This window comes from Diadema antillarum, unplaced genomic scaffold, assembly GCF_040938485.1.
Source record: "Diadema antillarum isolate AM-2024a unplaced genomic scaffold, OU_Dant_1.0 seq00000070_RagTag, whole genome shotgun sequence".
Taxonomy (NCBI): Eukaryota; Metazoa; Echinodermata; class Echinoidea; order Diadematoida; family Diadematidae; genus Diadema; species Diadema antillarum.
Window position 1 is genome coordinate 191,540 of NW_027271169.1, and position 71,197 is coordinate 262,736.

General features: G+C 38.7%; 1 protein-coding gene across 1 annotated transcript; it reads left to right on the plus strand.

The window, feature by feature from the left end:
• The first annotated feature begins 2,997 nt into the window (after positions 1-2,997).
• Positions 2,998-40,543, plus strand: LOC139725993 (5-phosphohydroxy-L-lysine phospho-lyase-like). Its single transcript, XM_071637075.1, has 12 exons — positions 2,998-3,440; positions 4,010-4,128; positions 12,319-12,478; positions 20,943-21,017; positions 22,272-22,365; positions 23,276-23,389; positions 28,172-28,254; positions 32,000-32,100; positions 34,001-34,125; positions 36,803-36,957; positions 38,804-38,893; positions 39,927-40,543. Exons 1-12 carry the CDS (start codon positions 3,388-3,390, stop codon positions 40,447-40,449), a joined length of 1,692 nt encoding a protein of 563 aa, XP_071493176.1. The 5' UTR covers positions 2,998-3,387; the 3' UTR covers positions 40,450-40,543.
• The last annotated feature ends 30,654 nt before the right edge of the window (positions 40,544-71,197 follow it).

Sequence of the window (71,197 nt, forward strand, 5' to 3'; positions counted from 1 at the left end):
GTAATATAGCCAAACAGTTAAAGGTCCAAGAAACAATAAAAAACATGAGGAAGAAAGTGAATATAGGTCTACGACTGGTGTAAAGGTCTAATAGACAGAGATGACATTTAATTGTATGTGTGTGTGTGTGTGTGTGTGTGTGTGTGTGTGTGTGTGTGTGTATTTGTGTGATCAGGAGTGACATAACTGAGGTTGCTGTGAAATTATGAAAATCAAGAAAGGATTTTTTTTTAAAGTATCAGTTAATGAAAACAGCCAAAACATATTTTACCATCGAAGCTGTTTATGTTACTCCAGTAGTATTCTAGTAATGCATTTCCCTGACTTTGTAGAGTTTGTGTCATTTTTGCCCTTTGATGTCAAAAATTTTGAAGCTAGCATATGTTCAGCCTGTCCACATCGATTTTGCTCATGGATTTGAAATTAAGATTTGTAATATGTAATCATAACTTTTTAAACAGCATTTCTCTAGAGATTCCCCCAAACTTCACTGTTGTGTATTGGTTCTTATTTTTCTGTGGCCACTGAAAAGGCACTTGTATGGTTATGTGTATTATAGCATACAGCAAATAAAACCACATGACCAACAGCTGTAGTGTCCTGAAAAACTAGACAATGAGATGATTGCCTTTGGGCACAAGTTGCTGCTGTCAGTGGCTTTGAACCAGGGACCCCACATTTGAGAGTCATTGGTCCTGTCCACTCGGCCACAATGTTTCCTCATATACATTGTACTGTACTGCAATGTTGTACAAGACTTGTCTGCATAGAACGATATACCAGTTTAGATGCTAAATCACCCTTTAAATTCTGTAAGGCACGCATGTGATATACCAACCACATTATGTCCTTGTCAGCATGAGACTTTGGTTTATTGAAAAAAACAACAGCATAAGACTGAGTTATAAAATGCAGATTGAGATGTTTGCCTGATAAGTGCATTCATGTATATCACATGTTGGTGCCTATATCTGCACCAGTCCGAATAATCCCTTGACGGCTTGAGTGCAAAGGTCAGATAATGTACACAGACACAGGAAACAGCAAACCCTATTAAGATGCGAAACGTAGTGCAAAGGAACTTGGTATGTCTGTCCATTAGTCTATGGCCACAGACACAATGTCATCATTGTGTCCCTTTCTTCCACAAATCATTGAGAAGATGACAATGTAGTGATGATAGTGATAATTATTTATTTTAGCAAATTTGTTGATGAAGTCTCTAAAGCAGAAAATACACAAACAAAATGAAATCTAAAGAGTACAGTAAATGAGAAGATCAGAGCACATGTTAAAAAGATCCATAAAATGATAGAAATGCAAAATAAGTAATATTCATTCTCATTGTTAGGTATGTCTGAGGTCAAAGGTTACACTTGAATTGATCAAAGAGAGGGGCATTGTTTCCAGCCAGGGGAGTTAATTTTAAATATCGAAAATATCGAGGAGTTATTGTCCCCGCCGAACGAGTTCGAGCAGGGGACTATGAAACGGGCTCCGTACGTGTGTGTGTCCGTCCGTGCGTCCGTGTGTCCGTCCGTGTGTGCGTCCGTGTGTGATCAAAATGTTCAAAATGCTACTCCTTCGCCATTTCTAACCCGATTTTGATTCTGTTTGCTTTATATGATAGCACTACATGGGAGCTTTGAAACTTCTATACAGAATTTCAATTGTGACCTTTGACCTTGACCTTTGACCTATATTGTACATTTTGCTTCAAAATGCTACTCCTTCGCCATTTCTAACCCGATTTTGATTCCGTTTGCTTTATATGGTGGCACTAGGTGAGGGCTTCAAAACTTCTACACAGAATTTTGACCTTTGACTTCTTTGACCTTTGACCTTGATTTTTGACCTATATTGTACATTTTGCTACAAAATGCTACTCCTTCGCCATTTGTAACCCGATTTCAATTCCGTTTGCTTTAAGTGATGGCACTAGGTGAGGGCTTCAAAACTTCTACACAGAATTTTGACCTTTGACTTCTTTGACCTTTGACCTTGATTTTTGACCTATATTGTACATTGCCTACAAAATGCTACTCCTTCGCCATTTCTAACCCGATTTTGATTCCGTTTGCTTTATGTGATGGCACTAGGTGAGGGCTTCAAAACTTCTACACAGAATTTTGACCTTTGACTTCTTTGACCTTTGACCTTGATTTTTGACCTATATTGTACATTTTGCTACAAAATGCTACTCCTTTGCCATTTGTAACCCGATTTCAATTCCGTTTGCTTTAAGTGATGGCACTAGGTGAGGGCTTCAAAACTTCTACACAGAATTTTGACCTTGATTTTTTTACCTATATTGTACATTGGCTACAAAATGCTACTCCTTCGCCATTTCTAACCCTATTTCGATTCCGTTTGCTTTATGTGATGGCACTAGGTGAGGGCTTCAAAACTTCTACATAGAATTTTGACCTTTGACTTCTTTGACCTTTGACCTTCATCTTTTTACCTATATTGTACATTTTGCTACTAAATGCTACTTCCGGCGGGGACATATATTACGCACCGCGTAATTTCTACTTTTCCTTGTTATTATTATTGTGGAGCTGTCTTATTGGATGATACATGTTGTAAATAATAAGCTGCTTCAAATCTATAGCAGTAATACTAAGGGAACCTAATTGGTGTTGACATTTTGTGTGTGATTGCCCAAAGTCACACAAGCCTGTATCTGACAGGTAAGCAGTGTAGATAACATGACATTTGAGAAATGCAGTACGTACCAGGGTAGTGCATATAAGTACAGTGTAGGCCTAATCATGTTCCAGCTGGAGCTTAACACCGCAGAATGCATTAGAAATTATGAAGAACTTTGTGATAATTATACTTCATCCATGTTGGTATTAAAGGTTAGCATAGCCGTGTGTGATAATTTTGTGGTATGCATCCTATTTCCCATTCCTTGAGTGCGTGACTAGATCAAGGAAAGGAAAGAAAAAAAAAAGATTAAAAGTACTTATCCATGTCAGGGACATAGTACAAGGTCACATTTTCACTGATTGATTATAGTTTCACTTTGGATATTTACTGAAAGTATTTTTTTCAGTCAGAAAGGTCTACATTGGTACAATGGTACAATTTTTTTGTAAGTGGTGGAATTTCATATACCCTAGTTTGGGCTAGTACAAACGTATCCCTTAGTTGGAGATGACTGAGTCAGGGCTGTCACAGATGGCTGAGTGTGATAATTTACTTTGTGTTCTCTCACAGCTAAAAATACCTGCATGCTATGCTATTCTCCTTCACCTTGTAGATACGGTACATTGTACCAGCAGCTCTATCCACTTCGACGGTGCACTATCCTAGTCTTGCATCAAGACTCTGTTTATGCCGGTTACATCATCCAGGCCCACTCTGTAGAAATCTGCAACCATGGAGACCTGTGACAAGAAAAGGACAATTGAGATGCGGAAGGAGTATATTGGGTAAGCATGCAAGACTACTGTATATGACTTGACACACTCATAATCAAAACTGAAATTCATTTTGGCAACAACGATTTGTTGTATAGTTGAACACAGACATTCATATTTATGATTTGAAATACAAAGAGCAAACACACAGGAATTATATCGAAAATGTGGTTGAAATGGAGAATCAGTTCAGTGAAGTGTTGGGTTAAACATTTACAGGGTACATCAGAATGTTTTCTTGTTTATTCATGGGGAAAAACTCCATTATTGCTCCTGTGTGATGAGAGTAAAATGTATTGAAAGTCCGACCTTCTGCAAACTATAGATATGGAATATGAATGATGGATCATCATTTACCTTTTGTACATGTATTATTTTAATTATTGCAACAAATCAGAACGTATGGACAGACAGATTGTATTAGCTTGCAATCATGCAATTTATGATGTGGAATATCATATCTGCTGTCATGGAATTGTGGGAATTTGACTACTGGTAGTAGCAGAAGTTCTGTCCCAGAGTCAAACTTGTATTCTTCCTCATTGTCTCTGTGTGTTGTTTTTTTTTTTCCATTGCTGCAGATCGCCATGCAAGCTGTGGTTCAAGGAGAACCCACTGAAGATTGTGAGGGCAAAGGGGCAGTACATGTATGACGAAACAGGGCAGAGGTACCTTGATTGCATCAACAATGTTGCACATGGTAAGATTCGTTGATATTATTTTGTAATCTTTACTTCTGTATTGACCACATTCTGAGATGCCAGACACTCCTATCTATGGGGTGTACGGAATGAAAAATACTTATGGCTCAGAAGATTACACGTTCGCAGGTGGAATCACAAATGGCAGGGCATGGCATGGCCATTGTGATTTTGTTTTTTAACAAACAAGATCCATCAAGTAGAAAGTAAATTAAACCCTCAAACGTTACAAGAAAACTCACCAGCAAAGTGTTGTTCAAGATTAGATGTGTATTAGAAAATAGTCCTTCAAGATGATGTTTTATCTCATCAGAATTTGATGTTCCCAACCAAGTGAAAGAAGAAGTAATGGAGAGATCGAACATTGGTGTACTTATGTTGCTTTTGTGAACTAGTGTGGCTGTGCAGGTATTAGTCCGTTGAAGTACCCACATCATATTGTAGCAAGTGATGTGAAGGGATCATATTATCCTACATACATTCTCTTAACGAGCCTTTCAAAATATCAGTGCTACTGTAAAAGTGGACATTTTTGCTCGCTGTGCACAACCAGAAACCAGCGCGAAAATAAAGACATGTAAATAGTTTTGCATGTCATATGTTCCATTAATAAAATTCTTCATTCCACAGAATTAAAAACTTGTGAGACTTATCTTACTTGCGCAATAATAATTGCTTTTACATTACTACTGACTGTTTAGTGATTTCTCAAAGTTGCTTGTTGAGTTGAAATAGGACAAAAATAATGTCAGTTGGATAAAAAACATAGCCCTCCAAAGAAAAAAAGAAAAAGAGGGAACAACTTTTGTATTAAGGTTTTAACTATAGTGTAATGTAGATTAGTCTTGTTATCGGTACTCAAATTATTGAAATTAAATTCATAATTTTCATGCCCTCCTAAAAATAAAAAAGTGTTTGTACCATGACGACCCTGTAAAGTAGCGTCTATAATTCCTGTAAATAGGTTTTATCATCATCGTTTTTATTTTACGAGTTGTTTACAAGTTTGTTTTTTGTAAATTCTTTTGCTTTTGTGCTCTGTTCCATTGGCCTGGACTATGTAGGAGTCTGCCATATTGTTCCGAACAGAGTTTTTTCTTTACTTTCAACTCAAAATATTATAGCATCACAACCAGCGGAGCTCAAATATTAGTGTTGTGTGTGCACAAAAAAATGGGTGTTTCAGTGTAAAGAGGCCGGCCTAAGGTTGGTCAGTCCATTGACACTTTTTAGTCATGACTTTTTATAGTACAGTTTGATGATGAATTACTGTGGGTGGTGTCTTTTCCTACAATTAGCCTATTTTGAATACTGTGTTTGGCATTGCGTTTCGGATGTTTTTGTTTGTTTTGTTTTGTTTTGTTGTTGTTGGTTTGTTGTTGTTTTTTGTGCATATTCTTTGACTAGCAGAAGTGACCTTGGTACACTGTCCGGTGTTCCTGTGCTGACTTAAGCCATTGGTTGGTCAGCAGTGGAGCCTGATAGCGTAAACTGTAAAAAACCAAGGGTAGACAAAGTACTGTATTACTGGTGGTGTCAGTTAGTACCAGTCTCTCATATAATCCATACCAATCAGCTACCAGAAGTTATCAGCAGTAATGCCCAAAATGGCTGAGAAAAGAGTAAATATGATCATCTTCCATTTGAGGTTTGGGAAATTTCACACCAATTTGGGTTGGTTGTCAATGGTCACTTCTGTTTATGTATTAAACCAATTAGCCGGTGATCTACCCTTTCCTGGTGTTTTAGCACCATTCTTACAACCAATTAGAAAAAGAACCATTTACATCTGAGGAATTTCTCTTCCTTAATCACAATCACCTCCTGAATTATTATTGAGTTATCTTTAGTACAGGTTGCGTACGTTGGGAATGTCTAATTTTTGTGTTAATTTACCAATGCCTTAGAATGTCTTTAGATCTACGCTAGGTCAGATAAGTTGGATTATCAACTTGGTGTTTGTTTCCATGAAGCCATGCTATAAACTCTGCAGTGCAGTGTATGTCAGCAGCCACCACAGCCATTGTAGTTAGCATACTGAGCAGTGGATGTTTTCGCTGGTTGCAATGCTGGTGTGGGCTTTGCAATCACATATTAAAGCAAATCTAGTAAGGAGCATCCACAGTCATTGTACTACATGTTGTACAATGTAACCTCACACTCTATCCCTCTACATTGATTAAAAATTCATCATGTTTTGTGAACCTGTCTACATAATGCAGAATGATGTACACTGTGTGCTGGAGAACCTTTGTTCATGGTTACTTTTGGTTAATGTTTGTGCTTGTTTCTTACATAAATGTACACTAAAAATTCTTGGTGGTGGGCAAGTGTTACAACACTTCAAATATATTGACACTCAAACAGTGGCGGATGGGGGGGGGGGGGGGGGAATGCACCAGGTGCACCCCCCTTTAATTTTGTTAAAACAAAAGAAAATAAATTAGGGGCCACGCACAACCCCCCCCCTTTTTTTTTACAGAATTCCTGGATCTGCCCCTGCTTGAATGTGTTGTTTATGAGAATATTTCGTACTAAAAGTTGTTGGTTTGCTTTATCATTTTATTATGCCTCCATCCGTAATCAATTTTGTGGACAGCATATCTAAAAGCCGTTAGAGGTACCCTAATGAAACTGGGCATGTATATGTATGAGTGGGCGAAGTTGTGTCTATCAACTTTTGGGTGCACATGCTCAAGGTCAAAGGTCAAAAGGTGAAGGTCAAATACTCAAAATTTCACTATTTCCCCTATATCTATGCAATGCATGGAGGTATTTTCTTGAACCTTGGTGTATACATGAACTACCAAATGAAGATTCCCCAGAGAGAGTTTTGGGTCATGAGGTCAAAGGTCAAGGGTCAAAGGTCAAGTGAAAATGTTAAAATTTCACTTTTTTGTCCATATCTCAAATATTTGAAGGTATCTTCATGGGACTTAGTATAGGCATTTACTGACTGGCAGTGATCATGTAGGGAATTGAGGGGTCATGGGTCAAAGGTCATGGTCAATTCATCAAAGTGTCATTATTTCCCTCTTTATGCCTCCGCCACGAAGTGTCGCCGGAGGCATTATGTTTTCGGGTTGTCCGTCCGTCCTTCCGTCCGTAATCAATTTTGTGGACATCGTATCTAAAAAACTGTTAGAGGTATCCTAATGAAACTTGGCATGTATATGTATGAGGGGGCGAAGTTGTGCCTATCAACTTTTGGGCGCACATGCTCGAGGTCAAAGGTCAAAAGGTCAAGGTCAAACGCTCAAATTTCACTATTTCCCTTATATCTATGCAATGCCTGGAGGTATTTTCTTGAAACTTGGTGTATACATAAACTACCAAATAAAGATTCTCCAGAGAGAGCTTTGAGTCATGAGGTCAAAGGTCAAGGGTCAAAGGTCAAGTGGAAATGTTAAGATTTCACTTTTTTCTCCATATCTCACAAATATTTCAAGGTATCTTCATGGAACTTAGTATATATGCATGTACTGACTGGCAGTGATCATGTAGGGAATTTAGGGGTCATGGGCCAAAGGTCAGGGGTGAAAGGTCAAGGTCAACTCATCAAAATGTCATTATTTCTCTCTTATCTATGCAATGCCTGCAGGATTTTTTCTTGAAACTTAATGTACATGCATATTACCCAATATAGATTCTCTTGGAAGTTTCATGCCTAAAGGTCAAAGGTCAAAAGGTCAAGTGAAAGTGCTAAATTTCACTTCTTCTTAAAACTTATAAAAGGGTCAAAATTGGGTACAAACCCTCAAATCCCTAAATACCTGCACTCTTAGACAGTATAGCCATTCATCCAAATAAACCTAGTTCAAGGATAGTGAGCACTCAATGCATTTGTGACAAACTTGTCATTTTAATATTTTGCCAGTTATGTGAAGCTGTCATCACACATTGTCAAGACATTGTGCTATAGACGTATTCAGAGAACCATGGATTATGGCGGAGGCATACCAGTCGCCATAGCGACATTTCTAGTATCTTATGCAATGCCAGCAGGATTTTTTTCTTGAAACTTAGTGTATTACCCAATACAGATTCTCTTGGAAGTTTCTTGCCCAAAGGTCAAAAGGTCATGTGAAAGTGCTAAATATCATTTCTTCTTTAAACTTATAAAAGGGTCAAAAGTTGCGTACAGATGCTCAAATCCCCAAGTACCTGCACTCTTAGATAGTATAGCCATTTATCCAAATAAACCTAGTTCAAGAAAAGTGAACATTCAATGCATTTGTGACAAACCTGTCATTTTGATATTTTGCCAGTTATGTGAAACTGTCATCACACATTGTCAAGACATTGTGCTATAGAAGTATGTGGAGAACCATGCATTATGGCGGAGGCATACCAGCCGCCATAGCGACATTTCTAGTTAGGTCTTGTGCTGGGTGATTCAAGTTTTTCATTTTTTCCCAACTAATTGCTGGCCTCTAATACTATGTGTGATTGTAATCAGGGGGCGTCCAACAATGACGCAGCCTCCCTTATTAACCTGTGTTGACCGCAAGGAAACATGGCATTGCCCTTTTGTTAGGAAATGTCAAGAGTACAAATGTACCTTGAGGCTTCCCATTATAGATTCACAGTCAATGGTTGTGCTGAGCATGGCACAACATCATGTTCTCTGCAGCTCATTTGTCCACGTCTGACCGTATGCTACAGCAAACAATGTGGTAGCATACTAAAGTCCTTTCAGTTCTTAAAAAAGACACTATTTACTATTGGGGACTGGACAGTGATTAAAAACACATTCAAGTTATCACATTTGATGCATGTGCAAATGTAGTTCAGAACTTTGTATAAATATCCTCCCGTATTGACATTTCTCAATAAAGCCACAAATTTAAGGAGATATCACTAATTTCCTCAATAAACTATAACTGTAGATGGTTTATTGTAGTTCTAAATGATTGTAATAAAACTATTTTTCATATTTTGTGTTCAACACTTAGCATTGATTATACTGATTAACATTTTTACATTGATTGTTTCTATCCCTAACTCATGTTTTAGGACTACATGTATTTTGAAGCACAAAAACTGGAGTTTTGTTTTGTTGTTGTTGTTTTAAGAAAGAAAGAAGAGAGAGAAAGATGGGGGAAAATGGGGTTTTGTTTTATCTGCAAATGGTAGATAGTGGCTTTAAAGGAAAGCAGTTACATTGTACATTGTACCTACCTCTTTATCTTGAATCATATCATTATCATGTTGTTATCAGGCTGGCTAATGTGTAGGAAAAACAACCCAATATGGGGAAGAGCTGTATGGTGTTCTTTATGTTATCATAGACAATTTCAAAAACATTTTCCACTTCAAATTTCATAGTTGATTTTTTGTTTATATAAGAGTATATAAATTGCAAGAATTTAGTTCTTTCATTAAAAAAAACACACAAACAATTGCAAAAGTATACACCAATTGCATTGAATAGATTTAAGAAGTACCCTGTCAATTTGCTCAGTGAGTATGATTTTCTTTGTAGCATTTTAATATAATATGTCCTCTGTCCCAACTTATGTGATGGTTATAATATGATTTCTTTTTTTGGGGGGGGGGGGGCATAACTTAAAGTAAAAAAAATATTAAAAAAAAAAAAATATATATATATATATACACCAATTTCTCTGCCCAACCTGCTTTGGACAAGTTTCTTCAAACTACTGTGACTGTACTGTGTTCTATTGATAATTTTCTTTGAATTTATTGGATTTTTTTTTCTTTTAAATGTTCGCAGAGGATAAGTTTTGCATTGCAACTAAAATCCAAATAACATCTGACGCATTGACAATAAGAAGTAAAGAATGCACGACAAAATCAAATTTTCCGTAGTCGCAAACCTCTAGACCCCTTATCTGAATGGGTTTGTAATATTGACAGTATTACACAAGAAGAGATAAGCATGGTGTTAGACTTGGCTAATTTGCATTGAATAGCTAGTGGTTCGGAAGGAAGACAGTACTTTATAGTAGGATTCAAATTAGTGTAGAGATTAATTACATAATGGCAGAAACCCCAAGAATATCTTTGGATTGGTATGGAGACCAAATCAGTATGAAGACCAAAGGTGGTCTGCCACAACAGGATGCAGGCCATTGTAACAGGAATTCAAAAGATGATGCAAGTGCCTTGATGCTTGTGGATGCTGTGCGTGCCCTTAAGATGCGTAGGTTGAGACGAGACGAAACAAGACAACCGTCTTGATATGATCAAAGGAAAAAAAATAATCTCTGGTTGAACACAAAGACCTACATTTCTTTTTATACATTGCACTTCCATGTCGCATGAGAATATCTGCCCAGCGAAATTTGTGTGAGGCCTCCAGCAGTGAAACAAAGCAGCAAAATCATGGAAGTTTGCACATGATGATACTGCAATAAAGAAAGTTTCAGCCATATGAATGTAGTGTGAAGTATAGTTGGGGGCTTACCTGGATATATAGCCTTTCTAGTCACTTTTATACATGAAAAGAAATTTTCTTCATCTCCTAACTTAAAAATGTACCAGATGGTAATGAATTTGACACTACTGCCTTTCTTCTGAAACAGATGCCATTGTTTTCAAGCAATATATCTATGTAGTAAAAGTTAATGAAAAAGATGCAGCAAAATTGGACTGTGCCATTACCATAAACAAATAAAAAAAGCAACAACCAAGGATTTATGAGGATATTTCTGCAAACAGTGCCACAGTTGTACATCTACAAATTCTATTTTTAGGTCCATAGGGATTGTCTAGTCTAACTACGTGCTGACATTCATGGCTTTCTAGATGTGTTCAATGTCCCTTGTCATTACTGAGCCCTTGGTAAAACTTCAACAGATTTTCCTTCATTAGGCTCTTCTTGTAGCTCTCTCCTTGATTTAAAAAATCCTCGCTTTCACCCACAAATAGCTCTGTCTATTACTCTTTGGTGTTTGCAAGATTCAAAACTGTAATATTGTACTCTCTATTAAAGCTGAGAAATTTCATAACTATTCATCAAGGCAGCTGCACACACAGTGAGACAGTGAAATTACAAATGACTGTACTGTACAGTATGTCAAAGAAAAAAATTACAATCCACTTTTCGCACTGATGACACCCAATATGATTAAACTGTCTAAATACGACTTCAGGGTCTTAAGATATAACATCTGAACTATATTTTGCAGAAAACCCCATTCAATTGGGTTTAGCGGTCACAGAGAAATGTGGATTGTTGTAAAGCATGTCATGCGTCTGATTCTTCCAAGTTTAGCACTTGGATGCTCTTGGAAAGGCAAATTAATGTGTGAACACAATGGACAGAACTTGGAGGGAAGAGATTTCTGACATCCTCTACAAAATTCCTCATTTCCCTTTGACCCCTGAAGCAAATCGAATGGGGTTTTCTGTAAGATGTGGGCAATGAGTTATAGTTTTATACCTTGAAATTGTATTTGGATTGATTGACTACTTTTGAAATTATCATTGCAGAAGATACCGTTGTTGTTTTTTTTTTTTTTTGACATACAATGTACGGTACAATGTAAATCAGTGATTCAGGGGATGAATATTATTTTTGAGCATTGATATCTAAAGGAGTAGCTCATTAGATCTGTGAATGGGGCCGTTTTTAGCATGGAGGGGCGGGGGTTGTTTGTAGATGATAATGAAAATGCTCAAATTCCCAAACAGTTGCTCTCTGAAACAATGTAGCTAGACAGATGAAATCTTGCTCAAGGAATTAAATATTAATCACGTTTGGGGTTGTGCCATCAAGCTTTCAAACGTGTCATTTCTTTTTTGTTTTGTTTTTTTAACCAATATTGTGAAACCGCTGTCTCCTACTGTCAAGATTCCCATACAACAGACCTATGGGATGATAATGCAATACGGCAGTGGCATACCAGTTACCATAGCAACATTTCTAGTTTCTTCTGAGTGTTTTGTAGAGACCATGAGTGAAATGAGTGATTTAATCAGAAATAAGAGAATAACCTGCTATGGCATTGTTCCCTTTGTTCAAAGTAAATCATACACATTGTAATGTATACTGGTAAACTCTGTTTGATGTCCTAAAGCTGTTGGGAATGAAGACACATGAGATCAGTTTTGATCAGTGCGTATTGATCAAATATATCACAAATATTCCAAGAGACCAGCAGTTCCTTGATGAATTCATTCACGGGCTCTGCTCGACTCTTGTCTCCTTTTCCCATATCCAGTTGGCCATAGCCATCCCCGTGTCGTCCAAGCCGCAGCTGAACAGATGGCCGTCCTCAACACCAACTCAAGGTTCCTCCATGACAACATGGTGATGTATGCCAAGCGGATCACCGAAACACTTCCAGAGAAGCTCAGCGTCTGCTTTTTTGTCAATTCAGGGTAGGGTTCGCTTCCGTTGATGCTGCACGAAATGCCACATTTCATTTTTTTATGAGTCAGTATTGCATGCACCCTTTCACCCTTTAGTTGAATCTGTTTCTCTAAAGCTTTAAACGGGATGGCCAGTAACTGATCAGTGGGAATCAGTGGGAATGCTGGGGGATGATTGTTCCAATACTTGTGGGATTCATTTAAGAGTACATTATATATCTATTGTTGTGTGAAAATTACTTGCTTCAGAATGGTCTCATATTCAAGTATGTGCAGTTTAGTGTTTCCAGGTTAGCATGCCTGTACAGTGACGGGACATTAAGTTCTCTTAAAGACACCCAGTCGCGAGGATACATGGACATATTTCAGCCGCGGGCGGCAGCACGTAAACTCGCTTCCGAAGTTGCTACGAAGCGAAATGTGTGTGTGCGCAAGACATCCCTAAAGCAATGTATCGCGCTATAGTATCTCGATTGCTCGCGATCGCTTGCTGAGCGCGGGACAGTACGTTTTGTGTAATGTGAGTGATGTTCGCATGAGCTAGTAGCTAGCTGCGTATACTTCGTACGACTACGCATTCTCTTCATCGCATCGTCGATCGTCGTCACTCGTCAACTATACTGTAATCATCAGATCAGATCAGATTAGTGAGTGCAGACCACATTATAATAGATAGGGTGGCCATCATGGACGATGATACATCGTCATGGGTAGCGGATATTACCGCCGAGTTGTCTATTCTGAACGCGGACGATTGGGTCGGAGACCCTGCCTGTATCATGTACTTGCCCTGGCGTGTGTACATAAATTCAGGACGGGGAAGCGACTGTGCCCGTGCAGGGCCAACGGCCAACGGCCACAGTTGCACTGCACATTTATGCAGTATTTTTGCACTCTTCATTGTTTTACTAACTAATATGAAGAAGGTGAGCGTTGTATCACCTGCCTGGAATATACTATATGTAAGAAGCAATGCCGAAACCCTTTCATTTGACTAGGTAAACTCACAGTTATAGTTCTGTCAGCTTAGCCTGGTGTGAATAATCTTTAAAAAAAAGACACACACACACACAAAGTGAACATTAAAACTCATAGATAAGTACATGACAAATAAGATGTAATGCCTTCTTCAGACAGGAGCATAAAGAAATTATTGTCTATCTCCCTCTTACACAAACAAACAGAACACTATTGTCTCAACAATACAGTGTGAAGGATAACCATTATAAATAAACCTATCACAGGTATCAGTATTTGAGGTTATGTGTGAAAAATGCCCTACAAATTAATGAAAATCGCAGACAGTAGACCTTTGTCCATAGTCAACTCAGTGTAACATCGCAAAGCCATTGTAATGGGTTAGCTTTCTACCAAACACTGATTAAAATACCAATCAGAGGCGTACCTTTGATCAACAAATACTGTATACGCTATATATTTCGCAGGGGTTTTATTTTCGCGAATTTCGCGAGTCGGGAGCTATTCGCGAAATCAACAACACGCGAAAATATTACCTTCCAAAATGAGTCTCTTGCCTTGATGATACGAACATTTCAGTACTAGTATACCATGTCACGGCTTACCGAACAGACCATACTGGCTAAGCTTGTTCACGCATGTCCACGTCTACTTACGAATACTGTAGAGAGCCAATCCATTATCGCAAGGGGACCACTCGACAGAAATCTAGCGCGATGGACTTAACCACTTCAAAAATGTCGAATTCTAACTTACTAGTTCACAGAGTTTGGCAAGTCTTTTTCATGCATTGTATAACTAATGTCATTCTTATTTGCTAGTAAGTTGAAAATTCACACTTTCTTTGCCACTTCATATTTTCTCTGGTCCCCCAATCGCGAATTTAACCACTCGCGAAATTGTGTGACAGCGGCAATTCGCGAAAATTTATGTACGCGAAAATTATAGCGTATACAGTAAGGGATGTGCCACGGATACCAATTAATCGTACTTGATGAAGCTCATACCTGTACATATTAGCATGTTACAAACTGATAGGTTCATATTGCCCCTTGACATATGACCAATATCTGTACTAGAATTAAAACAATAGATTCTTATGAACTGTTGTTCATCAACAACTTCCACACCAATCAACATCCCTATTAGACACTCCTATATGAAGATGTGAAGGTAAATAAAACTGTAACTTTCACGTACAAGGGTATTGTACGTACACTACTGTAACTCTGTAGTTACTACCACTGACCTGACACTGTCGGTGTAACCAAACTTTAACGAATTTCAACTGTAAAGGATCATTTTTTTTTTCTTCAGAATTTACATTTCAACATACTTGTAGAAATTCACATGAAAAGATGTACACTTCACTGGATCACTTGAATTTGGTTTCAAATTATTGGACCAAATGCATTGGAAGTTTGACTATAAATGCAACATAGATGCCTGAAACTTTTGCCAAGCTTATGAAAATTACAATCTTTATCAAAATTCCTTAACCAAACTTAAAATGTAGGGCCCCTAAATATGATGAAAGAGGAGACTTTGCTATACAGTTAAATCAATGGGGACAAACAGTATTTGAATCGCAGCCATGAAATCTGGCTATGCAAATTTAACCTGGATTGTTGACGCTAGCTGCTCAGGAAAGTGACCTCTCTGTATCTATCTAGATTCTACATTTGCACATGAAATACTTTAAATTCTCAATACTGTGATGACAAAAAACTTACCACTACTTGCGATTCCCTGACTAATGACATTTGCTGCCTACTGCTGGGTCAGTTTTTAAGAAGCGATAAACTGACCCAGCAAATGTCATTTCGATTACGGCGTTATCATAATTTGACATAAATGAGAACTTAGAGAAGTTTTTCGCGGAATTATACATAGAAAAATAGGCCTACTTGTCGATGAAACGCAAAGGCCCTAGCAGTTAAAGATAGATTAGAAAAAGTCATTCCACTTCAATCATTGATTCATGTAATAGACTTCTAACGTTACTTACACATCATCTGGATCTGGATTCCTTGAAGTTGTTGACTTGGTCAGCTGGGGTTGCTTGATTGGCGTAAGCCGTGGCATTACAATTCCACCATGCATGCCGTAACACGAATTTGCACATTCTAAATTCCTGCAAAACTGTTCATGCAACTCCAGCAAGTGGAAAGCAAATTTTTCATCGGCACGCTGACGCTGAAGCTTCCCCCTCTGCCACTGGTCTCTTACTTGTCCTAAGCAGGGAGGTGAGAGGAAACCTCCCTGTCCTAAGCATGCTAAGAACACGTCTCTCTGCGTTCTCCACTCGTCGATAGCGTCAAACAAGTAGATACGTTTTACTCGAGTTGGACGGCTGTTTTGATCTCCATTGTGAGGTTTCATTACCCGTACTAAACCAAAGCCAAGGCTAATCCGAAACAGTACACGCATACCGCACACATTATTGATATTGACATACCGGTACCGACGACTTTATACCAACTTTGTTATGTTCCGATCCGGCCCAACATACTGTAACACAGCTGACGCAGCAGACAATTGCCAATGAGATCAAAACAACCCGCCATATGGCCATGAGCATTGCAACTTGCTATACATGAAGTTTAGAGTTTTAATATTTCTTCATCAAAGCATATTTATAAATACCAAATATTAAACAACGTAATATATGAATGATTTAAAATATTGCTATATAATATTTTCAGACATTTTAAAATATTATTGCTTAGATTGCTGAAATTGGCACCATAGTGCAAATAACAGAGACTGCAGCCAGATATGTACGTACGTACACCACACAGCTCTACTGTTGTGTCGCGACGGGGACCCGTAGGAGAGATTTTCATGCACATGGCTGTTGTGCGGTTTTGTGTGTGCACCCATTCGGCCCCATTCGGTAGGTATTCGGGCGTCCATGTTGAAATTACAGTGGACGGCTCGCACGGCTCTCGTGCCCCATCTGGTTTTCGCTGGTGCGCTGCGTAGCGTCGTGTTCAGCATTCGGTACGTATGGGGGTACAATAACGGGAGGAGCAGCTTGTCGTGCTTTTCTACTGAGCTGCGAATCGCCTGCGACGACCGATTGCCTTTAAATGCATGTTGTTCTCTATCCTGTTTTTTAAGCACTTGACAATCAGCTCATGCCATTTATTTCAATTCTACTGAACAAATTGGTGGATGTGGCCCGTCACCTAGCCTTTTCCAAAGACCCTCTCACTAAACAAATTTGTGCTAGAGAAGTGAGAGCAGAGAGTTGTCATGTGAGATAGAGTCAAGTCACCACCAAGAGGCAAGCCCTAACAAGAAGGCCCATATAGAGTCTAGCCAAGTCTCTATTAAACATACTGTTGGAATAACCAGTTTTTGCTTCAAGCTCTGTGGGCAAAAATCATAACTAGTCACCAGGGCCCCATTTTATCAAAAGATAAAATCGATTTTATATTTCCTTACCACACTGGCTGCCATAGACTTACAGTTGAAATCAACTAATATAATCAATTTTAACTCTTCATAAAACAGGGCCCAGAACAGATTGCATATAAGCTTGTGCATATCTACAGTGATGCTATTCGCACTTGATTTTACATGGCCACATGACATGATTTCACTGAAATGTAACAAAGTGTCAAAAGTAACAGCATATATTTACCTCTTACCCAACCTTAGAGACTCAGGTGCAAGTATTGTTGTGCAATGTTTATGGGTAATTTATGCATGATATGAATTTATTATATTTGGCATTATGAAGCTATGCCAGTGCTCTGCAGTGACTTGCAAAATTTTTGCAAATGTATGCAGTGGTTTCAGATCAGAAAACTGATATTTTTAGTACCGGTATATGTTTGGATATAAACTCCAAATTTTATTGTCCGAGAATGGAAATTCTTTTTGCCCAATTGATCGTGGGCCCGGCAGCCACTGAGCAGCACCAGATCGACGTTGCTCTAACCTTTTCAACTGTTGAACGGCAAACAAGGTAGCAGCAACTCCCATCTTTTAACGTCTTTTGGTATGACGCGGCCGGGGTTTGAACCCATGACCTCCCGATTGTGAGGGCGGCCGCTCTACTCACCGAGCCAACACTATATCTACATGGATTGTTGGGTTTAAAGGGATGGTACAGTCTTGGTGGAGATGAGAATTGGGCTTTTAACTTTTTGCGAGATACCAAGAAAACACTTATGATATAGTACAGAACATACCATTTTAAGAGGAATTCAAAGTTTATTTGATGAAAATCGGGTTTGGAATGACTGAAACATCAAAAAACAAAGTAAAACAAAGTGATCGTAGTAAAGTGTGGGTCCCACGCTTTATTAGAATCGCTCTTTTTTTGGATATCTCAGCCATTTCAAAACCAATTTTCATCAAATAAACATTGAATTCCTCATAGAATTACATGCTCTTTCAATTTCATAAGAGGTTTCTCATTATCTCACCAAAAAATGTCAGAAACCTAAATTAGGTCTCTACCAAAATTAATGATCCCTTTAAGACAATGGAAGGAGGCACAGGAATGACACATTCACAGGGTATTTCACCTCGAGTAGTACCATATTAACTGAATAAGTTGGAGCTGGCCCAAATTGATTTTGTTGTCATGTTCTGGTTTCAATAATTGCAAATTATATACTGGCTTCTGCACAGACATTGTACAGACTCTGCTCTGTAAGTGTGTGTAATTACTACATACACAGTTTACTTTGTTTTCATCTGTCACAGTTTCTGCAAGATATGATAAATGTAAGGCATCTACAGTATGTTATGGTTAGTTGATCATTAATGGAAGCTGTCTGTTGGTGCAGTACCTGTGGTATACTAGACTTTACATTATTTTACATAGTCATAAGTGCCTTCAGTGTGCATATTGAATCTTGTATCTTTCCTGCACATCACCAATACAATTTGCCTTCCAAGGTAATGCAGGACTTGCAAAACCAAATCTTCAAACAACAGGCATCTTGTAGAAAGCCCGTATTGCTCTTTCCCCTCAAAGTGCCAAAGTTGAACTCACATCTTTATTGCCACTGGGCTGGTATAATTACATGTACACAGTTAAAGGCACTCAGTCGTGGCGAGTGGTTTGTGCGGCACAGAGACGAACGCAACACGCTGCCTCCCCCATTCTATATCAAATGTAGTGACCCCGAATAAGAATAGCGCTGGCTCAATGGGTCAGCGAACAAAACGCGTAGGCTACAAGAGCGCTCTCTGTGCTAATCTCCTAACCCAAAATGGCTGTCCGAGCGAGCCACGTGAGCTTCCGAATGGACGCACACACTCAGTGCGCATGCGCATGAAGAGAGGCCAAAAGAGCCATGCGTCTTCTGGCCTCTCTCCTCCAATCACCGCAGCTCGCGGTGACAATATTTGTGTATGATGCATACACACACACACGCGTCTTCTGGCCTCTCTCCTCCAATCACCGCAGCTCGCGGTGACAATGTTTGTGTATGATGCGTACACACACATGCACACACACACATGTATCTCAGTGGCAGCATTGATGTCCCGCACGTTTATGGATATAGCACCGAGTCTGGCATTGCGCAATTGCATGCACAAACTTCGGTCGTTCGGAGTTTACGTACTATTAGGGATGGCGATCGGCTGCCTTTAAAGGCTGCCAGTCCACTGGAGTTGATTATGTAATAATTGGTTGCATAACATTTAGGCCTACCATTGGCTCTGAGTTTTACCTACTCATTTATTTTAGCACCAAGCATATTATTATGAAGTCTTTCAGAATCAGAGCTTGTTGGAAATGTAAACAAAACAGAAGGAAAGAAAAGCACTGTCTTGTCTGTGTGGATGTCTGTGTGGCTGTCTAATCCACTATTAATCATTCTTTGTTTTGTTTGCAGCAAGGTTCACTGTGTTTGTCTTGTGTGTCATCAATGCCCAACTGCATTCTATGAAATATTAATCACAATATCATTCTATTTTGTTGTTCTTTTTTTTTTCAGTAGTGTGTGTGTGTGTGTGTGTGTGTGTGTGTGTGTGTGTGTGCTGGTAAGATACAATGCAGTTAACCTAATCACCTCATGTAACTGTCCTTTCTGTACTGTAACATTCCAATTTACTCTATCCAATTTACTCCATCTGACACAACCTTTCTGCAAGACCTTTTCTTCTTTGTATCCGAATCTCCTTTGGAAACAATCCAACTAGTCGCACTTAAGAGTTCCTTAGTGTGCTTGAAAGATAGCAGCGTATTTCGACATTGAGTGCTGAGTAGGTATATTTATAGAGAGAAGTAATGAGCTCTATCTATCAACCCAAAGGTTTACAAAGAAAGAGCTCAAAGTGTGGAATGTTATGCAGTAGCATCATTGGATATAATGAGATATGGAGAAAAGGGTGTGTCATTGTGTCAGTAAACACTTGAGACAAAAAGTTCACTCAGGTCTTCTGAAAATGAGATATATGATACTGCTGTTATTACCCAAACAGTGAAGATAAGCATTCAGAGTGCAGTGCAACACACTTCTTGTCTCCAAGAAGCTGTGTTTGAAGCGATGGAGGTCTGTGCAACAAAAGTTTGGGCCCTATGAAGTGACCTCCCATCTATTGTTTTGAGTCCTGAAGTCCTAATGCAAGTAATTTACCCAGAGCTGATTCCCCCCCCCCCCCCCATCAAGTATTGTCATGATTATGGGCTCCTTGACTCAGCATCATACTTTAAAATGTGTGCATACCGGTGGCTTGTTTGATTTGGGTTTTTCATGCCTGCGTCACAAAGTGTTGCCAGATGCACTGTTTTCAACTGCATCACAGATATTTCTTCTGCAATATGCTCCTGACCAAACATTTGCAATGCAGGCATTTGTGCCCTTGTTCTCTGTAAAGCACTTTGATCGCTTTACAAAACAGACAAAATAAGCCAGTTCGGAGTTAGCGCATGGGCACATTGGTACAAATGACCTTTTTTTTTTTTCTCAGTCGGTTAAGGGCACTTAACTCATTTTCAACGCAACATGATGCATTTATAAATAAGCTTTATGTAACAATCTATGAGATTCATCAATCCTGTTCAAACAAAGAATGAACTTGTGTAGACCAGATGACCAGAATGATTCATTGATTAACACTTGTGAAAGAATCCATGCCATTATTTTGCATTGAATGTATTAGCAATCTCTTTGTATTGACATTGCCAAATACCACTTTTGCTGTCAGGTGGATGTGCTGGCAAGTAGCATTTTTAAGAATTACACGAATAATCATTATGTCACAGATGCTTATCCTAGTGAATTTAAAAACCAACATGCCTGTTGGTATGAATGACCTTTTTTTCTGCTCATGCACAAGGTGGAACTCCAAACTGGCTTATTGGCAAGGTTAGACCGATTACACGAGCCTCTCCGAGATAATGTTTCAGACTTGAAGATACTGATTAAACTCTGTGTAACCATTCCAGCATTTCAATCTCTTGAGAAAATTTTAGATTGAACTAGTAATGAGATTTGTATGCATATCTTTGTGTATTATGTAGGTCAGAGGCGAATGATCTAGCGCTGCGGTTGGTGAGACGTCACACAGGGAGACACGACATTGCTATTCTCGATCAGTAAGTCCACTGCCGGCAAAGATTCTAATCTCTGATGATGTCATTTCAGCTGGAGATTTCTTGCAATCCAAGAGAGTTGTGGGAGCAGAGGCTTTGCTCTACAAGTGAATCATTGCTCCAGCTTTGGTGCCATGGGCTGTGTAGATCAGAACTTGCCCCAGGAAGCTACAGATTGTCAAGCAATCTTATGATTCATGGGTGATGGGGATGGGTTTTTGGCACGCGATTTGCTCATCCACACATTGTAGAAGCCCCTCAATGCATTTACATTTGTGGGGCTTCTTATATCATGAGACTCCCAGCAAGCACAAGTGCCATGCTAATGAAGCAACAAGTCTTTATGGTAACTGAACTGAATCTGTAGTATTTTGAATCTTTATTTTTTTTCTTTGTCTTCTTTTTCTTCTTCATAACAAGACCCACATATCAGGGTATATGTTTTGCAACACAGCTTGTGAGGTGATGTGAGAGTATTTATGTTTAACCTTTGCGTGGCACAAAAACCAGTAGACAGTGAGCAGGCAAGAATTATCGGTTCAACCTTATGCTGAAAGGAAAAATTCTCAGCTTTGGAGTAAGGTGATATAGCCAGTAAGATTTTATGAAATGAACCCACTGAAATAAAAGGTATGAATCCAACCATTATGGTAATTAATATGACACAACCAGAATTGGATGGGTCTACAATTGCACACTGAGACACTATTTCTCCCATACAGGCAGAAAATAGATTTCAAACTTCAGCAGTCACTCTATTAAATAGGAGTTTAGCAAATCATCCACAGACTTCGTGTATGCATGTAGCATATGTCCTCCATGATTATTTCGTAGTATGAATGCCGCTGACTGTTTTGCTGACTTTTTGTGGGATTTTCATGCACATGTTTGTCTGGCATGTGGGTAGGAAATAGCAAAATACGTATCAAATCTCCAAAAACAAATAATAGCAACAACAACTAACATACATATACTGAAGATGGACTGTGCTGACCCAAAACACAGTATTTTTAGGCCTATGGAAAAATGAATCTTTGTGTCCTTTTGTGAGTATTCATGATATTGGTCATACAGGTACATTCTAGTTGTGAGGTACATACTTTACAATATATGGAACAGATGCCATCAAACCATTTTCAATGACACTTCAACTTTCATCCGATGTTGCATTGACTCATATGCAAGTCTGGTGTGGGTAAGTTGACGAATCTCTTTTTCCAATGTCAAATGGTTGACTCATTCTTTACCACCCTGCAGCGCCTACCATGGCCATCTGACCAGCCTGATAGACATCAGTCCATACAAGTACAACAAGCCGACCATGGAGGGAAAGAAAGACTGGGTCCATGTGGTAAATACGTGGAACTTTGTATGGTCGTAGAGGATTACGGAGGGATAGATTCTAACAATCCACGAGAACTTCTGTCACAACTGTTAGTCTGTCAGACTCTTTGCTGAAGCTAGACTTGAAATCAGTTCAGTAAGTGGCAGGATATACTCTGGTACCCCATGTTTATGAGCATGGCACATCCAAACTGCGTAAAGTGAGATGAAATTTGAGACTGATAAAACAATTAGATGTGGTCAATGCCAGCTTTACTGAGGGCTTTGTGTAATGGATTACCTTTTGCAGTAATAGTTACCGTGGTAATTACCAAAAGCTTTTGAGCTCATTGGTAGTTGCTGTGGTGATTGCCATGGAAGGCAGTTCATTCCTTTTACTTGCAAGTTTTCATTTTTGCATGGGATCACTGCCTATGAAATTTAGATGACTTTAATAGTCTTTATAATATAGATGTGCGTGCCTGGTTTCTACGATCTATGGCAGAAATTTATCCTTCAATCTCGAAGAGGGTTTATGCATTAGATTTATTACAGATTAATTCATTCAAGTATTTGTGAAATGTTATGAAACAGGCTGGCACCAGTGATGTAACAGTATATTCGCGGTTTACTCAGAATAAATTTACTCTGTGGATATGAAGCTGGAAATCGATCTAGTCGTATGTAGTGACCCAAGAAATTGAAAGCAAATTACTGGTACATTGCAAGGAACTGATCTCTCCTTTAAAAAGGCCAGTGACACCCTATTATGCATGCATGGCATCCCCCTTGCCATGACACAGACCTGTGTTTTTGCAGTTGTATGGTAATCTCTATGGGGCAGTACTAGTAGACCATGTGGTCAGTAATGGAAATGAATTGTAACAGTTGCACGTACAATTTAAATGTTGTTCCTTTGTCATGTGTGTTTGTGATAGGCACCTGTACCCGATACATACAGGGGGAAGTATCGTGATGTGAGGAACGCAGGAAAGCAGTATGCAAATGAGGTCAAGAAGGTCATCCAGAGGGCAGAGGCCAAAGGTCGGCAGGTCAGTGGAACTATGAGTTTTGCCTTGTGTTGTCCAACATGCGGTATTTGTACGAAAGAGAAATGTTTCAAAGGAAATGATAATGAGTTCATTGTGGGCGTGTGTGCTTCTAATCATGACGTAGGTTATGTATTGATGCAGAATTCATTCTTCATTGGATTCGATGTTTGAGTTTGTCTGTCTGTTTGTCTGTCTGTTTGTCTGTTTGTCTGTCTGTTTGTCTGCTTGTCTGTCCTGTGCCTTTGTGACTGATGTCTAGGCAGCAAAAAATCCAATGACAAATCCAGACAAATATTGAGACAAACAGGTTATGAAGAAGAATGAAACAAATTCCTCCTCTAAACCCAGTCTGCACCGTGTTTTCTATAATTAGTCTTGTGACAAAAACAAAACTACAATGTAAACATTCCAGCTCTATCAATTGTGTTGCACATTCGCTATTACTGGCAGTGCGTGAAAGGAGGTGTAATAAACAAAGCAAACCAACAGCAGTCTGATAGCAGGGGAAAAAAGGAAAAAAAAGAAAGAGAACAAAAGTGATAAAATCAATAAAGTAGCCACATGTTACAGCAGAGATAAGGCCTTGTATAGGATGAAGGTTCATGCATGGCTGTGCACAAAACCATAAGCAGAGCCAGATATGTGTGGGATCTGTTGGATTACCTCTGTGAGACCGTGACATACACTACATCCGTCAGCCCATGCCGCCAGTTTAGCAGCATTTGGCTGTACAGCTGTTCCATTTCTGTGTACATTGTGTATTCTTGTGTTTATTTTTTTCATTATCGTTATTAAAAGTCCCTTGATGAATGTGCACTGGCCTTCACTGTGCAAAGGTAAAGGCACTGCAGTTGAAATACAGAATTACACAGTGATGCATACATGTCACACTGTACTGTATTAAAATCATAAAAAGAAACAAGCCAACAGGTGTATGCTTGTAATGGAAATCAAATTTTCTACGTTTAAGAGATCACTGATATAAGAAAAGATAAATAGATGGATAGATAAATTAATGAATACATGAATAAATAAGTAAGTAAATAAATAAATAAATAATGCATAAGCCAGCAGACTTTGAGTCAAAGTTGATTTTGTTTGCATGTTGCAGATGCATTATTACAAGAGTTTTATTTTGTTTGTTCAGTTGGTTGTTTTCTTGTGAGATGTGGTGTTATTTTCCATTTTCCATTTCCATCAGTTATGCCTGCTTGAGGTAGACCGCACATACACTTCTGAAGGGTTTTCTCAAAACCAGTTTTGCATTCTAAAATGATTTTGCATGCCACAGGATTTTGATTCCCTATCGCAGGCTTTTGGAAGCAAAGCCAGCAAAATTATCCCATAACAGATTGTGGAAGGAGAGCTAGCAAAATACCACCTAAATGAAGGAATAGTGCCGAGGTGAAAAATGTCCACAATTTTAGGAGTTGCGTGGATAGGAATATCTCTTAAAACTTTCTCAAGCTGAATATACTAGAGAAGATGTATTTCCCGGCATGCTTTGCAGCAAAACGAATGTAATAATTTTTTTCCCCCGAATTGAGCTCGTAGAATATACCCCTCTCCTCGAAGAATAGGGAACACACTTGCAGTACAGATGACAACCTTAGAGGGGTGGGGGGGGGGGGGGAGGTGGGTCACAGTGCAGAACATATCATGACCAACTGCAACTGCACACTAGTATAGTAAAGAGTCATCTGGGCCAGCAAGATTACACAACTGCCCATTTGGTGGGTGCGCCCATCTGCAATTGCATGTTTGTCAACTCTTTCAGCCTAAACAATAAATGTCATTGTCAGGATGGGAATTATGTTTAAGAAAATGCAATCACGCAGCATTGTGTTTTGATATGCTGTTGTGAAAAATCTGCTGCTCCCCAAACTGCCAAGGCATGCAGCTATTTTAAGACACATGTACACACACACACACACACACACACTCACTCACTCATGCATGCACTCATGTACGCATATTATATGTCACCTTTCTTTAGAACTGAACATGAACACATGTCCTATATGTGGTCACTCTGATCACTTCTTCAAACTTTCAAGTCCAAGAAGGGACTGAAAGCTTCTATGGCAGCACTGCATGTAACTGGAATATCCTACAGAAATTTCCTGCATTCACACTTTTGACTTGGAGGAATTTTTCATGCAACGAACAGTGGCCTTCTCATTATCATTAGCACGCAGTCATGTGACTGCACTGATTAACCCAAAGGCTTCGTATTCATTCACATCTGTGTGTTTTACTAGTACACTCTCTCCCTCTCTCCCACAAGCCCATTTTCCTAATCTGTTACAATGGTTTCCTGAATTGGCAAAATTATTTCCCCTTTTTTTACATCCAGGGTTTTATTTCTATTCCATCCTTTTGTTTTCATTTTAGTTTTTTTTTTCCTTTGATCATATTAACATAGTCAGCCCCTTTCATATTTTAAAAGCAGATTTCCTGCTATATAAAACCCTTCGAGCCTCCGCCTCAAACTGGTTGTAGACCGGTTCCAGGAGCATGCAACCTTGCATCTCCCACACAAGGAGACAACTACTTAACAACTTCCTCTGAATTTTGTTTGAGAGTGTAACAATGACTTTATGCTATTATTAAAATTGCCATTGTCACCTCACGGTTCATGGCACAGGCAAGGCTGGAGTGGCAAGAACCAGTTGGTTGTCCCCCCCCCCCCCCCCCCCCCCCCCCGAAGATTTTGTCCTGAATTTTGAGGAGTGTTAAAAAAAAGACAAATAAACAAAAACCAAAAAAAAAAAAAACCAAACAAATGTTCTTGCCAAGAAGCATTGCCAAGTGTTGTGTTTGGGGAATGTCTAAAACTTTTGCAGCCATGCCATGTTCCTGTTTATTCTATTTTTTTTTTTTTGGGGGGGGGGGGGATAGATAGAGTCATGTGCACACATTTGGTGGAACGAGATTTCCTCGGCAGAGGGTTCAATTGTTAATATGCTAACAGGAAAACTTACCCAGTAGGAGAGCATCCTGTGAAATGTAACTCCACACCATACCTGAGTTGGCTGTAGCAAAGAAAGTGAAATCCCTTGAACAGAAAACGGTAAAAGCTATGTCAGATTCGGCCGTAAAGTCAGAAACGTTAACTTTACCAGATTTTAAGTTTCATATGTTTTGACAAAGCAGTGATAGTAGCAGGAGACACAATTAAATTAAAGATGAGATGGGGTTTTTTTAAGACCTCACAAGACTCTCACATAAATGTTTTCCAAATTTGTCTGTGTAGTGATGACATGGGAAGACAGAGGCATGCCAGTCAGCTGTATGCCGCTGTCAAGTTGCTCTACAGAGTATTGTACACACCATACATACAGCCAGTCTAATTTTTCGCGTATCGGGACTTCTGACAATTTCATGAGTGGTTAAAATTGCGAGTGTGGAGTACAGTACTGAATGGAGAAATGTATGCATGCATGTCACATTCTTGTCGGGATCAGAGTTAATATTTTCGCATGTTTTTGAATTTGTGAGTAGCACCCAGCTTGCAAAATTCGCAAAAATATAACTTTGCAAAATATTTGGCATATACTAATACAGTATTGCAAAGTTGTTTTCTTTGAAAATCTACCCTATTAAAGTCATTTGTTTTAGTGTTATTCAATAATTTGCCTCTCTCTATCCCTCCAATAGTGACTGATATGACCACCACTGCGGTCTGCTACATCATGCCCCGACAAACTTATGATATCTATAACACCTTACAAAAGGGTTCTATCTCTGTCGAAACTTGTGATATCTTTGCTGGGAAGACCTTACAGAGTGGCCTTATCTCACAAATAATCATGCATATCATTTGGGTTTTCATTGTTGTTTTGTCGGATTGGCAAATGAAAGGGAAGGTTATCGAGGCCTGAGTCATTCCCTTATCTCGTCAAGTGCTGGCATGATTTTATCGTAGAAACCATTGTCTTGTTGAATTGGCACCACTGAATATCACTCCATAGTGTATTGGAAAAAGATAACCTGACCTGGTTTATACATCATTCAAGCTGCACTTGTGTATTAAAAGTGAGAAACAAATGAACACACAAGCTTGAGAATTTGAGAGAGAAACAGGAGCTTGAGTCTTCTGAATTGTGTTGCCAATTTGAGACTCAGTTGTACAATTGGCAATTATTTTAAGGGTGTGTACTGTTCTGGTCGAGGTGAGGATTTAGCTCTTAAGTAACATTTTGCGAGATATTCAGAAACCACTCTATGAGATGTCAACGAGCATGCAATTCTAAGGGGTATCAAAAGTTTATTTGATGAAAATCGGTTTTGAAATGGCTGAGATATCCAAAAACAACGTGAAACAAAGAGATCCTAATAAAAGGTGTGGCCTGTAGTCTTTTATTACTATTACTTTTTTGGATATCTCAGCCATTTGAAACCCAATTTTCATCAAATAAACATTGAATCCTTCTTAAAATTACATGCCCTTTCATATTTCACAAGAAATTTCTCATTATCTCACTTAGGAATGTAAAAAAACATGAATCCCACCTCAACCAGTACTGTACAACCCCTTTATAAAGAGGCTCTTGAAAATTTTGCAACTAGAACGTGCATTACATACAAACAAGAAAGATATCATACTGAAACATTTAACAGTAAAGTGAAATTAATTTCTGCAGACAAAGCACCAAACTACAGAAAACTGATGGTCTTTGGGACTAGATGGATTAAGGAGCCAGAACAGCAGTGTGACAGGTTAAATGCGGATGTGTATATTTTAGTTCTCTATACGTTTTCTTTCATTCATTCATTTAGGTGGCAGCCTTTATTTTGGAATCCATGCAGAGCTGTGGAGGTCAGATCATCTACCCTCCTGGCTACATGAGGGAGGCCTTCAGGTAAACCTCCCACATTCCTTCTTTCTGTGCTTTCATTTGTTTGTTTGTGTGTGTGTGTGCATGTGTTAAAAAAGTATGTAATGTAGCAGCACAAGACAGAAGAATACAACAACTTATTTTGTTATAGAAACCTTCCATACAATATCTCCAGAACAACCAAAAGTCATTTTATCCATAGGTTTTTTTTTCGGTGATTATGAAAGGAATTCATTTCTGTTTGTCAGAGTTTTAAAGGCGTTCCACATCACTCAGAGATGTTGCCATGGCAACTTGGTGACGTGTGGTGTTCAGAATGTCTAATTAGTCTTTAAATGATGTCGCCAGCGTAGTGAAGAGGGAATGTAGCCAGAAGCCATTTACTAGAGGCTTAGATACTCTCTATAAAAAAATTTAAAAAATGAAAATATGGCTCTCCAATTATGGGACTGCTTACCCAGAAGTTTTGTAACCAATGTTATATAATTAGCGCATGATATGTAACTGACTTCATGTCCTTGATTTCAGTAGCTGGTTGCAGAACTTCTCTGTGTTTATTTTATTCCGAGCAACAATTACGAATGAAGAGTCATCCTGTGTTTGCATTGTCTTTGATAAATACAGCAAATTCAAATACACAAAGAAAGAAGATTTTCATGAATGAACTGGACATGAAACAAAAGAAGTAGGTAGTTACTGTAAAGCAAGATATTTTGACTTTTTTTTTTTTGCGAATTGCAACTGGCATTCAATGCATATAGTGTAGAAGAACTTTTGTGTACATTTTGATTGTGCAAATCTTCACAAAATTAAAATGCACAAGAACATTTCTGGGCCCTGTTTTATGAAGAGTTATAATTGATATTAATATAAGTGATTTTTATGGTAAGTCTATGGCAGCCTGTGTGGTAAGGAAATTTATGATTGATTATATCTTTTGATAAAATGGTGCCCTGGTTTCACAGGAGTAAATTTTCTTCAGAATATGTGTTTTTGACAACAGAGTGTCAGTCACAAGCACACACACATGCAGATCACATTAAAGTGAAGATTTCATTGTCTCCCTAGGCTTTATTGGCTAGTACACAAATTTCTGTGTCTATATGAGGAAATATTCTGTTCTGTTGCACACACAAAATTTAACTAATGTGTGTGTGTGTGTGTGTGTGTGTGTGTGTGTGTGTGTGTGCCAGTACATTTAATGGGATGGTATAGTTTTGGTTGAGATGGGGCTCCAGGTGTCCAATGTTTTTGTGAGATAATGAGAAACTTCTTATGAAATATCAAAGAGCATATAATTCTAAGAAAAATTCAAAGTTTATTTGATAAAGATTGGTTTTGAAATGGCTGAGATATCAAGAAAATAAACAAACAAACAAAGAGGCCATTTTAAGGTGGGTCTCACCTTTTATTAACACCACTTTATTTTACTTTGTTTTTTGATATCTCCGCTGATCCAAAACCATTTTTTGTCAAATAAACTCTGAATTCCTCTTTGAATTGTGTGCTCTTTAATATTCATTAAGTGGTGACTAATTATCTCGCAAAGAGTTAAAACCTGAATCCCACGTCAACCATCCCTAAAACTGTTTAGAGCTCATTCTGAGCAGACACAAAAGTTGTTGAATTGAATAAATTACATACAAAGTATGTCATTACTTATTGTATTTGCAGCTTCCACACAACAGCCAGGTCACAAACACCATTGCCCGTTAAAGGTTCTATTTACCTTTGGGAACAGTGATTTTAAAAAAAATTCAAGATATGAAATTCAATGCACATGTGTAAGTCTGTTGTACCACAAAACATCCTATCATATAAAACTTTCGCAGTAAAGCCTAGAATGTAAGGAGATATCTGTATTTTTCTCAATAAACTGTAACTGTAGACGGTTTAGTCTGGAAACATTTTCGTTATAACTATTGTTCACATTTTGTATATTAACCATACTTAACATCGCTTTTGCCAGTTCAAATTTTTACAGTGGTTGTTTCTATCCCTAACTCACATTTTAGAACTATTTTAATGCACTAATGTTGGGGTTTTTTTTTCATGTGCAAATGGTAAATTATGCCTTTAATCAAATAGTTCCACAAGTGATGGTTTACTCACTTTAGCAAGTGTGTTCACATTTAGCATGCACCCCTGTTAGAGTTGTGTGAGTCAGGCTCCATGTTTGAAATCAGGTTTTTCAAGTGAAATTGATCTCACAGCACATCTAACAACTGATGTGTTGGTTCAGTGAGTAGAGCAGCTGCCCTCACAATCGGGAGGTCGTGGGTTCAAACCCCGGCTGCGTCATACCAAAAGACGTTAAAAGATGGGAGTTGCTGCTACCTTGTTTGCCGTTCAACAGTTGAAAAGGTTAGAGCAACGTCAATCTGGCACTGCTCAGTGGCTGCCGGGCCCACGATCAATTGGGCAAAATGAATTTCCATTCTTGGACAATAAAATTTGGAGTTTATATCCAAAACAATTATTAGTATTATTATTATCATTATTATTATTTTAAGGGGCAGCCATTATAAACCTGCTTTAATTGGTAATGCACACACAAGCCTTAGTCATTATTGCCCAAACAAGAAAACAAAACATAAAACATAACACCTGTAAAACCTGGGTGTGTAGAGTGAACATTGTGACCCACTTTCCATACAACCCTGTGAACTAACCCTGGAGCCATTGTCTGTGCCAACAATAAGAGTGAATCTAAAGGTCACAGCATTAATGCTTCCTTACTTTGACTTTATGGGTGCCACGCAGTGTAAACCTCCTTTGTGCCACACTATTCTGAGACCACAACGCATGAGCGCTTTTGGAAAACATCCTGTTTTTCAAAGCCATGTAACTTTATAAATTTTGAGACCAAACATGCAATGAGCAAAATTGGAGATAACGTTCCAATCTCTGCAGCGTTGTAAACCTTATGACAAAGCTATATGACTGATTTTCTTGCAAATGACCAGTTAGCTATTTCCCGGTGTGGGAGTGCCAAGTCTATTGCCACACAACCTGACAGAAAATAAGAATTTACAGTGCTGTACAAAAAAAAAAAAAAAACTTAAACAAAACAAAACCCATGGAATACTGTATTTTAATCACAAGACGATTGTAGCTACATGCTTGAGGAATGGAATCGTGAATGAAAAGTTTGTCATTGTACTGTGGCATTTGCCGATATATCGATCAGTTTGGGTGAGTTTGCTGAGGTTGAGCAAAATATGCAAACTTGGCACACCGTTGACTGAGTCGTGTGTGCAAATGTGGCCAAAAAAAAAAGAGCTAAATGGGCAGGTTAAGGGGGTGTAAAGAGGCAAACATTAGCAGTAAAGATAAAGCTGGAGCCCCCGTTCTATACAACAAATGATGCACATATCTTTTTGTGCGTCAGTAGGAATAGTATGCAAGCAGTAACTATGGAATTCAGCCTTATCCCACTCGACTTCACCTTGTGGTGTGAGCATTCCATAGTTAGTTTTACACAATTTCTACTGATGCACTCAGACCTGTGCATCGTGTGTATCGATATTGACATGTATACATGTGTACTCAAAATCAGTGAAGCTGAAATGCAAGGAAAATATATACTTTTACTGTCTTATACTCCAACTATGATACAGAATTTTATGAACTTTTAATGATCGGTCTTTCATTGTCAGGCATTTTATGCAGAAGAGAGGTGGATCAGAGATCTGATGTTTGAATTCAGTGTATAATACAGTCAGGGCTAATGACCCATGTCTATTCACATCTCTTTGGAACTTTGCAGACATGTGAGAGAGGCAGGCGGCTTGGTGATCTGTGATGAGGTACAGGTCGGCTTTGGGCGAGTCGGGTCACACTTCTGGGCATTCCAGACCCAGGGAGAAGGTGAGACTCTAGATTGAACAAACACAAACAGATGGAAGCTGACCAGAAATGAATGTAATTCATTAGTGGAAAAATGAGCAAAGAAAACAAGGATTCCATCGGGATTCGAACACGAGACCTCCGGATTAATTATCCTTCGAGTTTATGTCAGGTTTAAGTGTGTGCGTGTGTGTCACACGCTAGCACACTGCTAAGCCTATAGCTTCTGAACATTTGAGCACTGAGAATTAAGGGTTTCTAGGACAAACACTGAACTAGGGCTTTCTATAGCTCAGTCGGTACAGCACCGGGCTAGCAATCCGGAGGGCTCGGGTTCGAATCCTAATGGAATCCCATTATAAATGCTCATTTTTCCACTTTAGATTTAATCACAGATTTTGGGTGCTTCCTTGCCCCACCCCCTATCTCGGGGTGCACCCTATGCCTTTGTGGTTGGATTCGTTTGTGTGTGTTTTGCTCTCAAAGAAATTGATTGGGGGCATAGACTGAATGGTTGAATGATTGCACAGGATGTTGTTACATCACCAAAGTCCATTAAAAAGGCCCAGTAACGCTGACTGAAACGAGTAGGCAGAGATATTTATGAGTCAGCTGTAGATAGCTTTTATTTGGAATCCATCGTAGAGACAGGAGTGTCATCGTCTCTTTAATGATGCATTCATGTCTCTACTCATCCGTATCATGTACCGTCTCTTAAAATTCTACAAACTTTCCGTTCAGCATTTCCAGAGATGGCAACCAGATTGATTATATATTATTTTATACGATGAACAGAATGAATTATGATAATAAGATATTGCCTCTTGATAGTACGACTTTTCATCTTTCAAATGAAAAAAAAAGAAGCCAATATCAAACACAGAAAACTGCACAAAAATGTGTCATCATATAGAAAGATGTGCTACTAAATTCCTCCAAACCCTACAAAAATGTTGAACAACAAGCCTGAATTGGCAGGAAAAAAAACGTGTGGATGCTTTACAATATTTCTCGTCTACACGTTGTATGTTGATGAAGTGGTAACATTTTACTTGCCTGTTCTTACCAGGGAAACATTTTTTTTCCTGACATTTCACTAGCCCAGGAACAAAGGGCTAGTGGCGGTGTCGAGATTTCATGAAAGTCAGATTTTCCTCTCCAAAATGTGATTTTTTTAAAAGATATTCTGTCTTTTTTTTTAATGTCAAGAAGTTGACATCTCTGCATTTCTTTCTTACCATATGGGTTGGCAAGGCATGTGGTAGGGGTTGGGCACACACACTTTCTCCGGACATTGGGTATGGAAGAAAGTGGTTGCAGGAAAGTCGCCCGGAGATTAACTCTCACTACCAGGAAGTTGGTCTATGAGTAAGAGTCATGATCGTTGAGATAAAGTAACAGGTGTCTACGGAAGTGGATTGTAATTGTTTCTGCCCATTAGATTCGGATACAAAGTCTAGCCGAAGTAACTCTTATAGTTAATATCGTTGCTCTGATTGAAATTGGACTAAATGTGCAGTATGTTTGTCACTGAATCGTTACACTGTGTACAAACAGACTGTAAAACAAGGAATGTTAGCATGCATTTTAATTTCGCGAATTTCGCGAGATCCAAGATTTACGAAATCAAATTGCATGTGAAAGTTCTTGTCTACGTTATATCCATGCATGGAATGCCAGTTGCAATTTGCAAAAATTTGGTGTGGCAAAGGGCCGTCAGCTTTGATTCATGAAAATTTCATACCGTGAATATATCTTGCTTTACAGTAAATGAATAAATGCTGAATGGCTCACCAAGGCTGCCAATGAATGGATACGGTTTCTGGCTGATAGGTCCATTTCATGTTTGACAAATGGAGAACCCATCTCTGTGGTCTATATAATTATGCTTTACCAGCATAGATTCTCTTGTTGATTTCAGATATTGTCCCAGACATTGTCACCATGGGCAAGCCGATGGGTAACGGTCATCCCATCGCAGCAGTGGTCACTACCCGGGAGATAGCGGACAGTCTTGGAAGAGGATCCCACCAATACTTCAATACAGTGAGTTCAGCCTGTTTGTGAAGGAACATGCAAAATGTCTTTGAGATCTCTCAGTAGATTCCAAAGCTGTGTGTATTCAATCTTGTTTGCCTCCAGCACAAAGTGTCACCCGAGGCATTTTTTTTTATACCCCCGCCAAACGAAGTTTGAAGGGGGTATATAGGAATCAGCGGACGGTCGGGCGGTCGGTCGGGCGGTCGGGCGGTCGGGCGGTCGGGCGGTCGGGCGGTCGGTCGGGCGGTCGGTCGGGCGGTCGGTCGGGCGGTCGGTCCGTTGCAAATCTTGCGTCGCGAACTACTTCCTCAGTTTTCAACCGATTCCCATAAAACTTGGCACAGATGTGTGCCTTGGGTTGTAGATGTGCAAGACATATTTTTTGACAGTACCCAAAAGTACGTTGCCATGGTAACGGCATATTATGGGCAAAAATGGGTACAAATCTTGCGTCGCGAACTCCTCCCACAGTTTTTGATCAATTTTTATGAAATTAGGTACAGATGTTCATCTGAATATGTTAATGTGCAAGACACATATTTCCGCAGTGGCAAAAAGTGCGTTGCCATGGTAACGGCATGTTATTGGTAAAATATAGGGCAAAATGCTTCATGGCAAAACTGCTTCATCAGTGTTCTTCCAATTCTCATGGAATTCATATTGAATGTTTGTCTTAGGATATAGGTCAGCATGACACATTTCTTGACAGTGACAAAAAGTATGTTGCCATGGTAACAGCTCACATATTATGAGCCAAAATGATGGAAAATTTTGTGTTGCAAACTACTTCCTCAGTTTTTTCCCAATTTCCATGAAACTTGGTACAGATGTGTGCCTTTGGTTGTAGATGTGCAAGACGCATTTTTTGACAGTACCTGAAAGTACGTTGCCATGGTAACGGCATATTAATGGCAGAAGATCAAGGAAAGATCTTGCGGATTTAACTACTTCCTCAGTTTTTTGACCAAAGCTTATGAAATGTGGCACACACCTTGATCTTGGTGGGAAGATGTGGAAGACATATTTTTCAGACGTGTCGGAAGCTGCGTTGCCATGGTAACGGCATATAAATGGCAGAAGATCAAGGAAAGATCTTGCGGATTGAACTACTTCCTCTGTATTCGACTGAAGCTCATGAAATGTGGCACACACATTGGTCTTGGTGGGAAGATGTGCAAGACATATTTTTTGGACGTGTCGGAAGCTGCGTTGCCATGGTAACGGCATATTAATGGCGGAAGATCAAGAAAAAATCTTGTGGATTGAACTACTTCCTCAGTTTTTGACAAAAGCTTATGAAATGTGGCACACACAATAGTCTTGGTGGGAAGATGTGCAAGACATATTTTTCGGACGTGTTGGAAGCTGCGTTGCCATGGTAACGGCATTTAAATGGCAGAAGATCAAGGAAAGATCATTCCTTGGGTAAGACTGTCGTCACGGGGCGGGGGTATTAATCACCTTAAGTGATATTTCTAGTTTTCTTTGGGGGGGGGGATATTTTTTAAAAGAAAAAATACATTTTCACCACATCTGCTGGTAGATGCTTGACCCATACTGTGCTTTCTTCACCAATTGGGGCAGATATCTCAAGTTTAACAGTCAATGATTAGATATGTGACCCTGCATCACAAAACCAATATAAAATAGACATGAATTTTTAGTTAAGACCAGTTTCTGAAAGAGCAGACTTTAAGCCCTAAAACATATGTAATTCAGTTCAAATGGACTTTCCTAACCTATCTAGATAAAGCATTCACACTGGACAAGTGTGTACTGAGAACAGAGGCTCTGAAGTACAGGGTCTATTCAAGCACTTAATCTTACCAAGCCTTGCTCTGTGCAATGAATGGGACAAAGGGCAGGATGCCAAACTCCATAGCAATAACAATAAAGGGATTATTAGATTAAGCTGAAACTGAGTGTGCTCTATTAACACATTCTATCCATTACTAAAACCAAGGAGTTATCAGATAACTCCTTGCTAATACAAACCTCCAAAGCAGTAGCCTCATCCTTGCATCCAAAAGTTATTAGAGTTGAAAATGAAAAGTGTGTAAAGGGTTTTTAAGAAATGAAAAGGGGCTTCTGAAACAAACCCATTTCACCATTCTGCAAAAAGAGTGTTTCTGTCTAGGTCTTCAAGAATTGAATAAAACAAATTTTATACCACTGGCAAATTTGAGGGTCTATTAATCTTAAGAAACTCACACAAAAAAAAGAGTTATGTCTGCCAACTATCTCAAGTTGTAATGGTAGAAAGTCATATATATTGCTAAACTTATTTTTCTGTCATAGTTTGTAAATATACTGTAGAAGCTGTTATTTTTGTGACGGTTTCATTTTCATGAATTACGCGAATCCCTGTTGAGCTGACAAATTTAACAACGCGCAAAAATTTTACCCCCTAATGTTGACAGCATTAAATTTGTGGAGTGAATGGACATGCACTAGTGCATTTATGATAGCCTCAGTGTCAAATCGCGAAACTACATTTCACTTCTACTTCGGTACTCAACAGGATCCATCACTCTGAATGTAGCATTGAGGGGTCTGTGACCTCCTCATTCACAAAAATGTCCTGTTTCCGAACATAATGCCTTTTATAGCATTGTGAAGTGTCGTAGTCAGTCCAGTGTACTTGAATTAAAGTTTTCTGTTTGTTGTGATAATGTATTCACAGTATGGAGGCAACCCAGTGTCCTGTGCCATTGGTCTGGCCATCCTGGACGTGATCCGTGACGAAAAACTCCAGGAACACGCCACAAGGATCGGTGACCGCCTCGTCAGGAGACTGCGTGAGCTTGGGGAGAGGTTTGACATCATCGGTGATGTCAGGTTAGTGTGCATATCATTCGTTGGTTAGTTTGTTTCCATTCTTAGCTGCCTTTGTCTGTGCAGCCAGACTATCGACTGCTGAGAGTTTGTCATGATTGGTTATGAATTTAACCCTCAACAGAGTTGAGTGTACTAACTACTCATGCCTAATTGCCCCACTTTGGACAGAACCACTCTTTTTTAGTACTGGCTTCAATCATGTAACGCTGATATGTGACCCCGCACCACAAAACCTACAAAAATTTGCCAGACGTGGATTTTTAGTTAAGGACAGATTCTGAAAGAGCATACTGTAAGCTTTTAAATGATACATGACTCAATTCAAATGGACTCTCCCAACCCATCTAAATATTGAAAAGAAAACACAAACCATGGAAAGGAATTACCGAGAAACAATGCCTTAAGTATACAGGGTCTATTCAAGCGCTTAATCTCACCATGCTGTGCTAGCAGTGCAGTGAATAGAACAAAAGACAGGATGTGCAACCCTGCAGCATAAACAATGAAGGGATTATCAGATTAAGCTGAGATTTATCATGCTATTATATACAAATTCTATTCATTGCTACTACCAACTTTCAAAGCAGTAGCATCATCACTTCAAGTTTTAAGCAGAGTTGAAAGTGAAGAATATGTAAAAGGGTTTTCAAGAAATGAAAAGGGGACTCTATAACACACACCTAATCACGCTATTCTACAAAAAAAAAAAAAAAAGGTGTTGTAGAAAACCTGTTAAAAACACAATTTCTCATTCGTTTTATGATCCAAAACTTAACCATGAAGTACATGTAGATGCAGTTTTGCTCTTTCAGAAAATATAACTCAAGATTGACTAAGTTGAACCATCTCATGTATATTGAGTCCTTACACAAATTCAGTGTTTGCGACTTTTTATTGGTTTTGTGATGCACGATCACATAATTATAATTTTCTATAACTATTAAAGCATATGACATTTCGTAGCACAAAACGTAGTACTACACCAAGATGAAGGTCAGTCAATAGTCAAAATGTCAGGAGGCAAGCAGCATTCAAGAGGGATTTTGTGAGTGATCTTGAAATCAGTTAAACTTGTTCCAGCGACAAAAAGAGTCCTATCTCTTATTTTGGTGTAATTTTTTTACAAGTTGTGGCAAGGATTGTGATCACATCATGAAATTTTGCAAATTTGCTTTGATATCAGCAGCATGTGATATGTAACAGAACTTTTATCTGTAAATCAAATTAAGACTTCACTCTTTCATTGTTATATAAAGTTAGATATCATTTCTTCTTGTGATATCTTACGCATGTTCTTGTTTCAATATTTTTTTTTCCTTGACTACTGGGAAACACAATGTTGATGAATGCATGGCAAAATGGTTCCTTGAAGCAGAATTTCCTCATTTCGTAGGGGGAAAAAAAAAAAATGTGTGTCACACAAAAGTGACATTATGACAGCACTGATGATAAACTTTCCGGTAGCTTTACCAGCCTTGGTACTAGTACTCTGGAGGCAAATGATCTGTGTCAAACCATGTGCCAAAGTGTACACAAGTACGTATGGTTTGAGAGATGAAAACCATCAAATCTGATCAAATCTGATCATATGGAGGGTTTTCCTTTTTTTTTATTTTTTATTTTTTGTTAGCTGTTTCTCTCTGAATGATACATTCATGAAGAGAAACAGCAAACAAAAGAAAAGCTTTATTACTACACTTTTCTCTGCAAAACAAATTCTCATCATTCTTATCAGGCAAATCTAATCAGTCGAATATAGAATTATCTATGGCTAGTGTTTGTACCTTGGTGTGCACATTCTGTGATGAACTCTGTCTTTTTTTTCTGTCTTTGTCTCATAACAAAGGGGATGGGGTCTATTCATTGGAATCGAGCTGGTCCAGAACCGCAACACCAAGATGCCAGCCACAGCAGAGGCAACATACACAATCACGAGGTATGGTTCCCCTTTAGTATGGAAACTCTTTTTGAAGGTCGGTGATCTCATGTCTGGCAATCAGAATCTGGTGTGATGTGGAAGGTCTGTGTGTATAGACCTGGGCTGCATTTAAACACTAGAGGCTAAAAAGAAAAATAGAAGAAGAAGAAAAAAACAAGAGATGCATTGTTATAATGATCTTCAAGCATTTGTTTGTTTGTTTGATGTATGTTCATTTCCATGTGAGAAGATTGCCGGATAGCCCATGTTCAGCTACACTAAGCTGGTCTTCCACGTGGTCCAGATGGATATGAGGTGGGACCACTTCACCGTATTAAACACCCTGCTCTTTGCGATGAATGAATGAAGCAGGATCTTTTACATGCATGAGTTGTGACTCTGTCACACGCGGGACCTCCATTTTATGTCCTTTCCGAGGGACAGAGTGTTTTGCCTCTTGCTAGAGGGGACGGTATGATTACACATAACATTGCTCAGTCCAGAGCCCCATTTCACGCATTTGCATGACTGAAGAATGCCATTGGCATGTTTAGACCTCACAGGCCTCCAGTTCAAGATCTGTTGTGATATTTGAGCACTCTGGCCGATTGTAACAGCATTTCCCTCTTTCTTGCATACATGTATGTTTGCTTTTGTGTGTTCATTCATGTCAAGCTGAACCCGTCTCATGAAGTTTGGATAAATTGTAGTATTAGTAGCACAGTCTCCAATATCAGTCAGATGGTCAAATCATTACACACTGTAAAAGATCAGATAGTTGATTTAGAAATGCAGGGGAAATTCATATAACAATTCACACAGAGTTAATGCCTGATGGTTCTTAGTTGACCTCATATGAATTTAACCTATTAGTCTTGCAAGCTCTTTCTGTTTTTTATTTTTCAGTTTTTCAGGTTAAATGAAATGCTGCTCATCAGAGTAAAGAGACTTCTTTTTTAATGAATATTTGAGTGAAAATACAGTCATATAAAAGCAAATACCAGTGGCCTTTCCATTGACCAGAGAGTCATCACCTTCCTTCCTATCACAGATTACGGGACATGAATATCCTTTTCAGCTCAGAAGGTCCATTCGAGAACATCCTCAAGTTCAAACCCCCGATGGTCTTCAACGAGGATGACGTCGCGGAGCTCATCAACAGCCTGGCCATCATCTTCGCCGAGCTCAAGAAGCGCGGACCGTTGGCCCTCCCGAATGGCCACCACCTCAACACCCCTGTGTGGCAGGCCAGGATGATGGGGCTGGATGACGCTGCTGGGGAGGATGCTGAGGCTGTCGCCAAAGAGGTCTCCTCCTCCCCCGCCCCGAGCTCGAGCTTCAAGAGAAAGATCACTAGTCTGCCGTCCTCGCCGCACACGTCATCGGGTTGGGGGTCCAGCGGGGACGTCAGTGAAGGCAGCGCCGGGTCACCGGAGACTGGCAGGACGCCCGTCATCCTGAGTGAAGAGGAGGCGGAAGATGACGCGTTATCTCACAAGGCCAAGAAGATGAAAATGACGATACAGGAAGAACAAGAAGAAGAGATGATGGACCCAGTGGATATGATGGATTAACAGCATCAGCTTCCGCCCATTCGCAGGTCGATGGCATTCAGAAAAAAACAAACAAACAAAAAAGCAAACACATCTGCCACAAAGACACAGAGTTCCTGATCAAAAGTTAATCTGCCAAGACTCTTGCTAAAGCTTAGCATAGCGAGTGCCCAGTAGTCACAGGCTTTTAATGAATGGCATTTGTCACAAGGAATAGGAGAGTACCCATTTTCTGTCGCGAGCCGAGTTTCATCCCAGGAATGATCTTGGCAATTGCAACACTTTTGTATTGACATGCTCCACTTCCAATATCCCAATATCACTACCTTCTGTCACACGCACTTGATCTAAATGGACAAGTGCAAAAGAGTTTGGTGTTGCGAGAAGCTTACCAAGGTAAACAGTGTAGGGACTTCCCAAGCGGGAGCAAATACGGTGTGGGGCGTGATGTGTGTAGAAGGTACATGAAGAGAGGAATTGAGTCTACTTTCAGAGAAGTTGCATCAGTTTGATCTGTGATGAGGCAGCATTCTGTGAATAAGATAAGCTTCATCAACTATGTCATCATGTTATACTTCATGTGTGAGAGTTTATAAAGATATATACAATGTACATCCACTTAACAGTTTGCTGTTAATATCATATGTTTTATTGTAAATCTCCATTCATATCATTGGCACTATAGGAAGAGTAGTAGGCTGCAGTGGAGGTCTTAATCTTTATATTCCATGATGACCATTAAATGCTTCCTGATTGGTACCTTTTCCATGTCAGGTAGTCTAGTACTTTGTTGCTCAAGGGCAAAATTAGCCAGTGTTAATTGCAAGAAAGTATGGACATACACTTATGTAAACTTGTGTGTACCTCGTGAAAAAAGATTGCCATCACGACGGTTGTTAAGACAGAGTTTGTACAGTTGCCAGGCAGAGCATATTTAGAATATTGCCATGTTGGTGATACCATCATTTGAAAATGAGAAAACATTATACAGATGCAGTGTTTAATTGCACGTGTGTTTAATAGGCATAAGACGCTATGTCGTACAGCTTTATATGAATCATACATGTATTTTTGAAATCACTTTAAAATGTGCAAAGTGCGTGGAGGTCGGATAGACATTGTATTTTTGAAAAACAATGGGATGTTTTGTTGTTGGAGCTCGTTGTCAGGACAACCAGTGTGGTGTGTGATGATCATACTCATTATTTTTTGTGCATTTATGTATGATGATTATACTTTTTTTTGTGCATATGTGTATGACTTTAAATGCACTCAATATCAGCAACTAATATCTGTTCTATGAACACTTTGTTGATATGTTGGACTTTGCACCTGTTTGAATAAGTATCAATCTTGTCATATATGCTCTTTTTTTTTTCTTTATTGTTTATATGTTAGATGTGTGAATACAATTGAATACCTGAATGTAAGGAAAACCCAAGTCCATTAGAGAAAATTGTGAGAAAATAAATAAGCAAACAAACAAATAAACATCCTAATGTTTATACTTTTTTTCAGTTATGAGAATGTTATGTATACAAAGTGAAATGTAAATCTGTATTTCGAGTAATTATCTATATTATTATTACTTCGCAAAGGGTTGCCAAAGATAATGATTGAATTCGGACCTGGGTCGTTCTTATATTCAAGTATTTCATAATTGACAATCGGTTACTGCATCAGAAGTTTTGCAGTTACAGATGAAACATATCTGTAATGATTTTTTTCTCGATGTAAGAGCACCTGCACCTTACTAGACATACGCTAGTCTCACTTCATAAAATGCAAGACGTTAAAACAGGATATTTACAGGACAGTTGAACCTCTCTTATCCGGCCTCCCTTTATCCGTATCTCTCTATTATACGGACGCAATCTCGCCGTGATTTTTTTTAAAAATAATTACGGGAGGAACGGGGGATTCCCAACTCCTTGAGAACTTGAACTCCTACACAAACACACGTGAATTACATACGTGTATTACTTCCAACATGATTAACATACATTACATCAAATTTCCTTCCAAATTGCTTACCTTCAGACATTTCAACACCCCCAAACATCCCCAAATGTAACAATGAAAAGGTTGCAGTATACATATTATTACATGTGGTACTACAATGGGCTACATCAGTACATGTGTATGTATATGTACATGTATAAAGCATTGAGTCTCCTGTATCCGGCCAAATCCCTTATCCGGATGAGCCCCGGTCCCGACTTGTCCGGATACAAGAGGTTCAACTGTATTTGCGTTACATTCAATTTTCTCTCACTTACTACCAAAGGCGAATGTATGTACTCTTTAATGTTCAATTCATAAGAGTCAACACACCCAACACAATCCACAGGCCTTACTTACATGTATGATATCAACTGCCATCTCTTCCTATTGAGTGTGAATATTTTCATAGTTTATACAGCAAGAGTGAAGAAAACTAGTTATGTTACAATTCATCACTCCGTTTGTCAGCATGTAGTGTACTACGTATAAAACCAAAGCAAAGTGTAATATGGTGTGTTTGAATTGGAAATAAGGCAGCTGCTATTCAGAACTGAGGAGTACTGTCTTGCCAAGAAAAATCTGAGGTCGGTGTGCCAGTAGGATATGGACAGGTGTCATTGCCGTATGCAATATATCAAAAGAAACAGTGTAGCATATTAGCACTGGTATACCAAACCGTATATATTTGTTTGTAGTATTTGTAGTATTATATGCCTTGTGAGATGAAGGGATGACCTGAAAATATTTTCCGTTGTGATGCAGTGTATGCTGATGCTAGATAGTCGGTGACATTTCACCCATCAGATCTTTGGGTGGAGCTTACTGTAGAAATGATCCTCGTGTAATCATTAAATTGGCAACTCTTGCATTTTACTGCATATCCTGCATTTGGGACAGATTAGATGGAACTGGCTAAATTCATTGATTCTGCACCAAAAAAAAAAGCCAATTTGAGATAATAATTAATCTTTTTTTAATGTTAAAAAATTTGTTGCCAGTTTAAGGATTTATTTTGACTCTAGCAATGAAGAGTTCTGTAATAATTCATCAACCAAAGTAAACATGTATGGCAAAAATCTGGCTCAATAATAGGAAAGTAAATATTCTGCCTCATGCAATATTAGCTATGAATAAAAAAAAAAGTGACAAATTGGGATGAAACATTAAACACAGAATTGTCTTTCTGGGACTCGATCATAGCCTAAAACACTTGAAGATGTGTTCAATTTTCTTTAACCTAATGTCAGTTTTGTTTAAAGTACCTGGTACATAATGCCTAGTATGCCTTCATGATCCACACACATGTAGATACATTATAACAGATATATTTACTGTGTATGTTTTGTTGAATATGGCAAAGTGTTTCATGTTATTTTTGTAGTTTTCTGTAGTTTTCATTGTAACCCCTTTAAAATATATGTTAAAGAGAAGGCAATAGGGTCAGTCATGCAAAAAAGAAAAAAGAAAAGAAGAGTAGTCCATGTTGTATGGTATACTGTTATCCTTAAGGGCAGATAGAGAGACAGTTAATGGTATATCTACGTTTGCAGCAAAGTCAGCTTTTCAGTGTGTGGATGGAAGAACATGCTCTGAGAAGATAAGAGTCAGTGCGTGAGGGAAAAGCAACTAGCACAAAAGCTTTAACCCTTGCTGTGCCATGAACCTTGGACAGTGTGTAGATTGCTATAGGGTTTTCTGTGCCACTCAGCACTCAAAGCAGCACACAAAAGGCTAACAAGGTCATGATCACGCAGTACCAGCCGCTGTGCAATTAGTAACACTCTGATTCCAGCAGACAAAAGAGCGAATGGGCTGTTTATCAGGACAAACTGGGCAGATACATTTCATCCTGTCCATGTCTTGTCAGTGCCAGCAAGGACGTACAAAAGTCTATTAAAATGGTAAATTGGAAAAATGTGAGAATCGTTGGGGCAATGACATCGATGTTATACCACGAAATGTCAGTGAGTGGAGTCTTATCTGGCATATAGCTGTCACTCTGATTGTGTGATGAGTGGGTGGCTTTCTAGCTGTGATGCGTTGGTCGTGCTCCATTTGCCACAAAGATGCCCCTTTTCAGAATCACAAGTGGACTATGACTTGGAATCACACACGCGTGCAGTGGATATAGCAAAGTGTGGCCTCCAATTCCATGCTGATGGCAATGTATCTAATTGTCCTTCGGTACCCCTGTGCTTTGCATGATGGGCATTATCAGTCTTGGTACAAATTTACCTCCGGCGTATTTTTATACTTGTATTATAATGTTTCATTCCAATGGTGTTGAAGATCAGGACAGGAACGAATTCTGTGATGACTCCCATGGAGTTATGATGTTCTTATCATGGGAATGATATTGATATTGGTTTCATAGACCAGCATGCCAACTTCAATGGATTATATAAATATATATACCGGTATATAAAGATTTGTTTAGAAAAAAAAAAACACAACAACAAACAAACATGACAGTGTTGGAAAGAGAGTCAAAATACAAGTTGTAGTCTAATTTACATTCTTGTGTTCGAGGAATGATGAGATTTGAATATGAATGCTCTCATTTTTTGTTTGTGTGGTTTTTTGTCATTCTGATGTCATGCTGAAATAGCAAATTTGCCTTGCTAGTCAGAATGACACTGAATTTATCATTTGAGAGATGACGAGAATACTAACAACACTTACGTCTACCAAGTAGACAGTTCCATTATCAAGACAGTTCGGGTTTCAAAGAATTGCAATAAGAAGTATTGCTCTCGGTTCTACAACAAAATGTGGCTTCTTTTTACAGTCCGGAGTAGTTATCTATGGCCATTGTGTCCTAATCTGCTACGAGGTTGCTTGTAAACAAAACCATATTTATGAAAAGAACTTTTTAAAAGATGATGTACAATATTTTTACTGAATTGTGACAAGCAATCACTATGCAATAATCGGAAAAAAGACTGGGGAATTGCCAAGTTCCATAAAATTTAGGGTTGTATCAACTAAAAAAAAAATATAAAGAACTTTGTCAGAAGTTAAAGTGTTTGTGTGCTTTAGCTAGGAATTTTTGTGATCATAGTTTATGTGCAGCTGTTATTTTAGGGCAGACAAACACACACACCCAAAAAAAAAATGTTATTAGTGCTGTCCCATGTCTTATACTTTTCTGCAAACTCTATTCTGGCATGGTCTCATAGATACAAGACTCATCCACTCACAATTTTATTAACTGTTCGATTACTTTCTGCCCTTTTTATCCAGATCTAGATGTATGGTTAGCCGTAGTCCATTTGTTCTCATTGAATGAGGAGAGACTATGAATATTTTCCTTGTGTTGAAATGTTACAAACTTGACAATGGGTCTTCTAGGCATTTTTATTGGAAATTGATGAATAATTATAAATTCATATTCGTATGTTAAAATGTTCTCCCACCCCCCCCATATAAAAAAAACCCCACAACAACAACAACCAAACACATGCATACACACAAAGAAGATTTGTCTCCCATTCAATAAGAACAGGATACATGTATGTGAGCTTCACATTACTATGTACGACAGCAGTAGTGACGCCTGTTGCACTCACAAGGATACAGAGAAGTGTAAATGGCCAGAGAAGGTGTTTCCAGTTTTTTCATGGTTGTGCAATGATCAGGTCACTGCAGTTGTCATGGCAACAACATGCATCTCGGGTTTGCTTGGGGTAACGGATTTAAAGTGTGCTTGGCCCGCACTCTGATTTAAAGCTAAAGAAAGTGCAATGTCTGGGGACACAGATTCTAAGATGATTGTAACTAATTTTATCAATTTGTTCAACACTGTAGAGTAAGAAATAACAAGTTTTATGCTTTCCTTTTTGTTGTGTTGCACATCTTGTTAAGCCGTGTTTGTTAATATTAAAGCACACATGCACCATTTGTGGTTGTGGCTTTGCCGTTGTAGTGTCACATAAACAGCCAAGTGCCCTCCCTGCAGCTTGTGAATGTGAAGACTCAGTAAAGCGATGTCAGTCCAGTTTTCACCACACCCATGCGATAGACCTTCCAATGAAAGCACAGCAGGGCCTACAAAGTGAGTAGAAACATCAGCAGCAGCAGCAGTTTGTGTGTCTTTTTTCATCTTCTTTTAAATTCAGAAAGTTGTGTGAGAGAGTGACGTCGTTTTTGATGCTGTTTGTGATGCTGTTTTTGGTACCCTGGGATACCAAATAAAAATCCGCCATTTTGTTGAATTATTCTTTTCATTTTTTTTAAACACTGTAACCGGGTTAGAAACAAAAGGTGAAAGTAATTTCTAGTGCTTTATGGAAGAAAATTTTGTTGCAATAATTAGATTAGAAGTGCAGCAGCGTCAGAACATCAGCGCTGATTGCACACACTACACCAGTGATGTTTAGAAGTATTACACGCACTTTGCATTACCTGTCCATGGAAGGATGTAAAAATAAGTACTCATATGACAAAGTTAGTGGATTAAAATGATCTTATTCTGAATTACCATTCATAAATGTAATAACATGTTTTGAAAGAGGTATTATAATGTAATTGCGTTCAAAAACTTCACAACAGGTAGGGTTGGATTGGCATTGGGGTCATTATTGCCAACTGCTAAATTTTGACCTCGGTGATGGCAGTGTGTAAGTACAGGCCCACATATTATGAACACGAGATGGCGCCACACAACGCCATACCCGGGGATATGACGGTACCCCGGGGTACTGCGTGTTGCACCATAGATAGCAGAAACTTCTGTACACTGTGTAGCAAATGTAAGGACTGCCATCTTCTAATCATGAGGCACGAGTGACACATTACGTGGGAACAAAGAGACGCAAGACTGGTTCCATTTTTGACCTCAAGGGATCCCTGCCCAAGATCTAATGGGCTCGGTTCCGTGACATTTGCTCCTGCAACAGCTCATGATGATGATGATGATGAAACAGCATTTATTTAGCACCATTTATCTATAGAAACATTCGAAGGTGCCCGGCTCCCACAACTGTTCACGCGAAATATCTGCATGCTACGCCAAACATAAGTTCTATCCATAAACATAACCCTAACCCTAATCCTCATCCTCACATCAAACTAAACCTAAACCCCTATCACAACCCTAACCCCAAGTCGTTGGAGAAAATAAGACGAGAGCAACTGTCGCAGGAGTAAATGTCGTGTCACCTATGTGCTAATCCACACTTAATGTTGCATGCCTGGGCCAGGTACCCAGATACAATGCACTCCCGTTATAACGAAATGCTCAAGACCAGCAATTAATTTCTTTCGTTATTAAATAACCAAACAAATACAATATACAGTATAACGAAAACAAGGAAACCATCCATATATCATATTCTGTTTGTTGAATACTCATCATACACTGGAAAGCTATGTGAAATGGGATGGTACCTTTGTAATTTCGTTTGAATATTACATTGTACATTTAAAAGAGAGCATAAAGTTGTTTGTATTGTCACACATTGTATAGAAAATGATGGTTTAGGATTCGGTTACAGTTCGCTATTCCAAAGGTTCATTTCTTACTAAAGTTCGTTACTCTGAACGTTTGTTCATTTGAAGCTTCGCTCTTCCGAAGATTCGTTATTCCGAAAGTGCATAATCTATATTGTTCGTTTTCCAAAGGTTCATGGATCGAAAAATGAAAAAAGGTTCGTCATTCCGAAGGTTTGTGTTATGTATTCCCTAAAGTGAATATTAAAGTGACTTAAGTACAGAGACGAAAGAAACAAGTCTTCACTCGAGAGGGTTACAATTCCGAAGCATATATTTTCGCACGGCGCATGCGCAGCTTACATTCGCATCAACATGTATATGTTCACACTCATAGTTAATCCAAATACATACCATCTCTCCCCCCTTAGCTTGAAAATAAATTTTCATTTTTATATTGCCTATAATTTATCAAACTTAATCCAATTTTCCAAAAAATACTTAACCACCAAAAATTGTATTTATTCCTCAAATAAGCTCAATTTCTTCATTTTGTTTTTGCTTTGTTTTAAGCCAAAATAATTAAATGTATCATTAAAACATTGCGCATGACATTCATATGTCCCTGTTTTGAATTTGAACTTCAATCTGATTCCATGAACATTTGTATGTAATTCTAATTTTTTTTTAAATCAAACTCTGAAATGGATTTAATTTTCGCACAGCGCATGCGAAGACTTGTTTCTTTCGTCTCTGTACTTAAGTCACTTTAATATTCACTTTAAGGAATACATAACAACAAAACTGGCGACGAGGATAAACTAAAGGGTTCTTTCATCGTTTTTTCGTCATTACTGGATTGAAACATGGCGACATTCAGTTCGATTGGAGAATTTAAGGAGGAGGATGGATCATGGTCCCAGTACATCGAGCGCATGGAGCACTACTTCATCGCGAACGGAATCACTGATGCTGGGAAACGCCAGGCCATCCTTCTTAGTGTTTGTGGAGCACCGATCTACAAGCTGGTGTCCAGCTTATGTGCCCCACAGAAACCTGGAGAACTGACTTATTCCGCATTAGTAGCACTAATTGCCACTCATTGTGAGCCGAAGCCCTCGGTAATTGTGCAGCAGTTCAAGTTCAACAGCAGATCTCAACAGAAGGGAGAATCACTCTCATCATACCTCGCAGAACTACGTCGCCTCGCAGACAACTGTGAGTATGGCAACATGTTGCATGAGATGCTAAGAGATAAAATGGTATGCGGAATAAATGACGAACGCATACAGAGGAGGTTGCTCGCAGAACCATAACTTCCATTCGAAAGAAACAAGTCTTCACTCGAGAGGGTTACAATTCCGAAGCATATATTTTCGCACAGCGCATGCGCAGCTTACAATCGCGTCAACATGTATATGTTCACACTCATAGTTAATCCAAATACATAACAGTTTGTATATCAAAAAAAAAAATGATAAAGGTTCACTATTCCGAAGGTTCGTTGTTTTGAAGGTTTTTAATCCGAAAATGAAATAAGGTTCGTTATTCCGAAGAAGGCTTCTTAATAAAAAAAAATGAGAAAGGTTAGTTATTTCGATTATTATAAGGTTTGCAATTCCTAAGTTTTGTATTGTAAAGTGGACTCCCCTTTTTCACTTTTGGATTAATGATCCGATTGGAATTCCTATCATTTTTGGATTAACGAACCGTCATAATTAGAACCATATTTCATTGTCGGATTAACGAACCTTACTAATAACGAACCTTTGGAATAACGCCAAAATGTTTGTAATAACAAACCCTATTTCATTTCCGAACTAACAGCCATTTAGGTGTATCAGAATCTGTGTGTTTTGTAATTAAGAACCTTTGGAACAATAAAACGAAGCTTATGTAATTTCAGATTATTGAATTACAATAACTGCGCGACACACGGAGCGAACACACAGTGATGTGAAGCATTTGCCCATGCAGACGCTATAAATGCTCCGCAACGTATTTCTTGGAGGAATCAGGACATTTATTACTGGAACACATGGCATGCAAAAATATTTCTGTGGTTTTATTTCCGCACTAGCTTCTAATTGCGCGAAATGTGCGAAAATTTCTGTTTTTACAGTATTCTGTTCTATGCAGTGCAAATGCATGTTGACTTGTATTTATCATCACTTAAATGGCCAAAAGAATATCTAAATATATGCCATACATTTTACAATGATATTTCTATCAATTTTGTTCAGATTCCTTAGATACGCCCATCAAAAATCTTCCGAACTACGATTCTGCCAGTGGCATTATCTGTCAATCACTACTACTGTACTAACATGATTAACATACGTAGGACATTGGAACGCACCTTTCCCTATAGACTGAGCATAACTTACATGTTTCCACATTACTTTTATTTTGTATTAACAAAAGACACTGCAGGAAAATATGCAAGCATTAAAGGGAAAAAAAATTATTCGAAAAGAAAAAAGAAAAAAATGTTTTGGTCTGTGAAACTCACAGCTATTCAATCATAATGGAGGATATTTTTTTTTGTTGGTGATTCTGTATGTCAATGATTTTCTTATCCCACATCCTATCTGACTTGCACAAATGAAATGCTTGTTGGTCATTGTGTGACAAAATGAAGGGTTTGCTGCACTCTTTTTCACTGAAATGCCATCAATTTCAATTCAATTCAATTCAAAGTTTATCATGGAGTTTATCAAACTCCATCATGAAGTTTAAGAGGAAGGATAGGTGTAGGATGCATAGTTGTGATATGTGATTTTAGAGATGCAAGCTTTAAAAAAAATGCAAGTACATGTATATGGATTGATTATGAAATGATATGCCAACTGAAAAAACATTAACATTTTCCAAAGAAACACCTTCCCCAGTGGATAAACTCAGACCACAACACTTAATGAAAACACCGTCACTCGTATTATAGTTTAGTGCGCCATTTGATTTATTTTTTTGTGATGTATTGTTATCACCTCTTCACAAACATTTTGATTATAATACTCAGTGCTAAATTCTAAGGAAGATGTGAACTTAAATGGTCTCACATTTCCCTGCTAAAAATCTAGAAACAAAGTCGAAGGTGGTAACAGACGAATAATGGACTGGCAAAGGTCCGTTCTCACCCAAAGCCACAGAGAGAGTGCACATGTGTATGCTCCACTAAAATTCTTACCACCTTCCAAGCGTGAGAGGTATTTTGCTCTGGACATTTTTGACATCTATAAGCTGGATATGTCGGCACACTGTGTCAGTCATTAGCTATGTACCCTTGCCGGCCAGTATTCTGGTGCAACATTATACACCACAGTGAGGTTCATTTTTTAATACTGGGTAATATGTCTGTTACTACAATGTACGTTGTATGTGCTTCAGAAAATGAGGTATGTTCTGAAAATTTAACAGGGTGTGTCCTGCATTGCACACACTCGTGAGTTGTGCCGCCCCGTGCCACGCTCTTAGTTCATGACATGTAATACCAAATGAACATTTCAACTGCTGTTCACAGCTTCACACAAGCATTTTCATACATTTGTTTCACAGAAACGGTTCGGCAGCATTTTTATTTCTCCACATTGGATCGCAAGAGCAAGAAAGGCAAACCATTGCCAGGGAACTTACTTATATTCTACTGCTACGGCATGAAATCTGACTTCACCTCTATTGAACTGAAGAATACATATGATACACAAAGAGCGCTAGATATTTTTCTACTATAGCCTACACATGTCTTGCCGATTATATTTCTATCAAAGCATATGAGAAATAAATAGAACAGTACCGACAAATTGATGGTTTTGCCTTTCAAAAAGAAGTGTATTGATGGTTTTGCCTTTCAAAAAGAGGTGTTATAAAGACCTGGGGGTGTTTCATACCGCTGCTCGTAAAGTTACGAGTGACTTACGAGCGACTGGTGATCAGTTCTTGTGCTGAATTATGGAAATTCTGATAAGTATAGCACATCAGAACTGATCACCAGTCGCTCGTAAGTTGTTCGTAACTTTACGAACCACTTTATGGAACAGGGCCCAGGTCTTTAATCCATTAAAGACGGACTGATTTTGCTACAACATGCACTTCCCATAGACACCTGCCCAAGTATACTCAGGACTCGTCCTCAACGGGTTAATATAAAGGTGGCCTGTGCTTAACAATAGACTAACTCTTAGAGCAAATCAAACTGCAAAACTGCCCATTTGGACTCTGGTCAACATCTTCAACTGTAATCTTCATGAAAGTCACACACTCACATCAGTACAGGACACATAGTTTTCCACTCAAAAACATTGAATTTTCTTACACTTTGTATGCCTACAAACACAATTACAGTGCACATTGAATCTATACAAGTCAGGCCTCACTTTGTTCACAGGAAAGTACAGTCTGTATGTGTCAGGCTAAGTATGTCCTTAACATCTTGGACAGAGTATATTACTGTTGGAGGTGTTGAACTTGGTTGATTCTGTTCCTGCAGCATGGCAAAGACAAGATACTATCTTAATGCCCACAATCACTCATCATACAAAAATTGTATCGACAGTTTCTAGTACTCTTCTTTCAACCACACTCAAGAAATGTAAATTTGGTCTGCCATAATCATCACTCTAACTCGTGGAAGCTGTGCACGTGTTGTCATGAACTCCAACGACAAATCGCATCTCCAAGACTCCCATTTCAAGAAGGGGTTTGCAGTCAGCACAGGTTATAACTGCAACGATAGCAGTTACCGGAGTTTACAAGTTAAATGATCATGCCTAATCTTTCATATAAATGATTTTTGCATAATTGTAACTTATTGGTTATTACCCAGTGCCACTGCAATAGCCATTTCTCCCACTGAATGCAATCCTCATAAATGAGAAGAGTCATCCATATGAATTGTCTAAATATGAATCGGTATCATTTACAGACGTGTCCCCCTCAGAGTCTGTCTTACACCAGACTGAAAGTTCTGCCAGATTCTGACAAAACTCACAGTAATGACAAACGACTCTTTACACTTTATGCACCATCCATGTTCCTCATTCACTGAAATCCTGCTACACATGCACTGATCATACAACTAGTTGCTTGTTTGAACAAGATATCTGGCTGATTAAAAAAAAACAAAACAAAACAAAACAAAACAAAACAAAAATACACATATTTGGACAATTGCATTCTGAATTAAGGAGGGATGATTGTCATTTAAATGATAGCTAATACCTCACTCTGCTTTGCCTATCTTGGTAACTTAACCAAATAACTAAAAAAGCTCTGAGAGCCACAGTTTTTCTGGTTCAAATCACTGTAAATATAATATTTCAAAAATTACTAAAATCACTCTTTTTTTTTAACATGAAATCAAAATAAGAGTTACATAAGATATTCTCTCATAATGTTTGTTTCTCTGCATTTCCTCTAATTGAGCTTGTCAAAACAGTCGGGTATGATATGCACAATAAGCCATGCCAAGCAACCTTTTCATGAAACAGATTGTCCATAGCAAAATGAAGCACTGGCAAACAAGAAGAGTCAAAGATTTTAAATCATTCTATTGAACAGCAGGTAACACTGAGGTAAATGTCAAGAAACAAATAATAAATAACTGTGTAGAAGATTTTGGCACAATTGATACGACACACATATATATACACACACAGATATGTTTTCATGGAAACTAGCTAGAGACACAATGGTCATACACGTACCAACACCTTTTATCTCCCGGGCTAAAATAGCGCGCATGATTCTAAAATATTTTACAAGCCAACATGATTACTCTAGGTACTGACACTGCGAGCACTGCCAAGAAATGGCAAAGGGGGAACGTTAAAGGTCCAGTTTACCTTTGGGAGCAGTGGTTTAAAAAAAGTTCAAGATATCACCTTTGATGCATATGTGTAGGTCTGTTGTATCACAAAACCATGTACCATATAAAATTTTTGCAATAAAGCCTAGAATATACAGTGCCGACCGCGGGAAACGTCACGAAAACCCCTAGGGCAAATGCGGGAAGCCCTTTCGTCCGGGCGTACTAGGTAATACGCGGGCGTTTGGACGCGTACAGACGAGGGAAGTCGCCCGCACTTTCACGCTCGTCTAAACACCCGCATTTGCCCGAGCGCTCCAGCGCGGAATTAATGATATGAAAATCAAACTCCCCCGTCAACCATCGGCTACATGAAGGAAATTAGCTGAAATCGATCCGCGAAAATCTTTTGAAAAGTATCAGTAATTTGCCGGATGTTTGCTTTTACGTTCGAAAGTAAAATAATAACCATAACATTCAGCTCCCGAATATGCTAAAGCAAATGTCGAATGATCCCTTTGACGTTTGGAAATGAATAACAATAATACTCCGTACGATGATTAAATAAATGTCGGATGTTTGCTTTTACTTTCGGAAGTAAATAGCAATAACATTCATCTCCGGAAGATGCTAAAATAAATGTCGGATCTTTGCTTTGACGTTCGGAAATGAATAACAATAATATTCAACTCTGTACGATGATAAAAATAAATGCCGGAAGTTTGCTTTTACGTTCAAAAGTAAATAACAATAACATTCAGCTCCGGAAGATGCTAAAATAAATGTCGAATGATCCCTTTGATGTTCGGAAATTAATAACACTAATATTCAACTCCGTATGATGATTAAACAGATGTCGGGTGTTTGCTTTTACTTTCGAAAGTAAATAGCAATAACATTTGGCTCCGGAAGATGCCCAGAAAATGGCAGATGATTGCTTTTTACGTTTGGAGGTGAATAGCAGTAACAGTCTGCTCCATATAATAAAATAAATGTCGGATATTTGCTATTACATTTCGAAATGAAGAACAGTAACATTCAGCTGCGTTTGATGGTAAAGTAAATGTCTGATGTCTGCCTTGACGTTCAAAATGAAAAACAGTAACATTCGGCTCCGTACGATGCTAAAATGATTGTCGGATGTTTGCTTTTAAATTTGGAAATGAATAACGGTAATGTTCTGCTCCGAACGATGCTAAAATAAATAACAGATTGTTGCTTTTACATTTGGAAATGATTAACGGTATCAATCGGCTCAGTTAGATGCTAAAATAAATAGCGGATGTTTGCTTTCACGTTTGGAAATGAAAAAGGATAACATTCAGCTCCGTAAGATGCTAAAATGAATGTCGGTTGTTTGCTTTAACATTTGAAAATGATTAACGGTAACATTCGGCTCCGTAAGGTGTCAATAGTAAATGTTGGATGATTGCTTTTGCGATCAGAAATGAATAACGGTAACTTTAGCCTCTTTACAATGCTAAAACAAATGTCGGATAAATCAGATAATTTTGCTTAACATTCGACGTCGTGCGATACCAAGTTGATTGCATAAACCTTCGACACTTCGTTGCTGCTCAATTTTATTTGATCTCGACATTATGGACGCTATACCTATTTGATTTAATTGTCCTTATTTTATCAACCTTCGACATCAGCCGCTACTTTATAGTTTTCTCGATCACTAACGTCGGACGGTATGACCTAATCAACTTTGGACATTGGTCGCTATTTAATAATTTCATCAACCTTACACATCGGTAGCTATTTTTCCGATGTTCGTTATTCCGAAGGCTCTCTAGTCCGAAGATTCGTTATTCAGAAGGTATATTGTTCCGTTAATTTCATTTTCGGATTCATGAATCTTCAGAATAACGAACCTTCGGAATAACGCCACAAACGTTCGAATTAACGAACCTGTAGGTTTAGGGAATTTGTGTGTTTCGAATTTAACGACCCTTCGGAATTACGAACCTTCGGAATATTACGAACAGCACACCCATCCGATTATCAACCTTCGACATCGATCGCTGCTTACTGATTTTATCAACCTTCGACGTCGACCGTAAATAACGTATTTGATTGACACTCTCGACGTCGATCGCTGCACATTAGATTGGCAAACCGTCGAAGTGTCGATCGCTGCCTATTTATTTACTGGTTCCCCAATTTCTGACTTAGCTACTGATTAAATCTACCTTCAACATCGGTCGGTCATTATATTGTAAGTGGCCACTTATTGTCTCGAGCTTGATATTTCCCAATGGCGTCCACGTCTACACACACACACATAAAAAGAAAGAAAAAGATCTGAGTCTTAAAGGTCTAACGAGGCGTGAAAGTCCTTGTGTGATGCTTTTAATTGTGTCATTCACAATAGTGTCACGGTCCCTAAGATGGATGAAAGAGGCGCAGATCTTAAGAAGCCACTTGAGTTGAAGTTTAACACCGTCTGTCTATTCTTAAAGTACACGATTTGTAGGGAAAAAAGAAAAAGACAAAGAGAGGGAGAAAACAAAGAAAACGTAGGAGAGAGAGAAGGGTATGGCGAAACCACCAGAGTGGCATTATGTAATCAACAAAGCTGCGTTTAACTTCACTCGAGTCCCCGAGAAGTGGTACTACACGTGCATGCATAATGTTTATCTTGGATACATGTACTGTAGGTACCCTTCTCTCCTTTCATGATAAATTGTTTATAGGTATCACATAACTATGTCAATGCATGTTTACGTCGCAATTTGTCCAATCGGGGTTTTCCCTCTTTAAGGAGTGCTTGCTTTCCAAGAAAAAAAAAGAAGGATGAAATTAATGATTATGAGCAAAACTGAATGCATTTAAGCAGCGGAATCGCGCTACATCAATAGCACTCCAAAATCTTCGAGTGATCCCGGAGGTCACTCCGAGTGAAAATGAACATTTTCACTCAAAATTCACTCCAATTTCACTCTAAATTGACTCCGTTTTAAATGTATCCACCCCTTCAAGTGTGAATGTTTTCATTTTTTTTTTTTAGAGAGAGAGAGAGAGAGAGAGAGAGAGAGAGAGAGTAGGCCTACTGTGCATTGGAATACGAATCTCTGCTGTGCAGCGATATTATGATCGCTATAAAAACGATCAGTTCGATGAGCAAAGCACGTGCTTGCCCTGCCAGCAGTGAGTGCGCCATGTGGTTCCAACATACTCATCTTGTGTGCCCAGCGTGTTTTTATCACAGAACTCTTGTGTGTAGAGTTCTGTCGTTTTTACGTTATGGTCAATTCATGACGTGTGAGTGCTTCGACTTGACGCCTGTGAGATTGACAGGTGCCGTTTAGGAGAATAAAAACTGTCAGTAGTGACTATCAATCCCAAAATCAGTTGCTATATAATAATCAGACTAATTACTTAAATGTAGAGTTACATGTACATGTAGTTACATGTATTTCGAATGACAATGCGCACATCCCCTTTATCATCACACTTTTGATACGGCGGACAGAAGGCCGTTAAATTTCATTGCTCTCAATGATTCGATACAATCATAGCTTTTAAAAGGTCCAATTAAACAAATTGGTTATGAAATCACGGTTACAGCTCGTTATTCCGAAGGTTCGTTAGTAAGGTTCTTTAGTCCGAAGGTTTGTTAATCCGAAAATGAAATAAGGTTCGTTATTCCGAAGGTTCGTTAATCCGAAAATGAAACAAAGCTCGACTTACTTCGAAGGTTCGTTACGGACCCTATATCATTTCGGATCCTATATCATTTCGGATCAACGAACCTTCGAGATAACGAACCCTATTTCATTTTCGGATTAACGAACCTTCGGAATGACGAACCCTATGTCATTTTTGGATTACCGAACCTTCGAAATAACGCCGCAAATGTTCGAATTAACGAACCTTTTTTCGTTTTCGGATTAACGAACCTCTATGGTTTAGGGAATTTATGTGTTTCGAATAAACGAACCCTCGGAATAACGAACCTTCGGAATAACGAACAGCACCCGAAATCACAACGTCTTTATCTTGTTAAGAAGACAAAAAAAAGGTCCCTCAGTTCATGAACTTGCGATGTTTCTTTATTGCGTGTGTTTCTAGCTTGTATTTGGCACTCACGGAATGAATGCGCGTACAGTATATGGTAGGCTACATACTCGTGCTCTTGTTGTTGCTGAACATTTCCCCTTCACAGTGATTGTGTGGCATGATCGTTGAGTATGTTCAGATGGTGTTAGTGCGTTGATTAAAATGTTACCACAATAGATGCACGTGTGCTATAACAACGATCTGAGGTCTTTGCTCCGCGCTGCTTTGTTTACAAACATTGAATCTTGGTGAACTTAATTCACTATCGTCCCCATGCTAACATGCAAAAGAAGAAAACGCTTTTGTTCTTGTTTATGTGTACCATGCAGTGAACAGAAGGTAGACCTGTAAACTGTGCCGCTAGGCCCTAGCTGTAGTTTGCACTTTGACGGATTGTCACTGCTCGTCTACTATTCGAAGCGAAATGAAAATCAAACTAGAGATCTCGTGCTGTATACTTTCTCGTACTGTGTACTATATACCATATTTAAAATGCAATTTGTGGTAGTACTTGTCAACGCTGTGTTTTTGGCTCAAACTTTTCTCTCTCAAACTTACTTGGTTACGCAGGGGCGGATCCAGGGAGGACCGCAACCGGCGCCCCCCCCCCCCCCTTTATTATTTTTTTTTTTGTTGTTGAAACAAAAGAAATGTAAAAAAAAAAAAAAAAAAAAAATGGGGGAGGGGTGCGTGCGCCCCCCTTTAATTTTGTAAACGCGCCCCCACTTTACGGAATTCCTGGATCCGCCCCTGTTACGGGATAATACCTATCAGAATCTTCATGTAGTATTTCTTGTGATTTTGGTGCAAGCTGCATGGCAGTATTGATTTTGAGACACTTCTATGGTCCGTCAGCACCTGATTCTCTTTATGTGACGATGTGCACGTGAAAAGCATTCAAACTTTCCCATGTTTTTGCTCTTGCATTAAAGGCGTATTAATTCACCACGTACATGAAACAAAACCCCCATAGTTCTGAAATGTGAGTTATAGGGATAGAAACAACCGCTGGAAAAAAAAAAAAATTGAATCCGTATTATCGAAAATACAGTACACTATGTGAACGGTTACAGTTCGCTATTCCGAAGGTTCGTTAATCCGAAAATATGAGGTTTGTAACTTGTTATTATAAAGGTTCATTTATCAAAAAATGAAATAAGGTTCGTTATGCCGAAGGTTCGTTAATCCGAAAATGAAACAAAGGTCCTAATTCCGAAGGTTCTTTACAATCTATAAGAGAAATACTGATATCTCCTTATATTCTAGGCTTTATTACAAAAAATTATGTAGGATGCTTTGCACAACGGACCTATTATGCATCACATGTGATATCTAAAACATCTTTTAAATCACTGCTCCCAAAGGTAAACATATGACCTTTGTGTATCTACTCGTTTGTGTGTATGTGTGTGCGTGTGTGTGTGTGTGGGGGGGGGGGGAATAGTTTCCTCCTTCTTCTTTTTTGTTGGAGTTTATCTTAGTTGATCTTGATACAGTGTACCTCTTTCGGTGCGCCCTTTCTCTTGTTATGTCACTTCATCTGTTTCTACATTTTGAAGCAAAGTAATTTGTTCAAGCATTGTGTATGTCCTCGTTACCGTAATGTGTCATTTTGCTGCGATGAGTTGGTTCTAGTAGGCCCTATTATCGCTGCGAGATGTAATTTTTGTAATAACGTGTTGAGAATAACAGATTTTTGTTTCTGAACGAAAGGAAAATGACGGAATTGTTTTTGATAACCAATGTGGATGACGTGTTGAGAATTCTGATTCCTGTTTCTGAACGAAAGGAAAATGACGGAATTATTATTTTGATAACCAATGTGGATGACTACCTTCTATAAGTGATTTTGGTGTGAAAAGAGAGTTTGCTCAAAGAAACGCTTCTCATGAATGGTCAACGAAACAAAATACATCATACAATGCAACGTGACTCGCGTGCATTTAGCAAACGAAATGTCTAGACCTTTAAGTTCAAGTAAAATGCATAAAACACAGAATAAGAAAGCAGACAAACTAACAAATATGGAATTAATGACCGCAGACGTAACGTAGGAAAACCTGACACCTATGCTTGAAGAAATTCCCACAAAAGCAGAGCGCAAGATAAAAGAATACATGTGCGTATAGTCCATACAGGTCGTGATGCGCTCGGTCGAAATGCGTATGTCGCAGTAAACGAAATTTTAGGCATGTCTACACATGTATATATAAATACTTGAATTCTACATACATTGTATAGTTTTATCTTTACAATAATATATAAAACAACCCCTTTCCGCATCCCTAGAAGTCATAAAAGAAAAAGAAAAAAAGAAAATCGCCCTTAAAGTTCAGGTTATCTTCAAGCTCACAACCCGTTCCCCCCCCCCCCCATGATGCAACAGTCCTGCTTAGCGACGGCGTTAACGCTTCATCGCACACACATAAATGGCGACAGCTTAGGTGTGTGAGAAAATTCATTCTTAAATGGATGCACCCCCATGGCACTCAGGATTATCACTGACCCTCCTATGCCTTTTGTCTATCCACCCTCCTGCTTTAATCCCCCTCCCTTCACCTGTTGGCCTCCTTGCCCATGACCTCCCATCCTCTCCTTTTGTTTTCTTTGTTCCGTGTCCCTAGCCTGTCCCTGACTGTTCGTGTTGCGTGAACTTCTTTGTAATGTGATTGCTTTCCCTGCCTGATTATCATTTTGCCTCTGACGAAGATTCTTCTGGAATCAAAAGCTCAGGCCCCTTTAGAGTATAGACTCCATTTTGCTCCTTTGGCACGCCACTGATATTCGATAAGCAGTTTTCAGCATTTTTGTGTTTGTTTGTTTTTGTTTTTGTTTTGTTTTGTTTTGTTTTGTTTGTGCTACAGATAATTAGCCAATCACAAGACAGATATAATTCGATTCTAACCAATACCAAAATACGGTTGCCTGAATGTAAACTTTGGTGTGTTTGTGTTGTGTGTCGGCTGCAGTGTAGTTTGAAACAACAGAAACAGAAAAAAAGAAAGAGGCACGCAATGTGTGCTATATACGAAAAGCCTCATTTACCGAGAAAGTTGATCGCTTCCATTCTCCTCCATGTTGTTGTCAATGGAAGCTAAAGAGAATGCTTTTACAAGTATACTAGAGGACCTGAGGAACCCGTTGTTTTGAATGCTGTGCTCGGTACGAGTTCAAAACGCAGTCGAAGTTATCAGAATGCCATTATAATAGAACTGATAGCTCTATAGAAAACTTGTTTAGGTCAGTAAAGGTTGCCGTAATGCAATCTTTGTGGAATTGACTCATTACATCTGAGCATTTTGAAAAACGTGTAGAGTACTTTCGTTTTGCATATAAATGTTAAGAAATAGTTTGAACTATGAAAATAAAAAAGTATGGTTACTTCAACGATGTTGAATAGTTCGATTAGCCGTGACGCATAAAGTGAATTCATGAATTCATCTGACTAATCCTTACCGATTGATGATCACTTCTATAAGCCAACAGTTAAGCTGAACTGCTTTGGAGTGATAAGACAGGTAAACGATGAAAACTTGGTACATGTTGTATGCTATTATAATTATTATAAAATCCTGTAGCCAGAACTGATTTTACGATCATCTTTAACCTTTCAGAAAGTTCCAGTTTTCAACTTAAATAGTAGCGATAGCTTGTAAGAGTAAATTAGCATCCCTCTGACTATTTTTGGTCAATATGCATACTCTTAACCCTATTCTAACTGGGGGGGGGGGGGGGGGGTCAAATGGGTCAAATTGACCCCCCCCCCCCACGTTTCGCGTCACGATTCTGCAACGCGCAAAGATTTTGCCGCGTCGTTTCACAACTTTTTTCATTGAAGTCTTCCGCATATTTTGAGACCAAATTTGCGACGTCTGAGTACACCGTTCTGAAGTTACGTAATGTTATGCAAATGCATGTCAACCGGAAAACAGCTCAAATTCATGATATCGTGTGCAAATTGAATGTAAATTGTGTTTTTGGGGTTAAATTGATATAAATTATAGTATTTCATCTTTGAACCATTGAAATTAATCAATTCTATATAGTGTAGATAAGCCTGAAAAAGTGCCTGCAACAAATTTTGAAAAACAACAGAAAACACAAGGTCGAAAAAACAATAAAATACATAAGAAATTAACAAAACAATGAAAAACAAAAGAAATTGGTTTTGACTGTGCTTTATTTTTAAATGAAAATTGGTTTATATGTCTTGAGGAATTTTGACACAAAAATTTAGTAATACTTCAGTCTTTTTTACAGAGTTATAGGTGAAAATATGATTTCATGCACAACTTTGCATAATCAATTTATTAAAAATAGAAAGGCAATATATTTCTATTGTATGACCATGTAATCTTGTAGTTGACATCCAGCTCTATCTTCAGGAAAAATTTCGCAGCGATCGCGCGATCGGTGGCCGAGATCTGAAGGGGGGGGGGGGGGGGGGGGGGGGTCACCCCCAGTAAAAACTCCTCCCAGTTAGAATAGGGTTAAGCCAGCTGGACAGAGCGATCAATGGGCGCGATTATCACCACGCGTGGTTAACCTAAACAATGCTCGGCCGGCTTGTTCGGTTTCAGTGTTTTTTGTTTCTATTTCCCCCTTTTAAAAACGAAGGTTCCTTAGTCCAGCCATTGTTTTCGCTTCCTGCTCAAGACATTGAACAGTTCAGCAAAGCTGAAGTTTAGATCACTAAACGGCGACATGAACTCATGATGATAATAGGACTTAGATCACAGCCGAAAGTGCGCTCCTTCATTACTCTAGAATGAGAAAGAATACCCTGTCTGTGTTCAAAGTTGGGTTACGGACGATGAAAAAAAAAAAAAAAAGGTTTGAATCATGAATTGTCGGATGACGTCGGCAGATTGATGATATAAATATTAGCGTATCATGGGAAAGATTAAGTAATGATGAGCCCAATGATATCGCAGGGCTCCAAACTAATTTTTATTTTTGACCACCAAAATCATTGATTTCTATTTTTTTTTTTTTGGTGGCCAAAAAAATCAAGAAAAACATAGGAAAAACTAAATCGGTCCTACTTAAAACAATTATTAAGCATTACTGACGTGACAGGTACCCATGTCTAAAATAAATGAATACAAAAGTAGATCATCTTATCACCATTATTCTGAATTCTAAGATTTAGCAAATAGGCTTATAGATAATTATAAAAGTTGATGACTATGCTATTAGGTGGTCATAGCTTACTTTTGGGATGAGAAAGTGGGAGCATTTCCAGATTGTTTGTTTTAGCATTGTAAAGAACCGAAAGTTACCGCTATTCATTTCTGATTGTAAAAGCAATCATCCAACATTTACTATAGTAATATGTTAGAACCTTACGGAGCCGAATATTACCGTTAATCATTTTCAAATACACTGTATAAAAGCAAACAACCGACATTCATTTTAGCATCTTATGGAGCTGAATGTTACCCTTATTGATTTCTGAATGTTACCCTTATTGATTTCCGAATGTGAAGCAAACATCCTCTATTTATTTAAGCATCATACTGAGCCTATTTATACCATTAATCATTTTCAAATGTGAAAGCAATAATCTGTTATTTATGTTAGCATTGTACCAGAGCTGCCAACCGTTCCGAAAAATTCGTATACGAAAAATCGAAGGGAATACGACAATATGAAAACGTCCTTAGAAAGTACGAATTCACAGTGGGGAAAAATAATGGGTAAAAATATAGCAAACGCACGTCGCATGTGCCATGTTATCTGTATTCAGCTGGGATATCGATGCAACGCGTACGCACCGTATGTGGAAAGCGCTGAATAGAAAAATGTGCGCACACGCATATCGCTGCTTGCGTACTGTGTACACCGAACAGAACTTCGCGCGCGTGAATCCCTGTCGCCTACGGACCCTGGATGTTTACATGGATCGCCGTGGTATCCCAATGTGTGGCCGGCCGGCTGGGGAGTGTCTACACACTGTAGCCAGCTGCCACTACAGTACCGTATGAGGCGGGGTGAAAGCGTCCCGTTGTGCAATGTCTGCTTCTTTTTCTCTTCTTTTCATCCTCTTGTCCCTTGCCTCCCAAGTACGAAATGAATTTTAGAGTGTTGCGTGTTTTTTTATAACGCTATTGCATCATTTTCTGCGAGGAAGTTGTAGAGGTGAGTTTCTGTTCGTGTATTGATGACTGATGTGCACTGCCCTCTGCAGTATATGTGCAGGTGAAAAGCGTTCGAACTTTCTTTCCAGAGTATCGTGGAAACTCGATTATTTCTAGGCCTATTAAAGGAGATCTCATATAACACAATACTTATAACAAACTATTTTCCCGTCAAAATGAATCAATTTCCTTTGTTTTGTATCGTTTATTGACTTGATCCCATAGGATCTCGTCGCAATACCGAGTTTTATATGTGTGTTTATTTTCGCGTAGCTTTCGGTGCTGCAAAACTTTTGCTAGAGCCTAAGCTTACTACTAAACTTCGTTTTATTTCCGTCGTTTCTCACACCTCGTTTAGTACGATTTCTTACATTTTATATCACTTTATCTGTTCCCTTTATACTTTGAAGTATTTAAACGTAATTCTCTTAGTGTCTCGCACTGTTATTTTCGTAACGGCGATTTCTCCGCTTCGCTGCAATCAAAGCGACGGAGTTTGATCCCAGCCGCTTCGATGTGCTATTTGTTGTCTTTTCTAAATGTTTGTGTTGTTGGGAGGTGTTGATACTTTGTATTTATTATTGAGTTTCCTAGGTATTTATCTCGAGGGATTATGCGTGTTTCTTAATGTTGATCATAGGAAAAGGCTAAAATGATCTTGAGTGATGTCTGATAGTGATGATAACTATGCTGGTGACTGGTGTAAAAAGACGGCTTCCTGTGAATGCTTAGCGTACGTGACGTTTGTTTTATTTCCCTTTCCCTCTAGTCTTCTTTCCCCCTTACTCTTCTTTCCCCTCTCAAGAATGATTAAAAAAAAAAAAGAAATTACGTACACCTCACAACAAAACGAACCATGTGCTATAGCAACTTTCGTAAAGTTAAATCTAAATGTTCAATATCAGCAAAGAATAAGGCGAAAACACGAATGACAATAAATAAAAGCGAAGAGATTGTGTATGCAGTCTCTTCGGCTCAAAAAACTTGACACCCCACCCCTCTCCCTTGTGGAAATTTCCACAAAAGCAGGTGCCACACCCAGGTGCGTGCCAGACGAAAGAATGCGCGCATTGGAATAAACAGCGTGTAAGTATCCTGGAAATATCGATCGAAGAACCAGCTCATTAGTTGAATTAAAGGAATAATTCCAAAGATATCATGATTCTATGTCTATAGCCTTTCTTTTGGCGCATAGTAGGGAACATCGAAGAGTCGATTATAGTGTACTTGATCGAATATCTAATGTTCCCTGAACAATAACAAAAGGATTGATTATTTAGTCAATTAAAAATGCAATCACAGAAATACATGAAAGGTCTCGTATGCCCAGACAAATTCACTACGAGAAGGTCCAATGAGATGCAGTCATCACCTGGTTAGACAGCAAAATACAACGTGTAATGACAATTAATTTCAGTTCACGCGCATCAAAACTGCTTATTACTTTTCAAAGTTTTGGCTATCAACATTCGTTCGTGGGTGTATTTTGTTTGTTTGTTTGTTTGTTTTGTGTGTTTTTCCCTCGTGAAAGACGTAATGATTTCTTCATATCGAACGTAAATTGCATGTTTACCGTAAACAAGCCATTCAGCTCAGCTCAGCTATGGCGCATTCGATCCATCGAACTTGCAGTAACATCTTATAGGCAGGAGCACATGGCGCATTCATTTAAACTTGAAAATGAAGCCACGTGTTTGCACCACAGGTCTGTGGTTTGCACCACATCGGCGCTTCCACACACAGCGCGGCATTTTGCGATCATCGTTATAGCAGACTTTCCGATTCCAGTCAGGGGAAAAGGAATTGGAATACTTCGAAAAATACTGATGTTTAAAATCTAATAAAATGAAAAAAGCCTGAAAACAACGCATGATTATGTTTTGATAGTACATAATTGGAAACACAGAACAGAGTTTTGCATCCGCTCACACAGAAGCTCTCTTGAGAAGATCAAGCATTCCCCGTCCCCTGCTAGAAAATGGAAGCTTCCATAATCAGCCCAGAAAGATTTTGGAGGTACAAACTTGTACACATTGCGAGAAAGCAATCAATCAACGCTGAACATTGCGTAGTTTAGAATCTTTATCGTGCTGGTGACCAGCTGGATGCTTCGGCATGTGTCATAACGTTATGTTTAGAGCCTGTAGGCCTCATAGCAAAAAGAGGGAGATAGAAAAAAAATACCAATTCTGGTGGAAAATACGAATTTTGGAGCTGCTGAGTAGTAATTTGTGCTTCGAAAGGTTGGCAGCTCTGTCGTATACGGAGCAGAATTTAACAGTAAGTCATTTCCAAATATAAAAGCAAACATCCGACATCTATTTTATCATCGTACGGAGCCGAATGCCACTGTTGTCCACTTGCGAAAGTGAAATGAGTCATCTGACAATTATTTCATCATATCGTACGGGGCCGAATTTTGAACGTCAAGGCAGACATCAGACATTTTGTGTGTGTGTGTGTGTTTTGTTTTGTTTTGTTTTTGTTTTGTTTTTTACCATCAAACGCAGCCGAATGTTACTATTCATTTCGAAATGTAATACACATGTAGCAAATATCCGACATTTATTTTAGCATAGTACCGAGCAGAATGTAACTGCTATTCACTTCCAAACGTAAAAGCAATCATGTGACATTAATCATTTTGGCATCTTCCGGAGCCGAATGTTATTGCTATTTATTTGCGAAAGTACATCGCAATATAAATTATAAGCAAGCATCCGACATTTATTTAAACATCGTACGGAGTTGAATATTATTATCATTCATTTCCGAAAGTCGAAGGGAGCTGATTGTTATTGTTATATTTCGAACGTAAAACCGAATATCAGACATTTATTTTATCATCGTATATACGGAGTTATTTTGGTTATTCATTTCCGAACGTCACAACAAACATGCGTTATTTATTTTAGCATCTTCCGGAGCTGAATGTTATTGCTATTTACTCTTGAACATAAAAGCAAACATCAGACATTTATGTTATCATATACACGGAGTTGAATATTATTGTGTTCATTTCCGAACCATCGAACGCAGCTGAATGTATACTGTTATTCATTTCGAAATTTAAAAGCGAACATCCGACAGTTATTTTAGCATCGTATGGAGCAGAACATTACTGCTATTCACTTCCGAACGCAAAATCGTATATACGGAGTTGAATATTTTTGTTATTAATTTCCGAACGTCACAGCAAACATTCGACATTTATTTTAGCATCTTCCGGAGCTGAATGTTATTGCCATTTACTCTTGAACATAAAGGCAAACATCAGACATTTATGTTATCATCGTATACACGGAGTTGAATATTATTGTGTTCATTTCCGAACCATCGAACGCAGGTGAATGTTACTGTTATTCATTTCGAAATTTAAAAGCGAACATCCGACAGTTATTTTAGCATCGTATGGAGCAGAATATTACTGCCATTCACTTCCGAACGTAAAAGCAATCATCTGACATCTATTTTGTCATCTTCCGGAGCCGAATGCTATTGCTATTTACTTTCGAAAGTACAGGCAATCATCCGTCATTCATTTTATTATCGTAAGAAGTTGAATATTTTTGTTATTTATTTCCGAACGTCAAAGGGATCATTCGACATTTACTTTAGCATCTTCGGGACCTGAATGTTATTGCTATTTACTTCCGAACGTAAAAGCAAACATCAGATATACATTGTATATTTTATAAACGTATATACGGAGTTGAATGTCATTGTTATTCATTTCCGAACATCAAAGCAATCATTGAACATTAATTTTACCACCGAACGCACCTGAATGTTACTGTTATTCATTTCGAAATCTAAAAGCAAACATCCAACAGTTATTTTAGCATCGTATGGAGCAGAATATTACTGCTATTCACTTCCGAACGTAAAAGCAATCATCTGACATTTATGTTAGCATTTTCCGAAGCCGAATGTTATTGCTATTTATTTTCGAAAGTAAAGGCAAATATCCGTCTTTTATTTTATCATCGTACGGAGTTGAATATTTTTGTTATTCATTTCCGAACGTCAAAGGGATCATTCGACATAATATAGCCTACTCAAGCATCTTCCGGAGCTGAATGTTATTGCTATTTACTTTCAAACGTAAGAGCAAACATCCGGCATTTATCTTATCGTCTTACGGAGTTGAATATTATCATTCACTTCCGAACGCCAAAGCAAACATTCGGTATTTATTCCAGTATCATACGGAGTCAAATGTCACCGTGATTCATTTCTAAAATCAAAAGTAAACATGCGACATTCATTTTTGCGTCTTACGGAGCCGACTGTTACCGCTGTTCATTTTCAAAAGTAAAGGCAAACATCCGACTTTTTTTGTAGCCCGATTGGGCCACCGAATTTTCAGCAATGAAATTTTGGTGGCGCAGGTCGTTAAAAGTCGTGAATAGCGAGATGATCGTAACCGATGTCGATATGTTCTAATAATTATTGATACTTGAGTGATGAACGCATGTGCACAACTTCCGCAGGTGTACTTCTTTAGAAAGTAGCGAACAATCAAGGCAGTGGACATCAGAGTGTGATTAAATCGAAAAGAAGCCCCTGAAATCGGAATTTGATGAAAATGGGCAAAGTCGGAACTCCATGAAATGTATTTTGATTGAGCGGTCAAAATAAAGCTTAACGGGAATGTGCCCTTGAATACCCTCGTCCACCCTCGTCCACCCTCGTCCAACCCGCGTCAATCGAGACGCATATTCCCGAGGATGGATTATCCGTGCGGGCGGATGGACTCGTCCAGTGAACGCGTATACCCGCGGGTACCCGCGGGGATACGCGTCAGTGGCCTCGTCCAGATCTCGGAAAAGCGTGACGTTTCCCGCGGTCGGCACTGTAAGGAGATATCAGTATTTTTCTCAATAAACCATAACTGTAGACGGTTTAGTCTGGAAACATTTTTATCATAACTATTGTTTACATTTTGTGCATTTATTTTTTATTTATTAATTTTTTATTTACTTTTGTGCATTAACAATACTTTATATTTTAGAACTATTTCAAAGCACTAATGCTGGGTTTTTGTTTCATCTGCAAATAGTTAATTATGCCTTTAATAATCAATCTAGTCTCTGATCATTTCGGTGAAAGCTAAGCCTCAATTAAATCTCTCATCAGTTGTTTTTTGGTGAGTTTTTCTTTTTGTTGGGTGTGGTGGCGATGCAAATGTCTGAAACACACGAAGTAAATGCTTACGTACCGAAGGCCACGACAGAATAGTTTACCGCTTCTCCCAAATCTCTTCGCCCATCTCCTGACCCACAGTTAGCTGAACAAATTCTTCAACCATTATAATCAGTTGCTGGGTTGTTGTTTCTCCCTCTCTTTTTCTTTTCTTTCTGCAGGTAATTTGCTCATGCTTTCAAGTCCAACAAAAATGCAAGCACATGAATATATGTCTTTTTATTCTCTTAACATTTCAACATTGATATGTTATGTCACAATGGCCTCTGAAGGAATAAGGAAAATGCCTTGAAGCAAGGCAATGGACAGCAACTCTATTATGACTTCATAAATAGTATATACAACTATGCATCAACGATGCACAGAAATGAGTAAAAATAACTATGTATCACTTGATAACATGTATCAAAACTTTACAAACAAATTAATGGTATATATCCCTTTGGCATTCATCATACTCGACATTGTTTTTGGTTTAATTTGTTTGTATGTGTATGCTTGTGTGTGTGTGTGTGTGTGTGTGTGTGTGTGTGTGCTTGTATATGTTTTTACAGGGTTGCTTTAATAACAAAGACAAATAACAAAAGTTACCCATGTCCAGGGGTACAAATGCTACCTTCTGCAATACAAATGGTCTTCAATATTACTTGCTTCTCAAAACATAAAAGATACTCTTCCCCAACTTCTCCCCATCTTCCCCTCCCCCCCCCCCCATAACTGACTCCTAGCAAAAGACAGAACATCATTTGATGACCCGTGACTTGTGTTAAACAAAAACAAATGCATCTTCCACTTTCAATTTCTCTCCTCTCTGAGGCAGAAGCCTTTGTGATTCATTTGCTGTCGAGCTAAATACTAGTAGCAGCTTGAATGGTAACCCCAGAGAAACATGCCTATCACAGTATTTTCATTATGTGGGCACTATGTAATGACTACATGAAGGATTATATGTGAGATTTGGCTGAAGGTGTTGGGATTCTACCCTCGGAAATCAAGGAAAACACATCAGTCCCGTTCACACACACCCAAAATTCATGTTTTCTAAAAATAATTTTTTGCACCGCGATGCAAACACCAAAAACTCCTGTGTGTGAATGTGCTATTAATCAAAGACCTTATCTCACAGGAAGATTCTCTCCTGGCGATTTGAAATACAATTTGACTCATGCTACCCTGGTATTTCCATCCCTTGGGGTAATTGGTACAGGATATGAGAGGGGGCAAAAAACAAAAACAAAAAAGACCCAGACAACCTTATGATCATATAATATGTCAAACTGACCAAACACATGGTGTTCATATGCTAAAATCCTTCTCTATTGCTAAATATGAATTATGATATACAGCTACTTGCATGAAAACTACGCTTTGGTCGTAATCCTCAAGTATTAAAGATGAGATGCTCAGTTTCTCGAATGTACAGCTTGAAACGTTCATCTGATGAGATACAGTCAAGTATTCTTTGGTAAATATTAGTGTTTTAGTGCAGTAGGGTATCAAGAAGTGGAATGTTTCCCTTTCTTCTCGCCAACTTTTAATCATCCCGACTCTCCGTTTGCTACAAGTCTTGACCGACAATCACTCAACGCGAGTATATTGACATCCATAGCACAGGCGATGTAGCCGTTCTTTTAGTGCGTTTGCTGACAAGAAGGTCTTAACCTTACGCCAAACTCATTAGCATCATGAAGTGTAAGGCATACTCCCCACAGGATTCCCTCACAGTAATCTGAAAGGGCAATCCACCTGCAACTCTACAATCTCTGAGCACATGGTACGTCATGCCAATCTCCTGTCGCTCTAATCCCAGTCCCATAACTACTTCCTTATGTTCCTATATAAGAAGCGATGCAGAAATTGTGCCACCATCTTGCGTCACCAGACAAGTTTATGCCTCATATTGCCCTGATGACATGCAGCGATATTAAAAGATGCCTTGCATTTTGCAGAAGAAACAGGATATTCCAGGTAGCATATTAGTATTAACCATGCTCTCCATTAATTAAGAAATTTCAGTCAAATATACTACTTCAATTGCAATCACAGTCTTCCTTGGCAAGCTAGCTGAACATCTGTTGGTGGTGGAGCTCACTTGAAGCAAGTGTGAGCTCATAGT

Excerpts from the sequence above, each read along its gene's own strand:
- LOC139725993 (XM_071637075.1), top strand. The coding sequence starts at position 3,388 with ATGGAGACCTGTGACAAGAAAAGGACAATTGAGATGCGGAAGGAGTAT. Across the intron at positions 3,441-4,009 it reads ATGCGGAAGGAGTATATTGG|ATCGCCATGCAAGCTGTGGT; the intron begins GTAAGCATGCAA and ends CCATTGCTGCAG. Across the intron at positions 34,126-36,802 it reads CCCACCAATACTTCAATACA|TATGGAGGCAACCCAGTGTC; the intron begins GTGAGTTCAGCC and ends ATGTATTCACAG.